We start from the raw sequence: 72,089 nt of genomic DNA, 5'->3' as shown, positions 1-72,089 counted from the left end.
TAGGTCTGAGACTTGTTTAAAGTGCTACTTAAATGGGTGGCACAGCCAGTGCTCCAGACCCACTAGTAGCATTTAATTTACATGCCCTGGGCACAGCACATGTAATGCTACTTTACTAGGGACTTACAAGTACATTAAATATGCTAGTTGGGTATAAGCGAATCTAACATGGGTTAAGGAGAGAGCAAGAGCACTTAAGCACTGGTTATCAGTGGGAACGTGCACAGAGCCCTAAGGCCAACAAAAACAAATTCAGCAAAAAGTGGAGGGCAATGCCAAAATGTATGGGGATGACCCTGCAAAAAGGGCCATCTCCAACACTATGTTTTTGTGTATGTATAATGCTGGGATAGAGTAAGATCTTCCTCATTGCTCTGGAAACTGTGCACCCTACCTCTGGGTCATCATAGCAAGCTCTGCAGATTTTTGACCCCTGCCTCACCACACAACAATAATGCTTACATGCTAGTGGTCTTTTTGTGACACACACTGTGACCCACAACAGAGCTCTGTTCTGGAGGTGTACACCATGTATACTACTTGTCGAGCATGACCACCATAGTGGTGGCAGCAATAAGATTGCTGTGGCAAGATGGGCCTTTTTACCTGTCTTTGAAATAAGAATAGCTTACTGGCCTTCCTTCCATTTTTAATTTGGTCTGCCAGTCCCTCGAAACTGGGTCCTTTGATCATCCATGTGGGATATATCGGTCACCTGTGTATATATTACTTCTCTGTATAGAGAGTGTGTAACACGTTGCTACAGACACACTGGGATCCCATTTGTTTTCCTACATCTTAGTCTGGCCTCGGCCAGACTTATCCTGAACATCCCCTACCTCAGCCACATCTCTGGTTACCTGAGAGACCTTCACTGGCTCCCGATCAATAAAAGAATCACCTTCAAGCTCCTCACGCATGCCTACAAGGCCCTCCACAACATCGGTCCTGCATACCTTACTGCCTCTCCATCTACACACCCATCAGACATCTCTGCTCTGCCCATCTGGCCCTGGCCACTATCCCAAGGATCCGCAAGACTTCGGCCGGAGGAAGATCCTTCTTCTACCTTGCTGTGCAGACCTGGAACTATCTACCGCTATAACTCAGGCATCCACCCTTATTGCCTCAATTCAAGAAGGACCTCAAGACCTGGCTCTTCGCCAGAACTGCATAACTCCCCCCACCCCTTGAGGCCCTACCAAGTGATTAGCCTCACTCTACAAGAACCATTGATTGACTGATTGATTGAGTTATATCTAAGCTGGAGGGAGTAGAGAGCCACAGCCAGCAATGTGAATCACAGGTCTAATCCAGGCCATTACAAAGATACTTTGTAGTGGGTTGGGCTGTTGGGTGTGGCCTTTTGAAGTCTAGAGAGTTTTCCCTGACTCTCCTTGCACATTTCTTGAAGAGAAGGAAAGCCACACAGGTTAATAGGGAGTTAATTGAATCAGTTCTCTTTTTCTTTTGTACCCTTGATTTTGGTCTCCCCTGAAAGGTGTACTCCCAGCTCCATTCCAACTTCCTGCTAACATTAGACTTAAGGGACAATGGCTGGACAGGTCTGAGTGGAATAAGCAAAAGGCAGTAACTGTCCACAACGAGCCCCAGAGCTGGCTCATGGAACACACAAACACTGTCTGCAACTTTAGTATACAGAGACGTGTTGTTATCTTGTCTTGGGGTGCAGCGCCAAGCAGTGTAAGGTGGAGGTGTGAGAGAGACAGACGTGGAGTAAGGACTAGACACACAGGCAGCTACATACCCTGATCAGAAGAGCAGCAAGGTGCTGTGTGCATTTACATCAAAAAGGGATGTAATTGGAGAAGGTCCAGTAATACATATGACAACATGCATAAGGCAGAGATGCTGTCTAATGAGTAAACTGAGGCTGAACTGGTCAAGAATGGGAGTTGGTGACATACGTAGCAGTCCAAAAACAACAGCTGAAGGATGGAATGTGGAACAAATCAAACATTCACTCCCCAGTCGCAGATCTGAGTTAAATCCATCTGCTTGTTTACTTGCCATGCCATTCCTGTTTGGACCCAGCCAAATGCAAATCAGTCTTGACCCCATGGGAACAGTCCAGCTGAAAGTGCCAGGCCAAGTCCTCCCTGGATGAGAAATAAGCCTCATGGGTCCATTTTCAGGGTATCACCCCTCATCATCCAGAGGTGACTGTTTGAAAAGTTTCAGCACTCCGTCCATCATTTTGTTGTGTTATATAAGCAGTAGCCCGGCAACTTTTGAAAGGCAGGGATACTGCTTACTATTGTACAAATACCTTATGAAAGGAAAGAAGGAATAAAATTAATTAAGCTTGGTAACCTGAGCAGAAATTACACAATCTTCAAAAAGCCCAGATTTCACCTACTCCTGGTAGGCTGAAAAAGCCCATAATCTTGAGTAGAGGTTTGTGCCCTAAACCTCTAGTGATCTCAATGGCAGGAGAATCCAGGTTGGGACTTGACTCAGACCCTAGACAGACATTTATCCTTCACATGGAGGGTGAGAGACGAAGAGCTTAGCAGATCGCTTTCCTGGCGGCACAAGAACAATTAAGCGTGAACCATGTTCATATTCTGCTCTCATCTGTACAGTCAAGTATAATACTTTTTCTTAGATCCCAGAGATCTGTGTTATTTCTAGTTTTAGATGAGTAGGCATACCCCTGCCCTTCTAGAATTTCCTCCCTGACAACATCCACTTTCATTATTAGCAGGAAATGACATGACATTTCAATGTTAAAAAGAGACAATGTGACGAAGGGAGACTTACCCTGCTTCCATAATGTCAGCTATGCCATTACGAGCAGCCTCCTTCTTACTTTTCTACATGGTCTTGAGGTCAGGAAAGACACATAAACAAGTTCTCTTGGTAAATCACACACATAGTTTGAAGCCACATCTAATTTATACATTCACATGTGTCAAGAATGAACAAGCAATACAAGGAAAAATAAAACAAAGCACTTGTTGGATCATCAATGGCCACTAAATCAAGAGTATTTCTATGACAGAGAGTAGATAGTAGGAATGAATAAATGAGACAGAGAAGAGTGAGATTAGATATAAAATGCCATTTAAAATCATCAGATTAAATACAATCATGTAGTGAGATAGCCAACCATTGAGGTTTAGTTTGTTCTAGATGACAGTCCAGTTTTTCCCATATAGATCGGTTGGTGTTTTTCCAAGGGTAATGCTGAAGTAAGATAATATCCACTTATCTTGTAAATATTAAAGGTTTTTTCCAGGCTCAGGAGGAATCTTGGTTGAGTTTTTCCAGTTCCTCAAAATGATCTTACAACCACTGGTAGGTATAAGGTCCAAAAGTTATCTATCATTCACATTCAGTTTACATGGATCATGTTGACCAGAAATCAGGTAGTAAATGCAACAATTTGTTTTAATTTGAAGTAAATCTTCAATGAATAAAAATAATTTTTGCCCAAAAGTCTTTCAATACATGATAGTAAAACATCATATTCGGAAAATCGCCAGTAGCTACATTACAATTCCAGCACCAAAGGGTTGTCTTTTAGTTTCACTTTATACATGCGATGTGAGGTCCAGTACATTTTATATAAAAGATTACATTTGGGGGTAATTTTGAACTTGAAACTGGAAATCCATTTCTTCTAGTAATTATAACTGGGGTGGTCACATTAGTTCCAGATTCCCATTTAGTTTGAGTATGTAACAACAATTTAGAAGATTTCAGGAGAAGAAGGGAATAGATTTTGGAAATGAAGTGTTCACTATGGTTATATAAAATACTAAGATCCAGGATAGTAGGTTGGGGGTATGTTGTTTTAGATTTGGCTATAGTGGACTTTAGTCTAAGGAATCAGTAGAATTCCAGGTTGTGAAGGTGGTAGGTGTGTTGTACGTTAGCGATCGTCAGTGATGATTGTGAGGAGCCTAGCTGGTTCAAGGTGTAACTTCCTGCATCTATCCAACAGGTCCACTTAATTAGAAAGCAATCAAATTTAATTGAAGTATTATTCTAAATCAATACTAGATAGGAGTTCTTGATTTTTGTGGTAGAATAGGCAACAATGTCAAGGATTTGTTTTTTCAATTGCTAGAAAATATCTGCAGAATGGGGAAGGTTTTTATTAGAAGATGTCAAAAAATAAATGAATTAACCTAGAGTTTAATAATGCCTGTTCCCAACTTCTGACTATATTGGTTGCTATGGTTCTGACTGACATAGCTAATGAGAGTTAAAAAAAAAAAAATAGACCTTATGGTACAGAGAGAAATCAGCCATTTTACTCCTCCCATGTATTAATCAGCTCACTTTAAAGTCTGAGAAAGAAAAATAAACCCCAACCTCCCTCGGAAGACAGAGCCTGACATTCAATCTCTGTCTTTGATTGCACAGCAAATATGACAAGATGAGAACAAAACTTAAAGGCCATTTTACAGAAAGAGAGCACCTGTGGAAGAATATAGTAAACAGACTATGCTCCATGAGAGGGGCAGAGACATGCCGAACAGCCCAAAATAAAGCTAGCAAATAGAAAGTAAGGAAATATGAGTTACAAACCACAAAGCCAATGCTAAGCAATGGGTGGAATGTATTATTAGATTGGTTTTCCGCATGTCCTCAAGATGTCTTTAGCAACCAGACAGCTGTGCTGTCAGGAAGGCTTTGTCCTCAAAAGAGAAAGGGCCCTTCTTTGGGCAGACACCAATACACATACAGGACGAAAAGAACACATTAAGTTACACCCTTACAAAATGTGCTTTTTCCAGCTTCAACAACAGACCACAGTTAAACTAACCTGAGTAGTCTGCTCAACCTCTTCCAAATAGCCTCAACGTCAGTTGAGGCAGAAAGACATGTTTTTAGTGCTGCCATGAGCTGAAAAAAGCCAACATTGGAGGTGTGACTAGGGCAGGGAAGAGCAGCAGAGTTGGGGAAGGTGTGCGAGAACCATCAGTAGTAAAGGAGATATTGATTGCTATAGCTGTTCTCTTTAATGTGCAGCTAACAATGGAAACTGATTGAAATTAGAATGTTTACATTTTGTTTACTTTAGTGGATAGATTGTTGTTAAAACAATATCCGGCCTGTGACATTTACTGCATACTTATGGATTAATTACACTTGCCACCTAATCTACTGCATAATTTTCAGATTGTAACAAAAAATGTATCTAGCTCAAATGGATCTAAATGATACTGGCAAAAATGTGCAGCATTACTTGCCTTTTCTTGCCACAAAACTGCTGGATAATTTGGTCGTACATTGCCACATAATCCTAGTGTCCCTGATAGTGGCAAATCAATACAGAGTGGTGTGGAGGCTGTCATTGTGATGATGAAACTTATATTTCACAGGACCCATGGATAATATTTTTCATATTTCATGGGTTCCTGTGAAATATTGGGTTTAATTCCACTGCATTTTGTGCAGTGAAAGCACCCAAACATGGGATGTAGATGCCTTACACTATTCTTGTCTGCATATATATTATACATAGGTTAAGACTGATTTAATGTGATGTATTATTGAATTTCGTGCATGAAAGGGCTGATCATTAATCATTGTTGGTGGACTTGGCCTTCTCAGCATAGTCACCCCAAACCTTTTTGCCTTCATCCTTCCTGTGTTTTGAATTTCGTTTTGTGTGCATTAAGACGCTGTGCACTTTACAACTGTTAACCAGTGCTAAGGTGCTTGTGCTCTTTACCTAAAACATGGCAAAATTGGCCTACACCTGAATCTCACATTTAATTTACTTGGAAGTCTCTAGTAAAGTGGTACTACACGTACCCAGGGCCCGCTAATTGAATGGTATTAGTGGGCCTGCAGCACTCATTGTGTCACCAACCAGAGCAGCATATTAAAACATGTCTCAAGCCTACAATTGCAGTCAGTAGCAAAGATTTAAACTGCCAATATGACCTGGAAAAATAAATCATTTTCCAAGCCCAAATCTTCCTTTTTTATACATATAACTTAGCCTGAAGGTAGGCCCCAAAAAGCCCATATGGCAGGGTGCATTGTATTTAAAAAGTAGGACATGTGTTTTTAAATTTTACATGTCCTGGTAGTGAATAAATCCCAAAATCGTTTTTCATTACTGTAAGGGTTATCTCTCCCATTGGACAACATTGGGCTAGCTTAACACATTTAATAAGTGCTAGCTTTTGATTGGAAACAGGAGGAAATGCCATGTTTGGACTCAAATGAATTGTAATTTAAAATCCTAGTTTGTGGTAAAGTTGGATTTTAGCTTACAAGTTTGAAAATGCCACTTTTAGAAAAAGGGATTTTCCTGCCCCCCAAAAACTAAGGCTTTCTAGGGTTATCTGCATCCTGGACCTCTTGATGGCTCCCAAATTTAGAATGTGTATTGGACCCAGACAGTGTTCAATAGAGAACTAGTTGTGGGCAGAATGGACCATCCTCCTATGATGTTTGGTGAATGAGCTGTTCCCTGCCCCACTTACATTACAAAGGGCTTGCCTTCAGCACACATAAAGAAACCTGACACTAATCTTTTGTGACGCTAGACTTCTTTAAGCCTTAGCAGGGAGAGGGAAGAACATTCCAGAATCTTACTTCAAAGGATAGCACCAGGCATAAATATTGGACCTTGTGAGCTACTCTTCAGTTCATTCCTGGGCCTGTTGACAAAAGGACTTCCTTGTTCTCAAGAGGACTGCCCTGCTGCTTGTGGCCTGCCTTGGTCCTCAGAGGACTGCACTGCTGCTACCACAGGACTTACTGCCTTGCTGCTTGTGGCCTGCCTTGTTCTCCAGGCGGCTGCCCTGCTGCTTGAGGTCTGCCCTGCTCTGTGGGAAGGAAGACTGAACCTGCTCCCTTCATCCCAGTATAACCTGAGTGAATCCAAAGGTCAGCTTGCTGACATCCTGTTGTGAGCTACAGGGACACAACAAGCTCCAGAAGACTATGAGCTACTGTCCAGCTGATCTGCTACACTGGACCTGCCTGAACCTGGAACGGGACCTGCCATCCTCTGCTAAAGTAAGCCCCTCACCCCAATAGCTGCCCCCACAGGTCCTGGACCCTCGGCTGGCATCAGAGTGCACTCCTTTACAATAAAAGGAGAAATCTTAAAGAACTGGACTCTGTGCAACGGACTATGAGAAGGTAACTTTTTCAGTGGGACTAAACTTGGTCCTGTCCCTGGCCAGCACTCCATTGTGGTTGGTCTGAGCTTATGACTCTGTCCCGGTCCAGGGGGACCAAATACCCCCAGTCAGTGCTTTCTACTTTTTGGAGCTATTCTGGTTCTAATGACTGGATCTAATTATTTGTTATGTTATTTTATTGATTACAGCTTTATCTATTTTTCTAAATGGGGTTTGGATTGTTCTTGTGTTGTTTTTTCACATTATTACTGCATGCTGTTTTCTGCATAGAAACTTTGCACATTGCCTCTAGGTTGAGCCTGACTTGTTGTGCCAAGCTTCCAGTGAGTTAAGCACAGGTTAATTTAGTGACTTTTGTGGATAACCCTGACAAGGACTGTGGTTGTTGCTTGAGTAGGATGTTCATCTCCTCAAACAATAACCCAATTTCATACAAATGTTCTTTGCTGCTAAATCAGAGTTTGAAGGAGATGTCCTTCCAGAGGCACAATACTTAACTAGGAAATCTAGCATCAAACTCAATCCACCTGACCTGATCAAACAGTATGTTCCTAGGCAAATCACTTTACCTCAATGTTACTCCATTTGATTGACCAACAAATCTAAGACTTCTTCAAGTAATTTCGTTCAGGATTTACGCATACAAAAATGCTACTCCTGTGTGGTTTTATAGGAAATAATGTTGCTTCACATATAAAAACAACATGAGTTGTGTGTATAGTGCACCTGACAAATTAATAACTTTCTTAGCTCACCCATGGCAATGTCGTCAGAGAATGTAGGTATTATTTAATTTTCCTAGGTTCATGTTTAGAAAGTATTACTTTCAATAAACGTCACTAGATGCAGTCATACATTCTAATGTAGTGGTTGTTAGCCCAGGGTCTGTGATACCTAATTGAAATCAAATTAAACGACTTATAAAGTATTACACCTAAAAAAGCAAAATCACAAAATAAAATTAAAGTGCTCTATTAATGTGAAGGGATTTAAAATTGGGGACTAGAAATTAAGTCGACCTCCTTATCTTAATTTGAAGTGGCAGTGGAAGTACAGCAAATGAAATCTAGCATGGACAATTAGTGGCATCAACTGAATCACTATAATGTTTTTGACAAAAAGAGAGCATACCTTCGGAGCAAAAAAGACAAAGTGATATGCTTGAATCAAGCATATTGCTTCATCTTTTAAAAATGAAACTAAAGTCTAAAAAGTTCCAAACTCAGGAATTATAAATTCGATTTTTGCATATTTTTGTTTGTAAGCTAAATAAAGTATCTCATAATGTGTGTATTTGTTTGATGTATACTTGTTTCTGTATTTCTGTGTGTTGCTTTAAAGTTCAAAGGACAGACATTCCGTAGGTGGCGGGGTCCCTGCGTTCTAATAGTGAATCAGTGGGGGTACTCAGAAATCAAAATGTTGAGGACCGGGGATCTAATGTACTGAACTGAAACACTCTGCTTTCATCCACGTCTCTGTGAGTTGAGTAGTGGAGTTACACCTTGGTCCCTACCACTGCGGCTATGAGTAAATGTAACGATGTTGGATACCACCTTCAATGGTCTTTACCTGCCATCTACAGCCAACTACCACTGATATAACAGCAGAGGGGAGCCATTTTGAGCCCTGAAGTATGCGGATAGAAGTGCACGTTCTTTACCCTCAGAACATTATAAACTGGTCCTAAAAGAGGGTTGAATGTCACCTTTATGGGCTGAGAAGTGCCTTTCCGTACTTCGACACAATTAAATTAACATTACTAGTCAGTCAACAAAAATGTGAGTCTTTCACAGTTGAGAGAATGACTCAATCTTGTACTTAAAAAAAGTTCTTTACATTCTGCTTGTATTTACCATTGTTCACATAGACAATTTATATATGCAATTATTACTAGCCAATCCAGCCTGGTACGCAAATCGTTGGTTAACGAAGCATGAAAGCCCGAGAGGGCCCTGGTATAATCAATCTGAACCTAAAGCCTACAAGCAACGTACTCCGTAGCTGTGAGTACTTAAGCTGTGAGCTTTAACAAAACATATATGCAGGGGTTCAGTTGTACGATCTAACAAAGAAAATATAGAATATGTATAAACATTTCACTACAGGTGACTACACCGAATGTTCCATGTGCCAATATACCAAATACTACAATGTCACAAGCTGGGTATTACCATTTATATTAATGTCATGCGTCTGAAAAAGTTGTGCCACAATTGTCTGTGATGTCACTTCCTGTGATACATGTGCTAATCAGAACAGCACTCCTTATTTTAGGACTTGTGCCTGCAAAACGCTACCCTATTGTATTACATATAGTAGCACACCGCATTACCCTCTGCCACACCATACCACACTCCTTCTTATGATGCAACAACACATCAAAGTATACAAGAACAGACAATATGATGACACACTTCAAAGCATCTATCACCCCTCCAACCCACAACACTATGCACCACAACACAGATTGAACAACACTTTGACTCATGATGCTCCTTGCAAAAACATTATATTGAGGTTTGGTATAACAAATTACATTATCAACACAACTTTGAACACTACACCCCACCCACCCACTTACCACAACAGACTATACCTCATTCTACCACGTAGCACCATACCACATCAATCAACAGCACAACATAGTACACCACACAAGACCCAACTATACCATACCATACACACTACTCCATCCCATACCACCTCATGCCACACCACAGTGTGCTTTGCTGCAGTACTCCACAGAAGCCCACAGTGCTTCACGTTGTACACCAAGCCTCACCATATTTCACACGGTCCAGCACCTCACACATCTAATGACACAGCCCCCAACAGTACACAACCTAAGCTACCTCAGATCAATTACTCAACACTACACCAAACCTCACCACAGTTAAGTCACAGGTACTAACAAATATAGGGATACAGGATTGGGCTTACGGGAAAACGAACTGGTGATGTTTTTGGTTCTCCCAGTCACGTAGACTAATAGGCACAATAGCGCCAGGGGGTAATCGAAGTGGTGGGCTCTGCGCCATCCACTAGAATGCAGTGGCGTAACGAAACTTAACTAAACTTAGCCCCCCCTCCCCCAGCAAAGCACCTAAAGGAGGCCACCGTGCTGATCGGGCTGAAAAGGAGGAACAGACCACGCGACACCGCTCTAAGGGATAAAAGGCCGCTTTAATAGAACAGGTCCAGTGAAACAAATAACCTTGGCAACAAGCCTTACAAAACTATGACCTCACTAAACAAAGTTTTCTCCTAACCCCTCCCCCCCCACTAAACTTCCCCTTCCCAGTAACCCTTAATCAAAACCTTTCCCATCTGTCTTCCTGCCCCCCTTCTGTATCTCCCTTGCCTTTCCTCCCTTGTGACCCTTGCTACAACCTCCCTGACCTCAAACTTCCGCCTCCTCCCCTCCCCCCCAACGGCTTTATGTGCAAATCCCCCCGCCCCCACCAGACCTGTCTACCAGCGGCAGCCTAATTTAAATAAACAACAAACATACCACCAAAGTGCAAAACAATTACCTGTCCTCTTAAAGCCTTATTAAACCCAAAACTGATAACTCTGTCCTAAGCTGAAAACCCTGACATCAACAAACCTCAAGAAAGGCAAAGCCAAAAAACTTGAGAAAAAAGAAACGAGGGAGGGTGGGTGGGCCAAAAAACTGCCCGAGTACTGCCTCCTGGGTGTGACTACGGCCAAAGAGGCCGCCCAAACCCAACCCACCCCTTTTATAATGGCCCCAAGGCTACCACCCCTTCCTGTCCTTTACCCAATCAAATAACCCGGTCTCCCTGTGGCCAGCTCCACCGGCCCGATAAGCCCGGGGGGAGACCAGGCATGCCTGACTCCCCCCAAATCCCCATCGGGCCGAAAAGGAGGAACAGACCACGCGACACCGCTCTAAGGGATAAAAGGCCGCTTTAATAGAACAGGTCCAGTGAAACAAATAACCTTGGCAACAAGCCTTACAAAACTATGACCTCACTAAACAAAGTTTTCTCCTAACCCCTCCCCCCCCACTAAACTTCCCCTTCCCAGTAACCCTTAATCAAAACCTTTCCCATCTGTCTTCCTGCCCCCCTTCTGTATTTCCCTTGCCTTTCCTCCCTTGTGACCCTTGCTACAACCTCCCTGACCTCAAACTTCCGCCTCCTCCCCTTCCCCCCCAACGGCTTTATGTGCAAATCCCCCCGCCACGCAGGAAAACCGCCCAGTGTTGAACTGAATTACACATAACATTGACAGTAAAAGAAATAAACCATATCCAAAACCCCAACTGAAAAACTATCCCTTGCAAAAAACCCAAACCAGCGCTCATCTAAATTGGCGGACATAACGCTTAAAACATTGTGATTTCCAATGCCCTAAATTCATTATTGCCACATCTGATTTACCTACCGTTCTTGCTTCCGTAGCCGCTCCAATTAGGAAGGACTGTGTCCCATAGTACCGATAATCCATCCCCAGCCAACCCAAAGCCCGCCTCAGGACTGCCAGTAGTTGGTAAGCCGTCAAAATCGAACCATCCTCATGCAGGAATACAAACCTCGATGACTCCGATAATCTTTGTGCAAAGGACATCCAAAGCCCAACCGGGCAAGTAGCCAGTCCTGTACCCTTCAAAAATACCTCTTGCCCCCTCCCCAACCGATCATTTTTTGATGCTCGCAACCAAACCACCACCACCCCGCTCCTTACCTGCACATCTGACCGCAAAATTCCATCACGACCCTTGACTCCCAAGAGCTCCGAAACCCTAAACGCTCCATGAAAAAGCCAAGACATGCAAAGAGATAACAAATGACATTCCCAAGGTGAAAAACAAACCTCATCTAAAACTCCCAACAACTCTTGTAGCAAACCTGACGTAAGAGGTCTCCTCCCATCCCTCCTCGCCCCCCCTCCCTAGCCCACCCTGCAATCAAACGTCTGCAAAGTTCCCCTTCCACCGGATCATACCCCCAAAAATACTTACCAAAAAATGATATCCCCGACAACTTACTTGAAATAGTTACTGCTGATAACCCCAACTCTATTTGCTGCATAATAAAATGAACAGCATCTTCCCTCCTTTGGGTAAACACTTCACCACCCCCAGCCCGTCTCACTGCGCCTGACCTTAAAAACTCCAACCAAACCTGCTCGTAACTCTTCCGTGTAGATGGAGCTACCGATTGCTGGACCAGCTGCAACATCCTCACTCTCCTAACTCCCACAACTCCCTGGGAACCGCCGTCTTCTGTACATCTGCTCCCGGCGCAAGCCCACGGAACCTCCGCCACTGGAAACGAGACAGGGCATCAGCAATATCGTTATTCACACCAGGCACATACTTCGCCTTAAACATCACATTCCATTGCAAGCATTTTAACAAGAATACTCTCAACAGCCTCAAAACCTTCTCATCTTTTGCCCTCTGCGAATTCACCAGATGCACCACTGACTGATTATCCACATTGAAAACAACATTGCGATTCGCCAAATGTGAACCCCAAACCGACAAAGCCACCACCAATGGGAAAAATTCCAAAAAAACAATGCTATGTTTTGCTTTTTTCCAATTCGAGGGCCAACTCTCAGCCGCCCAATGTCCATCCCAAAAAAGGCCAAAACCATGCGCTCCTGCCGCATCAGAAAATATATGTATCTGCCACTGCCAATCCACATCATCAACCAACATGCTGACCCCATTAAACTGTCCCAAAAACTTAATCCAAATCCTCAAGTCCTCCTTGACACTTGCCCGAAGCCGAATGTGCTGGTGCGGCAAAACTGCCCCCTTCATTGCAAAACCTAAACGCCTGCAAAAAGCTCTGCCAACTCGAACCACTTTGCATGCAAAATTCAAATGGCCTAAAATACTCTGTGCTTGCCGTAGCTCAATTTTTGGTCTTTTTACCGCCTCTTCCAATAAGGAAATCAATTGTTGAACCTTTTCCTGGGGCAAACGAACTTCCAGTTTAACCGAGTCAAACTCAATTCCAAGAAAGCTCAAGCAGGTGGATGGCCCCTCAGTTTTGTCCTTAGCCAACGGGACCCCCAACTCCGCCATAAGACACTCAAAAGTCTCCAACGCCTGACCACATTCACAGGACTGAGGTCTGCCAATGAACAGAAAATCGTCCAGGTAGTGGGTAACAAACTGCACTCCACCCCTATACTGCAAAACCCATTGCAAAAAAGTGCTAAACATTTCAAAAAGAGAACAAGATACAGAACATCCCATAGGCAGCATCCTATCCACAAAAATTGCGTCCTCAAATTGCAAACCCAATAAAGAAAATCCTCTGGGTGCACTGGCAAAAGCCGGAAAGCCGACTGAATATCTGACTTGGCCATTTCAGCACCACGGCCACACTTCCTCACCAAAGAAATCACATAATCAACCGATGCGTAATGCACCACCGAGTCCTCCGTGGCGATGAAATCATTCACCGACGCACCCGCCGGCCAAGACAAATGATGGATAAGACGAAACTCACCCTTCTGCTTTTTTGGCACCACCCCTAGAGGGGAAATCATCAAATTTGGCAATGGCCAACTGAAAAAGGGGCCTACAATCCTACCCAACTCCACTTCCTTTTTAAGTTTAGCCCTAGCAACATCGGGGTATTGCCTTGCGGACTTCAAATTGTTGGCCCATCTCCTCACCCTCGGACCTTGGTAACATAGCTTAAATCCGTCCCTGAAACCCCGGACCAAAACTTTTGCATTCTCCGAACGCGGATAAAATTGCAACCAATACATAACAACCTCTATATGAATAGGAGTATTGCCCTTTACCTGCCAACTGCTGGAATTGCCCTCTTCCCCTGTCCACTCCTCTACCCTGTACCCCCTGCCCATCCCAATTGAGTCCTCCAAAACATTGGTAAACCGGATGCCTGCCCCCACAGTTGGACCAATCATGCTTAAATTTACATTGTTGCCTTGTGCACATGCCGCTGTTGAATGACCAGCAGGCCCCATTATGTGGCAATTGCCCCCTTTGTCCAAATCCCACCCCAAAATGGGTGGGACGGCCCTGAAAGGGCCGATACTGAACGGGTAAACCACTTGCCGTATGCGTTGCAGGGCAGTCCGAGCAGTTCTCAACCACTGCATCCACAATTCATTATCAATTTCACCCCAAGCCTTTTCTGGATAAACCGCTTTCCTTGCCCTAAATTCCTCGTCATAACGGAACCAGCCAAATCCACCATAATCCATCTGTGCCCTTCTCACCACATCCATGTATTTCAAAAGCGCCACCAAACAATCCGGGTCAACGCTCGCACAGAACACTGGCATAAATCAAAAAAGCCGATGTCCAATTCTCAATTGTCGTGGGAACTTTAGGTCTCCGAGCTAATTCCCACTCCTCCTCCTTAGATCCCTCTTTAGCCTGGACTTCTCTATGAAGTAACTTAAACACATCCACAAACTCCCCTTTCCAAATTTTTTCTTTCAAACTTAGAGTGAGATGCGCCCCCAAAGGTATCGACACTCCTATACGGCAATCCCTTTCCCTTTCCCAAACCTTGACTAATTCCACTATTCTGTCCCGTACTCACCTGATCCACCTCAACCTTACCTGCTTCCTCCTGGGCATTCATGGGATCCCCCACCTTGCTCTCTTTTCCTTCTCCACCCGCCTGAATTGCTACATCCACATTTGTTGAAACTCAAAACCCAGACCTGGTACCCCCCAATACACAACCCTCACCTCTAGATAAATTTGCAGCCACCTCTCGACGAGACAGCGGCTCGCCCCGGAACGCCTGCCCACTCGTTGACGCTTGAGGAGCTTCGGCTTGTTCACCATCCTCACCGTAGTCCAACTCCTCTTCTTCCTCGCCAGTCAAAATAGCGCTCCGGCTATAAGACCTCGACTCCAAACCTCGGCATTCGACTCAACCGATCTGACTTCCATAGGTGTGACCTCCCTCGCTGTCAGGCGAACCGCTCCGGATTGCGCCCTCTCTTCTATTCGGCGTCCCGGAGGTGCCCTGACCCCCACCGTAACAGGACCTCCAGCCGACCGCCCAGACGGCTGGTGCTCTACTAACACCCCATGTCCGCTCGAAACATGAGGGGCCACATGCCCAGAAAGGTACGCCCTCTGTTCTTGACCCAAAACCCTCTGACCCAACTGCGCTGACCCTGCACCCCCATATTCCGATGTTACACCAAAAATGGTACCCTTTGAAATCCTACCTTGTTCCTTCTGGAAAAACCCTTGCCCTCCTGCCCTAAAAATTGAATGATCCTCCACCTCCCACTCCTGCACCCCTTGCCCCACCTGAGGAACTATCTTGGAAATCTGTCCACTCCCCCTTCCACTAGATACTAATAAACCCCTTTCCTGTTGCCCACCAATGCCATTACCTTCCTCAACCTGCAGCTCTAAAACCTCACCTTCCTCCTCAGAATCGATGACAATTACAGCCTTATTATTCTGTTCAGCCATAAACATATGGCTACCTTCACCTGACGAGAAATTCTCTTCCTCGACACTTAATTCCAACAAATTCTCTCCCTCGACGTTTAATTCCATCAAATCGGAGGGCGCGGCCATCTTGGCTGCCCCTCCTAACTGCCTTTCCTCAAAAGGCTGTCCATCCTGCTCCCCCTCGCTTTCTACGGCGAGTGGAGCTTGAGGTAGGAGAACCTGGTGCGCACGCGCGGCTTTTGAAAAGCTCGCGCATGCCGCACCCGCCCCCTTCTGGCCGCAGGTGCGCATCGCACCCTGCGGCCGTCCGGCTCCAGCCCCAGAACGCGCGCGAGAGCCGCGCCCAACCGCTTTCCCCGCAACGGAGCCATCCATGACAACCCGGGCACCTCTACCTGTGGCTGCCACTCTCCGCGCCACCAAAGCACCATAACTACGTGCAGTACGTGCCGCACCCCTCCTCGCCGCCACTAATCCAGGTAAGCCGCCCTCATGTCTAACCCTTGCTTCCTCACTCTCGTGGTCCGGCGAAAACGAAACTTTTCGCCCGGCCACACTCTTAACTTTAAATTTCCTGCCCTTCTTTGGGCTTGTAACAGGGGATTTACACGCCAAAACAGCAGCCGAAACCCTGTCAGAGGAAGACCGCTTCGGTCTCCTCAAACCCACCCACGCTTGTTCTAAAACCCCTTCTCTTATCAAATCTTCCCTCCCAGCCTCCTGCAAAACCTTCAATGCCTGAACCACAGTATTAATCTCCATGACAACCTAAAATAAACACTTTCTCCAAGCTACAAAAAACTCCGGCCTAAAAACGCCCAAAAAACTGCCCGAGTACCGCCTCCTGGGTGTGACTACGGCCAAAGAGGCCGCCCAAACCCAACCCACCCCTTTTATAATGGCCCCAAGGCTACCACTCCTTCCTGTCCCTTACCCAATCAAATAACCCGGTCTCCCTGTGGCCAGCTCCACCGGCCCGATAAGCCCGGGGGGAGACCAGGCATGCCTGACTCCCCCCAAATCCCCATGGGGGCCCCTGGAGCTCGGACCCCAAAACCCCCTCACCCCCACCTGCGTACCGCGGGGGCCTTTGATACGCCACTGCTAGAAAGCCAAACCATTTCAACCAAGCACAACTGAGTGCCTCATCGGGGTATGAAGTGCTATATATACATGTAAATAAAACACAACAACATAAAAATGCCATAGCCGAACATGGCATAGGGCCCGTACAATGCACAACGCAGGTAGGATTAGACCATCACAGCCTTTACCCATAAATGAATAACGTTTTCGTACATTTGTCAAAAATCCTTGATTTTTTTTTTAACTAAACAAATACATTTTGCATCTTTCTCTGCTCGTACAATCGCCCATTCTAACTTAATTTCCACCAGGTTAACTTGCGCTTTTCTGTCCCCAAATGCTGATATGTAAGTTTATGTATTTGCAAGTACATGAAGCGAAGGGCGATTCAAAGGTGGGTAAAAAATAGATAAAAGCGAATGTGTGAAAGAAGCAGAGGAAAGTAAGAAAAGAGACGCATGAAAATGTGAACCAATTGTCACCCTGATCGTTTGAATGTGTCCTGCAGCCAGGGCTGCCAGTCCATGTGAGGGCGGAGTCTGCAGAGTGTCAAATGACCGTCGGCGGGACGGGTTCGGGTTTTGATGGGCAACTGTATAGTAAAGTGTGATGAGTCCCGGAGCCTCAGTAAGCGGAAGCTAAGTAGTATTCAAAGCAACAAGCGTAGTGTTCAGGTTTACAGCTCCTCACAACTAGCTGTGCAATACTCAGAACTTCCAATAATATGCACAGCTTCTAGCATAACAGGGAAGCTGTTCAGGATTCTGCATTTCCATTTCCCGATCCACAATTTCGGAGTTGAATGTATCGACCATTATGAATAAGTGTGCATCACCTAGATTTACCCTCTTCACGCTTTATCACCCACCTCCAAGCAGCACCCCCTCTCGCAATCCGCGCCATGGTCTCTGTCTTCGGAACCCATGCGAGTTTCTTAGATGTATTCCGTTCCATCAGTGACAGCATACAGACATGTACCTGGCTCCACCCACTGTCATGGGGTATTCACTCCCATTAAAAAGCCTGCCTTTCTTCCTGTTGTACAGGTGGCTCGTTGGTCTAGGGGTATGATTCTCGCTTTGGGTGCGAGAGGTCCCGGGTTCAAATCCCGGACGAGCCCTCTTTTGAATTAGTGTAATACTTCACGACATTTTGAATAAAATATAAGTACGCTTTCTGAAATGATGACCGTATAGTATGACGATGGTATATCGATGACAGAAACACATTTCTGTGGAATTCAAAACGGCGATTAAATCGTCACACAATTTACAGCTCTGGGAACGGTAGTATGCGTGTAGCAAATGGGGAGATAGGTGCAATTTCCCGAGCGTGTTTCAGGAGCTTCTAATGCATACATGCTAACTTTTCAGAAGCAAGAAGTGGGAACTTAACAAAAACCAGAATGTTATTATTTCTCCCATTGATGTGTATTGAAGCAGAGGTAACTTCAGACCGGAGATGGACAAAATAAAGCCATACTTGGCTTGAAAAATCGGTAGTTTCCCACCTCATTGGGTCTGGTGGCATCTATGCTAAATGATACATGCCAACATTTAAAAAGAATGGGGTCCTGGGGGTACACCCAACGGATGTCTTCCCCCGGTGTTATTCGGGCCGGTGGTACAGTCCAGGGGGATTTGCGAGTGGTCATTTGTTAACGTAGTTCAATGGGCGGGGCTAAACGGACAGGTCGCTGTCGCCTGGGTGCCGCCCTCTTTCTGAAGGCAGGTTGTCCTGAGGAAGGAGTGTTAGAATTTGGGTTGTTGACAGTAGGTCTGAGTAATTACTTATATCTGTAAAAGCGATTATCACTTTATAAACAATCTTGTGAGGTTGTCGTGGCGGATAAGAATCAGGAGGTAAAGGAAACGCTGAGGGTTCTTTATGAAGCAGGGAGAGAGGATTTACTGCAGCCTGAGGTGTTGTTTCAGGCGTGGGTTGGAATTACTGTAATGGCGTGTTCACCGCCGTAACCCACAGTAAGGGTGGAGGTTGCTGCAGATGAGAGACCCGAAGAAGAATTAACGGTTCTCTCCGGCGATAGGGAACTCAGGCTTACTTCGACCGACGCAGAGGTAGTGGGCAGGTGTGGCAGAGCCAGGGGTCGCGGGCCAGTGGAAAGGCGTGCCCCCAGTCTGGGGAGGCGGCTGCCTGCGGCAAGCAGTTCAAGATGGCCGGCTCGAGTGGCATCAGCACTGCCTGCGCAGCATGCAGAGGTGGTGTCAGGGCAGCAGGGCGGTGCTCGCGCTTCACGCTAGATGCGAGTGCTCGGGATGTCATGATGTTGAAATTCGAGGCAGGACTCGAGTCTGCTCGCTCCCAGCGATCCGAGATGCGGAGTGAAGAAAGAGTGGGACGAGTGTCCCTTGACAGCAAAGGAAAGTTAATGCACCCAGGTTTTGCTGAGGAATGGGCTAAGCAGGGCACAAGGCAGGAGCGTTTAGGGTTATCAGCTGGTGGGCTCCAGGAGAGGCCAATTGATTTCAGCATAACCAAGGGGAAGAAGCAGGATGCAGGCAAAACATATCTAGCGGAGGGGGGGGGGGAGGACGCAGCTTTGAAGGAAATAAGCAATTGGTTCAGCAGGGTAGACCTTTATCTCAAGGCAGATGGATCTGGGTGGAAGAGGGTCAGGGCACGAGAAAGAGGAGCGGCCTATATTTAATCAATTGGACCTCAGGACCACCCATCCGACAGGTTGGAGCGACCTGCAGGCAACATAGAAATGATGCCACACAGACCCTGAAGCTGTGACAACAGACAACCAGAGAGGTTGGGAACGGCCTCTGGAACCCGGTATGAAGAGAGGAAGAGGCCAGAGGCGACTATCCCGACAGCAAGGGGAGTAGTTGTGCACGAGACCCACGGATGGGAGTGATATTGATTGGAGGGTGTATGATGGGGGCTTTGGAGATGGGGAAAGGCCTGGAGTGAGTGCTGTGGATGAACAAGATATAGTATGCCAATTGGACTGTGAAGAGGAGGAACTGCAGGAAGGGGACATTCCTCATTGGAAGGACACAAGAGAGGAGCAGGCAGGGATATTGGAGTGGGGGGGGAACTAATGTTTCTTGTGATAGTGTTTCTCTGCAGGTATGCAGCAAAAAGTTTACAGTGGTGGGGGGAGCACATAGATCTGAGTGAGGAGGATGAGAAAGGGTGGAAGACGTTAGCCCGAGGTCAAGGTTACAAACAGGTGAGACACAATGGTTGAAGGGCTAGAGTTTTGTACACAAATTACAAATGTCAAAGGCAGACATTGGAGTAGGCCCATCTGGAGTGTACAAAGGGGTAGGCACAGATGCTGAAGATGGGGAGAAAACGGTGGGGAGCCCAAAATCAGGGGAGAAAGGTGCCATGCAGAAAGGGGATCTGGAGGCTGTGGAAGAAGTTTCAAAAGGTGGGGGAAATAGGGAACGAATCTGCAAAAGAAAATGAAGGTCCAAAAGATGAAAAGAAATCAGGGGAATCCAAACAGGACAGGGATAAGGCTTCAGTTTTTAGGAGACTCTCCTACATGGGGGATTCCATGCCATTTGGGGCTCATCTTTCGACTGTGACAAAATAAAAAATATGGAAAGGTGAGTTCATCGATGTTTACAAATTGTTACGTAGGGAATTGCAAGCGAAGGAAGGCTCCAGGGAGGAAGTGTGGGAGTTAGATAGGCTCCCCAGGGTCCCTACCAACATTGACACATGGACATCAGCTTTTTTCATATTCTCCAGATTTTACTGTGAACATTTTTCCAAAAGGTCGGTAGCCATCAAATACATCAACACCATTAGAAAAGCTCATGCTGAGTTTGGGGGCAAGAATAGTTTTGAAGCCAAATGCCTTGAGGTGAGGTGGATAATGAATTGTGGGTCCAATGGATGTATCCACAAAGACCACCACCAACTATGCATAGTGCTAGTGGCCTAGCAGTCCCCTATCGGCCTTTTCAGGGAAAACCCACCCTGGGAGGGGTGGGCACTTGGAACAAAGGGCAGATCAGAGTTTAGGGGGCTTGCTGGAACTACAATAGAGGCGTCTGCACCAAGGCCATGTGTAGATACAAACATGAGTGTTCCAAGTGTGGGGGGAGACCAGCACTGTTATGGGGAGCAATCACAAGAAAGAGGCACAGGCCAAGGTAAGGGTAAGGGTGGTGTTTCTTTGGATCTGGAAACAAGGGCTTCTACTCCGGTTAATCTTGAGGTTTTGTCATGGTAGCTGGCATTCTATCCCAACAGGGAAGCAGCTGCAATGCTTCATTGGGGTTTTCAGCTGGATTTTTATTTAGTTTATCAAGGCCCCAGGTACAGACGCCTTTCAGACAAACTACTCTCAGCTAGGCAGCATTGACGTGTAGTCCAAGCAAAACTTGTCAATAAAGAAGACGGTAGGTGAATTTAGGCTAATCCATCACTTGTCTTGGCCAGAAGGAACATCCGTTTATGATTTCATTGCGAAGTGGTTCAATTTGCGCATTTGGACACAGGTATGACCTTGATTAGGAAGGTGGATGTAGGAGCTGAGTTAGCTAAGTGTGACATTAAGTCTGCATTTCGTTTGTTGCCAGTTCACCCTGCGGATTTTCCAGTTGGGAATTTATTTCCAAGAACAATTTTTTGCTGACAAAGTTTTACCAATGGGTTGTGCAGTTTCCTGCAGACTGTTTGAATTGTTTAGTTCTTTCCTACAATGATGTTTTTCAGCAAGGACATGGAATAACAGAGTGATTCATTAGCTAGATGATTTTCTGTTTGTGGGAAGAGACAGTTCCAGAATTTGTAAAGCTGCCTTGGGCGATTTTCAGACAATGACAAAGGATTTTGGGGTCACGCTGGCCCCTGAGAAAACAGAAGGTCCCAGTACACAGCTAGTTTTCTTGGGAATTCAGTTGGATTCAGTAAGGATGGAAGCAAGCTTGTCGGCTACTAAAGTAGAAGAACTAACAAAGTTGTTACAGCAGGCTTTACAGTCAGAAAAAATGCCACTAAAGCAGTTGCAGCAATTGATGGGCCATCTCACGTATGCTTGCAGGGTGGTTAGAGCTGGGAGAGCTTTCTGTCGCAGGTTAAGTTTTGCCATGGCAGGCGTGTCCTTGCCTAACCAATGAGTGCAAATTTCTGCAGCACTGAAGGCGGATTTCAAAGTGTGGCCTAAGTTTTTGCAATGTTTCAATGGTGTGTCAATGTGGTCAATCGAAGAGAATTTTCAATGGCAAGTTCAGATTTTTTCAGATGTGGCAGGTTCTGATGGCTTTGGGATCTTTTGGGACATAAGTTGGTGTGCAGAACAGTGGCCGATAACATGGAAAGAAGGGAGCAAGAGCATTGCCTTTTTTGAATTTATTTCCTTTACTGGTTGCATTGGTAGTATGGGGAAAAAATTGGTATTTTAAACTGTGCTATTCTATGTAGACAACAGAACTGTGGTTGACCTTGTAAATGGGCAAAAGGTGAAGGATAAGAAACTGCTCAAGATGTTGCAAAGCTTCATGTTGGCATGCTTAATTCATAACAATGTTTTTCACCCTCACCATGTGCCAGGCAAGGATAATAACAATGCAGACGCTTTGTCTCATTCGCCATGGCAGAGACTTTGTGGGTTGGCACCCCAAGCGGATCTGCAGAAGACAATGGTACCTCAGGAGGTTTGGGACCTGGCACAATGAGGATACTGGACTTAGTGGAAAAGTCTATTTCTTCAAGTATCCGGAAAGCATACAAGAGAGTATGGGCTGAGTTTTTTTAGTGGTAGAGCCGTTTATAGGCCTGAAGCGCCGAATTCTGCAGGGGGGAGGATTACTTACGTTGTGAGATTTATTATGCATAACATAAAGAAGAAAGTGTCAGCCAACACTATAGCGGGGAAGCTAGCAGGTATTCCTTTTTTTGGCAAAATCTTCTGGGGATATGACCCATCGGGAGGTGAGTTGGGGAAAAGAATTCTAGGAGATTGAGCGAGAGAATCTAAGCTAAGGACTACAGTGAGGCAGCCGATTACCATTGGTAAGTTCCTGAAGCTCACGCAAGGCTCACAACAAGTCTGCTTTTGAATTATGAAGATAAGCTATCAGGCTTTGTATGATCTGGTTATTTCTTGGTTCTTTCAGAGTTAATTGGGGGAGGAGGGGTGTAGGAGGATGGACTGGCTTGTAGTGAGTACCAAGGGGTACTTGCACCAGGCCCAGTTATCCCTTATTAGTGTATAGGGTGTCTAGCAGCTTAGGCTGATAGATAATGGTAGCTTAGCAGAGCAGCTTAGGCTGAACTAGGAGACGTGTGAAGCTACTACAGTACCACTTAGTGTCATATGCACAATATCATAAGAAAACACAATACACAGTTATACTAAAAATAAAGGTACTTTATTTTTATGACAATATGCCAAAGTATCTTAGAGTGTACCCTCAGTGAGAGGATAGCAAATATACACAAGATATATATACACAATAGCAAAAATATGCAGTATAGTCTTAGAAAACAGTGCAAAAATGTATAGTTACAATAGGATGCAACGGGGAAACATAGGGATAGGGGCAACACAAACCATATACTCCAAAAGTGGAATGCGAACCACGAATGGACCCCAAACCTATGTGACCTTGTAGAGGGTCGCTGGGACTATTAGAAAATAGTGAGAGTTAGAAAAATAACCCTCCCCAAGACCCTGAAAAGTGAGTGCAAAGTGCACTAAAGTTCCCCTAAGGACAAAGAAGGCGTGTTAGAGGAATAATGCAGGAAAGACACAAACCAGCAATGCAACAACTGTGGATTTCCAATCTAGGGTACCTGTGGAACAAGGGGACCAAGTCCAAAAGTCACAAGCAAGTCGGAGATGGGCAAATGCCCAGGAAATGCCAGCTGCGGGTGCAAAGAAGCTTCTTCTGGACAGAAGAAGCTGAGGTTTCTGCAGGAACAAAAAGGGCTAGAGACTTCCCCTTTGGTGGACGGATCCCTCTCGCCGTGGAGAGTCGTGCAGAAGTGTTTTCCCGCCGAAAGAACGCCAACAAGCCTTGCTAGCTGCAAATCGTGCGGTTAGCGTTTTTGGACGCTGCTGAGGCCCAGGAGGGACCAGGAGGTCGCAAATTGGACCAGCAGAGAGAGGGGACGTCGAGCAAGACAAGGAGCCCTCTCTGAAGCAGGTAGCACCCGGAGAAGTGCCAGAAACAGGCACTACGAGGATGCGTGAAACGGTGCTCACCCGAAGTCGCACAAAGGAGTCCCACGTCGCCGGAGACCAACTTAGAAAGTCGTGCAATGTAGGTTAGAGTGCCGTGGACCCAGGCTTGGCTGTGCACAAAGGATTTCCGCCGGAAGTGCACAGGGGCCGGAGTAGCTGCAAAAGTCGCGGTTCCCAGCAATGCAGCCCAGCGAGGTGAGGCAAGGACTTACCTCCACCAAACTTGGACTGAAGAGTCACTGGACTGTGGGGGTCACTTGGACAGAGTCGCTGGATTCGAGGGACCTCGCTCGTCGTGCTGAGAGGAGACCCAAGGGACCGGTAATGCAGCTTTTTGGTGCCTGTGGTTGCAGGGGGAAGATTCCGTCGACCCACGGGAGATTTCTTCGGAGCTTCTGGTGCAGAGAGGAGGCAGGCTACCCCCACAGCATGCACAAGCAGGAAAACAGTCGAGAAGGCGGCAGGATCAGCGTTACAGAGTTGCAGTAGTCGTCTTTGCTACTATGTTGCAGTTTTGCAGGCTTCCAGCGCGGTCAGCAGTCGATTCCTTGGCAGAAGGTGAAGAGAGAGATGCAGAGGAACTCGGATGAGCTCTTGCATTCGTTATCTAAAGGTTCCCCAGAGACAGAGACCCTAAATAGCCAGAAAAGAGGGTTTGGCTACCTAGGAGAGAGGATAGGCTACTAACACCTGAAGGAGCCTATCAGAAGGAGTCTCTGACGTCACCTGGTGGCACTGGCCACTCAGAGCAGTCCAGTGTGCCAGCAGCACCTCTGTTTCCAAGATGGCAGAGGTCTGGAGCACACTGGAGGAGCTCTGGACACCTCCCAGGGGAGGTGCAGGTCAGGGGAGTGGTCACTCCCCTTTCCTTTGTCCAGTTTCGTGCCAGAGCAGGGCTAAGGGGTCCCCTGAACCGGTGTAGACTGGCTTATGCAGAATTGGGCACATCTGTGCCCAACAAAGCATTTCCAGAGGCTAGGGGAGGCTACTCCTCCCCTGCCTTCACACCATTTTCCAAAGGGAGAGGGTGTCACACCCTCTCTCAGAGGAAGTTCTTTGTTCTGCCATCCTGGGCCAGGCCTGGCTGGACCCCAGGAGGGCATATGCCTGTCTGAGGGGTTGGCAGCAGCAGCAGCTGCAGTGAAACCCCAGGAAGGGCAGTTTGGCAGTACCAGGGTCTGTGCTACAGACCACTGGGATCATGGAATTGTGCCAACAATGCCAGGATGGCATAGAGGGGGCAATTCCATGATCTTAAACATGTTACATGGCCATATTCGGAGTTACCATTGTGAAGCTACATATAGGTAGTGACCTATATGTAGTGCACGCGTGTAATGGTGTCCCCGCACTCACAAAGTTCAGGGAATTGGCTCTGAACAATGTGGGGGCACCTTGGCTAGTGCCAGGGTGCCCTCACACTAAGTAACTTTGCACCTAACCTTTACCAGGTAAAGGTTAGACATATAGGTGACTTATAAGTTACTTAAGTGCAGTGTAAAATGGCTGTGAAATAACGTGGACGTTATTTCACTCAGGCTGCAGTGGCAGGCCTGTGTAAGAATTGTCAGAGCTCCCTATGGGTGGCAAAAGAAATGCTGCAGCCCATGGGGATCTCCTGGAACCCCAATACCCTGGATACCTCAGTACCATATACTAGGGAATTATAAGGGTGTTCCAGTAAGCCAATGTAAATTGGTAAAATTGGTCACTAGCCTGTTAGTGACAATTTAGAAAGAAATGAGAGAGCATAACCACTGAGGTTCTGATTAGCAGAGCCTCAGTGAGACAGTTATGCACTACACAGGGAACACATACATATAGGCCACAAACTTATGAGCACTGGGGTCCTGACTAGCAGGGTCCCAGTGACACATAACAAACATACTGAAAACATAGGGTTTTCACTATGAGCACTGGGCCCTGGCTAGCAGGATCCCAGTGAGACAGTGAAAACACCCTGACATACACTCACAAACAGGCCAAATGTGGGGGTAACAAGGCTAGAAAGAGGCTACTTTCTCACAAGGGGTTTGGCAGTGGAACATGTCAAAGCATCAGGCAAGGCTATCAGGATCACTTTAACTCATTCCAAGACTGATCAGGTAGGTAAGGGTAGCAATACTTTGTTCTACAAGATTGGGTGTGTGTTATGCCCGGTAGTTGCATGGCACCAATTCAAGCAAGTGGGTGGGGGGGGTGGCGGGGGGTCTCAAGGGTTATTTGTTTTCAGACGTTGTGATGGGTCCAGACTGACTGCAGGGCAGTTGTGAGAAAAATATTGGCATCATTGGGGGGGAAACTCCAGGGGATTTTGGTACGCATTCCTTTCATATTGGGGCTGCATCAGTAGCAGCAAAGTTGGGTTTTTGTGTTCAAGAGTTGCGTATGCTGGGTAGATGGGCTTCTAATTGTTGTGTTAGCTACGTCGACATTCAGACGGTTTGTGAAATGGGTGCTAATTCCTTTTCTCTTTTTAGGTTGTGTGACGTGACCAGTTTTGGCAACTTTGGCTGTTTGAATCATGGGGCACTCATTTGTGAAGTGGGCAGCGAAATACACAGAAAAAAGACTGGGGAAAAATCTGGGTTTCCGTTTTGAGGATGTACAATTGCATTGGTGGGGTTAGGGGGTTATGAAGTGGGGACAACTGTTACCCTGTTTATCTAATCTGATGCAGAATAGGCTTTGTCCTGATGTTTTGATCTTGGGTTTAGGGGAAAAACGATTTAGTCAGAGAATCTGGTTTGGGTTTGCTAAAAGTGATGAAGAACGATTTAGATATCATAAGCAGATCTAGGGTGGGGACACACATTATATGGACAGGCTTTGTCCCAAGGAGGGTGTGTAGAGGGGCAGTGGGGTTTGCAGCACTAGAAAAAGCCAGGACGAAGGTGAACAGATATATGCAAAGATTCTGTAACAACAGGGGGATAGGGTGGTTAGAACACAGAGCCATCAGGAAAGACGACTTTGCATTTTTCAGACAGGATGAGGTCCATCTATCGTTTATAGGGACTTATAGGTACATTCTGGAGATAGACAATAAGTTGACTAGTCGGCAGAAGTCCAGATGGTACTAAGGCTGTTTGGCGACAGCCTTCTTCATGGACACAATGGTGGTAAATGGACACATTTTGTATAATTGGCAATACGGAAAACAGTTTAGCGACAGAACGCTACCTTGACACAATCTGAAAGGGGTCTGTTGAATGACAGTTTATGCATGCTGGTCAAAGATACGTGAAAACAGAGGAAGGATGACCAAAGAAAGGGGGGGCATGAAAAATGCCTGGGGACGGGTTTTTTCTTGGTGAAATCAAGACAGCACCGTAAGGTTTCAGGGCCTGGCGGGGCAGGCGGGGGCTTCGAGAATGCCGGGATAAGATGGTTGGGGTGAACTGCAGAGTAGGAAGGAAAGAAGGTGATTATGAGGAATCAGTGTTGGATTGAATTTGGGGGATTGATTTGGTCGAGGGGAAGTTTAAGGGTGGGGGGTGTTAGCAATGTTGTTGTAGTAATGAGGCTGGGGTTTACAATGATGTTTGTATTATGAGATGAGTCTGCATACCTGTCCAATAAAGCAGCCTTTTACTCTAAATCGTCTGGTTATTGGAGTCCCGGGGGTGCATCCAATGGATGTCTTCTCTCAGGGTTATTTGGGGGGGGGGGAGGTGGGGGGGTGGGCAGGGGATTTGTGCGTTGTCATTGTTTAGAGTAGGTCTGTGGGCGGGGCAAAAGCGACAGTTAGGTCACTGTTGCCTGGGTGTTATCCTCTTTCTGAAGGAAGATGGTCCTGAGGTAGGAGTGTTAGAATGGGGGTCCTTTCCCTCCCTTATATAGTTATTTAGGCTTAGCTTTTGATAGGTAGGCAGACTTAGTTGTCGCTATGGGCAGGTTGCAAAAAAGGAGAAATCGAAACAGTATTGTAAGGTTTGGGGGCCTGGCAGGAGCTTAGGCAATGCAGGGAATAGATGGGTGGGGTGGACTGCTGGTGCTCAGAGTAGGAAGGAAGGTGATTATGAGTGCTGGATTGAATTTGGGGGATTGTTTTGGTCGGTGGGTGTTAGCAATGTTGTTGTATTAGGGAGGCCAGGGTTTACAATAATGTTTGTATTATAAGATGAGTCTGCATACTTGGCAAATACAGTGGTCTTTTACTGTAAGTCATCTGGTTATTGTGCTTTCCTACCCGAAGTGTAGGGTGACCAGATTTTCAGAACCAAAAACCTGGACAGGTGGGCACAAACATAAAAATAAAAACGGGACATGTCTCTGTTTTGCCAGAAAGTGTTGAGATGCTGGGACAGTCCTTAAGTAAAAGGTACTTGTCAGGGCAAACGTGGGACGTCTGGTCACCCTAGCAAAGTGGAAGATGTATTTCCCCCATTGACTTCTACTAAAGGAGATGCACTTTCAGGCTGGAGATAGCCAAAATAAAGCCTTTTTTGTCCTCACAAATCAAGTCTTACACCTGAATTGAATCTATTGCCAAGTATGCTAGTGGAAGGGAAATACATCAGCCATCACCACCACATTGCTATCAAGTGTACGATATACATATATCTATGGGCCTCTTATGTTTGTAGTGTGCCTTATATGTTAATATTACCTGACCCATGTTTGACAGGTTAGGTTGCACTTCATAAGGAGCTGCTGAACTAGAAAATTGGTGCAAAGCTGATCTCTCTTGTTATTGTGTTTTGGAACTGGTATTAGCCAAGACCTTTTAATTGTAATACAATTATTACTTTAACATATTTGTATGGGAATTTCAGCAAAGCAGACTATTAATCCAATAACCTGTTAATGTGTCATTTACATTTTGATTCCTCTTATCACAGAATACAGTGTGGGGCACACGGTCGGTCCACGCCCATCATCGCCTTACCTCTCTGAGAGTGCCAGCATTCTGCTCTTGCACAATGTGCACTTGCTCAAAAAAGTGAGCCCTTTTGACAGTTTTGCAAAAAAAAGACACAAACATTGGCAAAGCCAAAAGTTGGCAGCCAACACCAGACCTATTAGTTTTGCCAGTACTTGTTTCATGCGCATCCAGGTAAATATGAAAACTATATTTACCAGAATGATATGTGTAAGAAATCAGATTATTATTTGGGATGGGAGACTACTCCCCTCAAGAAACCATCACAACCTTTGTCAGGTTGAGTCCTCAAAGGCACTAAATTAACCTGAGCTCAACCCCTGCAGCTACGGCAGAGAGTAGATAGGCTTAACCTAATTAGTAATGTATTAATGCAGTAACAAAATAAGTAATAAAGTCATAATGCAAAACAATAAAATCCCAAACCTAAACTATAAAAATAGAGAGTAAAATATAATAAACAAAATGACAACATAATGACAAAAATCTGATGAGGGGTACTGGAGGTATGAATGTTTAATTTTGTAAGTAGGAATAGCCTCAAGAAGCATAAACTACCAATGATAGGCAATAGTCATGGTAGACCAGAACCTAGCTGCAAATATATGCATGGGTCGGATTCACCAGCAAGATTCGTCCTGGTCAAAGTTTTTACCTTCTGACTAGAGACCTTCATGTACCAGCGCACCACAGAAGTTCACTTCAAACCCCCCCATCCTCAATGCAGGACCTCATGGGAGGCACCTAGAGACTCACAGAGAGTTAGGCAGAGACCAAACAACAGGGTCCTGTCTAGGTCCAGTTACCACTGGAGAGCTGGGCAGTTACATGGAAAGGCATCTTGTAGCTTGTTGTGCCCCTGTAGATGTAACAGCAGGCCAGCCTAAAGACTCTTCTAATCCACTTCTTGTCCTGGGTACAATAGAGAGCAGGTCCAGTTCTTCAGGGGTCTTCTTAGGTCGTAGACAGCAGATTCAGTTCTCTTCTGATTTTCCTCAGGTCCAGGAGTATTGTGAAGTGGGTGCCCGGAAATGCCACAATTATTCCTGGCACGATCTAGTGGGTGGGAATAACTAGCGGCCAGTCACTAACCAATGGGGTGAAAGTTCACTGGGACAGCCCTACTGACTTTAGCCATTTTCAAAATGGCAAAGTCTTTGGACACTCTAAATTTTGGCTCTGAGGGCAGGGGATGGGGTGCGGGGAGTATGCCTTGATAATCTTCTCCATCTAAAACTACAATTTAGTTTGAGGCATCTGCTGTACCCAAAATAAATCTAGAGACAAAAGTTTGATACACAAGAATTATGCTGACATCCTGTTCATTGCTTTTCAAGTACACCCCACAGTTTTACATGTAAACCCAGCCAGCCTGTCAAGTAGAATTTGACATTCAAGCACTGTAATGTCAAAAAGGATGCTGACACCCCCATCTTACATATTCTGTCAGGTTCAGAGTAGCCTTCTCTGCCCAATCAGGTTAGCCTATTGTTTGCTCCTGGGAAGCACTTAACTCATTTTTCACAATTATTCAAATGCTATTTATTGGCTAGCAAAAATGGTAAAACAAATGCTTCCAGGAACTTTGGGCAGAGAAAAAGTAACTTTCTCGAGGTTACTTTTCCTTAATAATTATAACAAATCTGACTTCACTGTTGAATTGGATTTGTAATAACTATTACAATTGGTTGTTTTATTATTTTTCTTGCTAGTCACATTCCTTAGATACAGATTCAAATCTGTTCTCTGGTTTTCTATGTAAGAGAGCTCATCTTGTCACACTGAAAATAGCTTTTGGCTGCTAGTCACTGTAAGGGCATGTCAATATTACATTTCTATAGGTCCGTCTTTTAAATACCATACACCCTTTCTTGTTGGCTCCAAGAACTACACAGAGATGACTTTTTATTTATTTATTTATTTATTTATTTATTTATTTATTTGCCAGTCCTAATTTACATTAATTCATCAATACAAAGAGTGCATTAAAACAAGGTATTGTAGCAGCATAAAGTAATTAAAAGACAATAAAGAAAAATAAAATGTATAAAAAATGCACACATTCATTGTGTACCATAGCTATGTGAACATTTCCTGCAACAGGAATAAAGTAATCTAGTAATGGACAGATCAGGTTTTTCAGTTTTCAAACTTTTACTTCTTACAATCCAGACTGTATTCAAAAAGCTAGACATAGAAAACTCTGTTTTTGGATGAATGTCAGCTTGACAGATTTGTAAGGCCCCTTGGTAGTTCCTGGTCCCCAAGCTTAAGCAAAGCGGTTTAATCCATTTTGTTCAAGCAATTTTATATGCAGTGAACAAAAGAACATGCTGGGCATTTTCGTGGGCAGCACTGCACACAGGGCATGTATCCTTGTTAAGCAAAGGATTAGACCAGATGCTCGAAACCAAGCCAGTGGGAGAGTATTCAGCCTTATCTGAATGTAGAGCTTCCTCTGAAGTGGAATGTGCAAAAAGTCAAGGTATTCTTCAAACTTAAAATAAATGTACTTATTCAGAAATGTATTAGTTACAGAACCATGGGACAATGCTTCATATTGAATCCTCTGAATAAATAGAAGGTTTTTTTTACAAGTGGAACTAGAAGTAATTGAACCAGGATCAAGCCAAAACCCGTCCATTACTAGCTTAGTTAGAGAGCTCTGAATGTATTTTTTTCATGGAATGTTCAGTGCCTGGGGCCTGCTGATTATGTCAGTATAGTGGGCCAGTTCGTCTGTTGACCAAAGTCCTAGCCAAAAGAGAATAGGCTTTAGCCTCACACGATCACTTATCTTGTGAGATTTAAACCCAAGCACGCAGGAGTATGGTAGAGCTCTGTGGGAGGTCCAGCAGCGATCTTATAAATGAGTCCTTGGGGGGGAAAGTAAGCCTTCAATTTAGCTATGACCCACAGCTCGGTGGCTTACAGCCTGTGCTCTATAGACTTCAAGACAGAGACTGAAAAATGTTTAAAGCCCCCAAAGAACTTGATGATAGTGCTAGTCTTATGTTCAAGCAAACCTTACTCTTAGTTACTTGATCTCCCCATCCACTGTTGTCCGCCAGTCTAATGCCCAGGTAGTCTAACTCCTTGACACTTTCAAGGAGTTTAGATTCAACAATGATTCTGCACCTGTTAGGCCTTTTTACATTGAAAGTCATACATTTAGTCATAGAGGTGTTGGTTTCAAGACCACGTTTCTTACAGAACCGAATTAACTTGTCTACCAGGGTTCCATGCCAAGGTGGGTGAGTCATTATCCAAGTTCAACAAGGGATCTATGCACCCATTGACGAATAATAAAAATAATGTGAGGGCAAGCGCACACCTATGGCGCACCTCTGTACTGACGTCTATTTTAGACGTCAGTTCCCCTCCTGGGCCACCACGTACTTTAGCATAACTATCTGTGTACAAGCGGATGATGATAGATAGCAGGTCAGGGGGCATTTCCAAGGAAGATAAGGCTTTCCACAACTTGCATCTAGGGATAAGATCAAATGCTGCACATAAATCCATAAACGCAACATAGAGGCTACCCTTGCCCACCAACACCACTTTCAGCCTGATTAGTTGAATCAAGAAAACATACTCAATTGTACTGACTTTTCGTTGGAAACAGGCCTGGAGATTGGTCAAGATGGAGTTTTCAGAAATCCAGGCAGTTAGATTGTCCAAGACTTGTTTACTAAAAACTTTTTGAAACTTATTAAGTAAGCTAGTCGGGCAGTAGTTGGCTGGGTCATTACGAGAGCTCATCTTATGGATGGGGACTATTTCAGTGCCCTTCCAGGTTTCTGGAATCTGGCCTCCCTGTAGGATTGCGTTGCTTAGGATGTTGATGTAAGGTAGCCATACATCAGGACTGGAGTAGTAGAGCTCAGCTGGAATTTTGTCTGGGGCCTTTCCAGTTCTTTCGGAATTCGGGGCTGCGTAGGTATCAGCTAGGTAAAAGAATAGGGGTTGGCCTGAATGGTTCAAATGAGAAATATGTGGGATTGAGAGGGAGCACTCCTCCTTGCAGGAGTACAATGCCTCGTAGTGGGACTCCCTGCTAAGCAGGACATAGGATTCCATTTTTTGTATCCTGTTTTGCTCTTATGTGTAAGCAGGTGGCAAAAATGTTTAGTGTCTTTTCCCCAGCTGCCTCAAGCAAATGATTCATAGTTGTTTTGTCCCATGCCCTCGTGGCAGCCCATGTTGTTAGTCTGTAACAGTTTCTGGACGCTCTAATCGCCACCCTGTCTCCCTGCCTAACGGCTTTTAGGAGGTCTAATTTCTTGACTCAACAACTTGTATTGAAGCAAATGTGGTAAGTCTGCGAGCCTTATCACACCTGCTTTTTATGCTATACCTTGCAATTTCCTCGAAACGGTATTATGAATTTCTTTAATGCCACTGGGGCTGTGAAGGGATCTAAGAGAATCACAATCCAGAGAAGTAGCAATTCTAATAGAGTCCAAAGCAATGCTGTTGGATTCTAAGGAATGCCACCTAACAGTACTGTTGTTAATAGTTACAGTTGTTTCTTGTGCAGTGTAGGATGTAAGGGATTCGATACTGGCACCTTCAAAAGCAGGATTAGTGAATCATGGTCACTTTCCAAACTTGAGGTAACATAAAAGTTGCTCCCCTTCCTATGTCTCCTTGGACAATGCACCTGTGCTACAAATAGACTGGAACAACACCCTAGACTTTCCTTCATCATCATCCCATCCCATTGCACTTGCCCCTCAATATTTTAGCACTTCAATAAACACCCTTGGAAAAAAAAGAAGACAGGTACAAACATTGCAATTCAACTGTGCTGAAAATGAGCATAGATTAATGACCCGTAGCTGGCTACAGTGATCACACCAGGAGTATATGTGAGGTCACCAACATCTGCAAAATGAATTGCCAGAGGGAACAGTCAGTGGGCATAGAAGTGGGAAATATCAGCCTGCCAGTGCCACACAAATTCAAACATATGTCATTGAAATGTGAAGAAACACTGTCCTACCTGTGTGTCATTGGAAGTATTGTCTGATCACTGATGTTCTGTTGTTCTCATCCTCATCCTCTGCCTCCTCATCCTCACTGTCCACAGGGTCCACTGCTGGCACACAGGCATCTCCAGCCTCCTCTTGCAGGGATGGGACAACGCGTCTGAGGGCCAGGTTATGCAACATGCAGCATGCCGCCACTATCTGGCAGACCTTATTGGGTGAGTAGCATAGGGATCTACCTGTTAGATTGAGGCACCAGAACCTGGCCTTCAGGAGGCCAAAGGTTCTTTCCATTGCCTCATTATAATGTTCCCATGTGCCTCATTATAGCATTCATGTGCCTCATTATAACGTTCTTCTGCCCATGTGCCTCATTATAACGTTCTTCTGCCCTTGTCCTGGCATTCCTCACAGGGGTAAGCAGTTATGATAGGTTTGGGTAACCAGAGTCACCTGCAAATATATAGGGACAAGATTTAGCCACACACTATCCTATATGGCCCACACCATACACCAACATATACTGGGTGGGAACCAGGGCTCACCTATTAGCCACACCCTGTGTCGCTCTGTAGTTGGGCCATCACATTTGGGATGCTGCATTTCCTCAGGACAAAGGCATCACGCACCGATCCAGGATACTAAGCAATGATGTGGGAGATGTACTGGTCCGCCAAGCACACCATCTGTACATTCATAGAATGGAAACTCTTACGATTTCTGTACACCTGTTCATTCTGACAGGGGGGACAAATGCAATATGTGTTCCATCAATCGCCCCAATTATTTTGGGGATATGTCCCATTGCATAGAACTCTGCCTTCACTGTGGCCAAATCTTCAACCGGGGAAATACAACGTAGCTGCACATGTGTTTAATCAGGGCAGACAACACTCTTGTCAGCACTATTGAGAACATTGGCTGTGACATTCCTGCTGCCAAGCCCAACTGTCACTTGGAAAGAACCAGTTGCCAGGAAATCGAGCACTGATAGAACTTGCACAAGTGGGGGGATCCAAGTGGGGTGACGGATAGCAGATATCAGGTCAGGCTCCAATTGGGCACACAGCTCTGTGATTGTGGCCATGTCCAGTCTATAGGTGAGGATAATGAGTCTGTCCCCCATTGTTGCCAAGTCCACCAGGGGTATGTACATGGGGGCATGTCTCCATTTCCTATTCATCCGCAGCAGTAGGAATCTATGGGGCAAAAGAGTGAGGAGCCAGTCACAAACTGAACAATGGAGCTACAACAGAACTTAGCATGCTGTTAACTTGTAATGGGTAAGTGTGATTTGTCCAGTATGTCCTAATTTCATCAGTGACGCAGTAATTTTCCAGGGCCTGCCCCCACCTCTGAAATGGTGTCCGCCTGTCCTGTGTGGAGGGACAGGTAGAAGTGAGGTAATTCCGCTGACGTGCGTCGTTGCGAGAGGCGGTCGGGAACCGCCGTGCAATTTCTTATTGGTTAACATTGGGCCCTATGGGTTACAGTGGCCAATGCTGATCTTCGCCGGCGGTGACGGTATGCACCGCCGTGGACGTGACCGCCATTTTCTATCTGATCCCTCACTTGCTACCTGATCTTCCACAGGAGAGGACCTACACTGCATGTGCTGCTGTGACCTGTGTCTGGAACCTACTATGGCCCGTGTGATTTGGGAAAGGGCCCAGCCTTCACTTCGGAGGAGTTGGAAAGACTGGTGGATGGGGTCCTACCCCAGTACAGACTGCTGTATGGGCCTCCAGACCAACAAGTGAGCACACTGTGGGCACGATGCATGTGGCATGAATGCATAGAGTGGTGTGTGTGAAGGCCTCGTGTAAGGGGTGTGGGTGGATGTCCTCTGGGTGGTGTATAGGTTGTGTGCTGGGTCATGTGTGTGTAAATGGCAATGTGAAGGGGTATGGTGGGCCATAATTGTAACAGGCAGGACTGTTTGTCTAAATCTATTTTCCTGTGTGTATTGCCTCTGCAGGTCAGCGCCCATCAAAAGAAGGGTATATGGCGTGCCATTGCCAAGGAGGTGCGGACCCTGGGGGTCTATGGCAGGCGGAGCACCCACTGTTGTAAAGGGTGGGAGGACCTGAGACGCTGGGCACAGAAGACGGCAGAGGCCTAGCTGGGGATGGCCTCCCAACGAGGAAAGGGTGCCTGTCGAACCCTGACCCCCCCTGATGGCCTGCATACTGGCGGTGGCCTATCCTGAGCTGGATGGGTGTTTGAGGGCATCACAGCAGCCACAAGGGGGTGAGTACAGTGCCCATTATTACAACTAACGGATGGTAGGGTGGTATCCGGTTGGGGGATGTGTGTCAGTGGGTGCCCCTAGGCCAGGCCTGACATTGCAGCCTAGGTCCCTGGTGGCTAGGGTTCAGATGGGAAAATCTTGCTACCTATCTCGTAGGCATCCACTACTGGTCAGGGCTGCGTGGGTCCCAGGTGTGCTGCATTTGGCGGTGTGTGCCCTCCCCCTAACTTGGCTGCTAACTATTTCACTGGTAGTGCTATGGCATATTGCGTAGGCCTGTTCCCTTTGCGTGAGGGTGCTGTGTACACCAATGGGGGTGTTGGTGCAGCCATTGACCAAGTGTACCCTTTGTCTCTTCCCCCCCTTTTTCTTTTGTCATCTTGTCCTTACATGCATTAGCATCATCTGATGGAGGAGCAGAGGTACTGGCGACGGAGGGAGCTGCATCCCACAGGACCCAGGAGGCAGAGTCCACCGACGCTGAGGGCACCAGTGGGACGGAGGGTGAGGGGAGCACCACGGCGGAGACTGGAGGGAACAGTTCTGACACAGATACTTCCTCCGATGGAAGCACCGCCCTCCCAGCAGCTGCTCATCGAGTTGCCTGTGCCTGCTCACCCAGGAGGGTGGGCATCTCCTTCGCCCCAGGTACCTCTGGCCCTGCCCCAGTGAGCCCTGCTGCCCCGAGTGAGGAGGCTATTGACCTCCTGAGGTCCATCTCTGTAGGGCAGTCAACCATTGTGAATGCCATCCAGGGGCTGGCAGCCCAGATGCAACTTACTAATGCATTCCTGGAGGGCATTCCCACAGGATTGGCAGCCCAACATGGTCTGGCCTCATCTCTGATGGCAGCCATTGTCCCTGTTTCTACCGTCCCCCTTCCAACTTCCTCTTCCCAGTCCCATTCTCCTCAACCCCAACCCATCCCAAGCACAAAGACAGATGAGCATGCACACAAGACAACACACGAGTGGTACAGGCAAACACAAGCACCACACTTCATCCCACAAACACAATCCAGATGCAGACACACCAACATCCACTATTTCCACTGTCTCCCCCTCCTCCTCCTCCTCCTTCTCCACCTCCCACACAGTTCCGTCCACACTCACACCTGGATGCACTACATCATCATCCACTACCAGCATCATCACCACACCAAGCAGAACACACACCTCACTGGCAGACACCTCCACAACAGCTATGCACGCGTACCCTGTGTCCTCTCCCACTGTGTTTGCCTCCCCCCCCACAAAGGTACACAAACGCAAGCACTCAGACACCCAACAGCCATCCACCTCACACCAGCATACAGGCCATGCGCCCAAAAGCAGCAGACACCTCCAACAACCACTCCCTCTTCCTCCACATCCATTCCTTCTCCCTCTTCCAGCCCCAATGTCCCTACAAAACTGTTCCTGTCCACCATTGACCTCTTCCCTACCCCTCCCCCCTGTCCTGCACGTATGGACAGGTTTGGAAGAACCCAGCCAAGCACCTCAGCCACCCCAACCACTCATGGTGGAAAAGGATCTAGGCCACGTGTCCTGAAAGTGAAGGAGCCTTCAACAGGCAGCCTCAAGAGAAAGGAGCCTGCCTGAGCTGCCAGAAATAGCAAGGAGCCTGCCCCAGCAGGCAAGAAGGGAAAGGAGCCTGCCCCAGCTGCCAGGAAGACAAAGGAGCCTGCACCAACTGGCAAGAATGGAAAGAAGCTTACCCCAGCTGCCAGGAGGACAAAGGAGCCTGCACTAGCAGGCAAGAAGGGAAAGGAGCCTGCCCCTGCTGCCAGGAAGACAAAGGAGCCTGGGGCAGGAACTGCAATGGAGCCCCCACCACCAACCATGGTTGTGTAGTTGTCCGAGGTTGCAGGGGATGGACAGGAGCCTCCACACCCACCCCAAGCAGCACCACTACCTCCATTGAGCAGCCGTCCAAGGTTGCAGGGGATGGGCAGGAGCCCCCCCACCCCCCCAGCAGCACCTCCAATGAGCAGCCATCCGTGGTTGCAGGGAATGGACTGGAGCCTCCTCCCCCCCCCCCCAGCAGCACCACCACCTCGACTGAGCAGCCGTCTGAGGTTACAGGGGATGGGCAGGAGCCTCCCCCCACCAGCAGCACCACCACCACTGAGCAGCCATCACCGCCGGCGGATGGTATGTAATCCTGCCTCTATGGGCTGCTGTGCAGCCTACCCTCTGCAAATCCAGTGGGTATGACACCCACCTGAGAGACTGTGACCTTGCACTCCCCAGGATCAAGAGCACAGGGCACGATGCCCCCTCCAGAACCAGTGGGCATGGCACCCACATGCCCAACACTCCCCAGCATCAATAGCACAGGGCACGAGGCCCCCTCCAAAACCAGTGAGCAGGACACCCACATGCCTAACACTCCTCAGGATCAAGAGCATAGGTCATGAGGCCCCCTCCAGAACCAGCGGGTAAGACACCCACTCGAGAGACATTGGCCTTGCACTCCCCAGGACCAAGCACAGGGCATGTTGCCCCCTCCAGGGACCAGTGGTCTTGTTCCATCTCCCAGCTGAGGTGCCCCCTGTCCCGCTTAGGTGCCTGCCTATTTACTAACTGATGCCCCTGTAGTGTTCTCTCCATGTTGATGCAGGTGACATGTGTGGCCTTGGACTTTGGCCTGTGGCCATGTGGCCTAAGAACATTGTGGACTGGGCTGTGTCCCTTTTTGTGTACATGTGTGTATATATCTATTATCTTGCCTAACTTATTTTTCATGCTGTGTTGATCTCATTACATTCCCTTTTTCGAAATTGTTTTGTCCTTGCATTATTCATCCGAGTTACGGGGTCAAACTGTTTTTGTAATGCAGCTGATTGTGTGTATGGTGTGGGGGGGGGGGGTATGTGTTGCGTGTGTGTTTCACTGTCATTCTCCCCCCTTTGTGTGCTAGGCGGCTATACTCACCATTGTCATCTTCGTCGGTGTTGGTGTTCATGGTGGAGCAGAACGTAGAAGATCATGGGGAAGACATGCAGTTCAGGCTCCATGGTGGCGTGGTTCTTCCCTGTGTCTCCAATGGTAAATCCTTTCACTTCTAAGGTCTTTTTCTGACAGGCTTTTGATGTCATTGGAACCGCCCCGGAAAAAGTGGCGGTTTGCAGGGTCATAATATGGTGGGTGGAACATTGACTTCCGCCTAGCTGTAGGCGGCTACCGCCGTGGTGGCTGTTTCCGCTCTGGCGGTCTGTGTGGTTATGGCTGTCTTTCTGAGATTTTTCCGCCATGGTCAAAATTTGGCGGTAGTTATCACCAGCCTGTTGGTGCTATTACCGCCACTTTATCACCGACTGCCAGGGTTGTAATGAGGGCCTGTGTTTCCTCAGGCATATGGCAAATGAAGAGATATACCTTGTCCTAACACTTTGCTCACACGACCATCATCACTTTATCTTCCTAGAAGCAAACTGCAATACCAGATGAGAACATCTGTTCTCATTGTGGAAGAAAACTGTGTTTCCATTTAATTTAAAGAGTACTGTAAGAAAATAAGCTATTAGTTGTGTGGTATCTTATATCCTGTATCTCAAATTATCATAATTATCTATATGATTGTACCATTTCAAACATTAAAACTCAGGGATCCCTTCTTGTTATATACACTTAATATTGTTCTCTTTTTAAAAAAGATCAGAAACAAAGTATGTTCACGGGCGCCATCTTGGCATGTAGTCTAATATACATATTCACAAACTCTTATATTCCCTCCCCATTCCCGGGCGATTATTGCTGTAATCGTAGATCGAAATTACTATAATTGTCTATATGTTAATAGCATATTAAATATTAAAAGCGACTAAGAGATCTAATATTAAACTATATGTCACATTACCAAATCGCTGTCTCAATAATTCATTGTCATTTGAATTCCCTTAGCGCTACATATCTACAAATAATGATGCATAGGTATTTTATTTCATCTGTAATTATTACTGAATTTATGATATGCCGGTGATCAAATCCAACAGATCCATAACTTTCTTCTATCCACACACTTCCCACTAAAAGGGAGATCAACACCAGTGATTTGAAGGATCTCCTTTTATGTAGAAGAAAACAATATGTGTGCTCCGCACATCCCCGTGAGCCAACATATGAACCACTTGCCTACACACAACACACTACTAAAAAACAAATCTTACATCTTGAATGTTCTCTGTACTGCACTATTCTCTCATAAACATTGATAATTACTTTTGTAAATGCACACTTAATTCCTCATCAAGGTTAAGCCCATTCAGCACAAGTGTCTGGAAATCAATTATTAATTCAGATTCCCTTTTTCTCAATTGGGCAACTCGATTCCTACCTCTCTTGTTGATTTTGATTTGTTCAATCCCATTAAAAAAACAGTTTGGTACGATCTTTGTAGTGGAATTTCTCAAAGTGTCTGGCTACTGGGCATCTCTGGTCACCATGTTCAATGGCTCGCATATGCTCCAAAACCTGCTTTTTCACTGCACACACTATACTCCCCTGATATCTCAAGGAGCATGGATATTCTAGTACATAGATTACATACTGTGTAATGCAGGTTAAAAATTGTGTTATAGGCCGGGTATATCTGTGAACTGTCTCATATTGTTTTTTCACACAACTAGATTTACATGCTTTGCAGCACCCACATGGGAAAATTCCCTGTAATCCAAATTTCTTATCTTTAGATTTTATAGTGATGTTGCTATGTACCAGAGCACCTCGTAATGATCTCGCTTTTCGATATGTAATACTAGGTTTGACTCCTATTTTGGTCTCAAGTGTGTTATCATTTCTCAGAATACCCCAATGTTTGGATATTATGGGCCTGATTACAACTTTGGCAGAGGGGGTTAATCCGTCCCAAATGTGATGGATATCCTGCCCGCCGTATTACATGTCCATTATATCCTATGGAACTCGTAATACAGTGGGCGGGATATCTGTCATATTTGGGACGGATTAACCACCTCCGCCAAAGTTGTAATCAGGCCCTATCTTACTTATTGGACCAACATTATTGTTATAGGTTAATATAATTCTTGCTATAGGGTTGTCATTGGATGTTGTTAGTAAACAATAACCCATCTCTAGTAATATTATCAGCCTTCCTGCCTGTTTCTTGCAACATCTGTTTCGGATATCCTCTCTCTGAATCTTGTATCATTATCTGTTTTTCCTTTTTAAAGGTTTCCTCAGTGCTGCAATTACTTTTTGCTCCAAGGAGTTCACCATAGGGAATACTCCACTTCAATCTTGGAGGATGTCCACTCAAAGCATGTAGCAGACTGTTGCCTGCTGTGGGTTTCCTAAATAGCAGAGTTTCCACTTTGTTCAACTTTGTTTCAACTCTGACATCAAGGAACTCTGTCAGTCCTACTGGTGACAAGAGAAAAGGTGAGCTTTTGTCATTGTTATTTAACAATTTGGCAAATATTTGCAGTTTGTTTTCAGAGCCCTTCCAAATGATTTCACAATAGATCTGTGTCTCATTATTACTGAACACTTGTTCCTCCCACCAGCCAAGGAACACATTTGCAAAGCTGGGAGCAAAAGAAGTGCCCATCCCAGTTCCGAGGATCTGTCGATATAGCTTGCCATCAAAAAGAAAGATATTATTTTCAAGACACAATCTCATCATTTCCATTATCACTTTAGTGTGTTCCCATAGCCTGATCGATCTGGCTCGCAGGAAGTGATAAAATGCCTGTAGTCCTTGCTCGTGATCTATAACTGTATATAAGGATTTTACATCCATAGTTGCCAAAAGGAAATCTTCTTCCCAATTTATCCCTATGATATCACCTAGAAAGTCCTTTGTGTCTTTCACATATGATGGAAGTGTTAACACAAAATCCTGAAGAATGTGATCTACATATTGGGATACAATTTCAAACGCATTATCCATGGATGGCACTATGGGTCTCCCTGGGGGGGTTTACTTAAATTTTTATGGATTTTAGGCAGGAAATACATTACAGGTAATTTGAGATATTCCTTTTTAAGATAACTATATTCCTCCCACTCCAGAATCCTCTGTCTCTCCAATCAATAAGTTTATCCCATATTGAAATTATGCTTCTAGTATATGCATCTCAATCTGATATGGCATATGCTGTCCTGTCAGTCAATTGTCTATTAGCTTCTGCTATGTACTGTTCACGACTAAGGATAGCAATGTTACTTGTCAGCGGGACAGATGACAATACTAGTATCATTAGCTAAAGATTCTAATGTTTGTTGTTGTTCCATAGTTGTATTGTGAAATCTCTTTAACCCATGAGTCATTCTAAGTTGTTTCAAATCTTTACTAACCATTTCATGGAATGTATCAATATTGTCATGAGGCATACAAGGCAAAAATGTAGAGGAGGGGTTTAAATCCACTAGAGATCGAATCATCATAGGATAATTCAAGGGATCTAAGCACTGCATGGGGATCATTAGAATTTATCTCACCGCCTTGTAATTCATTAAGAGTCAACAGAGTCTCTAAATCCTTGATTTGAATTTCATCTGATAGACCATTCATTCTCTCTACTGGATCATTTTTTTTTATAGGACTATTACTTACATTATACCATTTTACCAGCTTAAGTTTTCTGATCCTTACATAGTCATAATTACGCGGTGGACAAGAGGATAATCCAAGACATAGTATTCCCTTTTCTGTCTCTGTTAATACTCTATTGGATAAATTGATGATAGTTTTATTTGCCATCTCAGGATCCATTATGCTTGTGTTTCTGGGCTTGTTCCCATGTGTCCCAGCTCTTCTGATCCATTTATTGTTGTTTCTTTGGTGTAACCTTTGTTTCCTCTGTTCACACTTCCTCTTCCTCTGCCTTGGGGGGCCTTGCCTTTGCCTCCACTTCTGGTATTCGTTGCTTCTTTGGTGGTTTGCCTGTTCCTCCTGAGGAGCCGATATTGCTCTAAAAAAAAGTGTGAGATCTTGGATTTTGTTCATTCCCCAAACAGCTGCTCTCTGTCGATGCAGTTATCCGTGTCTATGCCTGACCCACCACTTCTACCAGTTTGAGCCATGCTCCTGGATGCCAAACTGGAGGATTTCACCAAACTGCTATCAAATTCGCCATCATATCTGCTATTCAAAGTTAAGGTTCTACCACTTTCATAATCCTCAATGTCTTTATGCCATTTAGTTTGTTTACGGGCTTTGATATCATCTTCATGTTTTTTTAAATGTACATTCATCTCTGATATAAACTTCCATACAAAATCCTTCTCTGGATATCCTTTTAGTTCTGTTTCTAAAACTTCTATTTGTTTTATAAGGTTTCTCTATCCAACCACGCATATTTGATTAAAATGTCTAACATTCTTTGCAAACTCGTGGCTGCATTCTCTGCCCATTCTTCGAGTATTCGAGGATTAGGAGATTCATATGCCGGTATTATGTATATTTTCAATCCTCTAGGTACCATTCCTTGATCAACATAATTCTGTTAAGATTTGGCTTCCCACCATTCCGAGATCTCTGACCTATGTAATTTTTCCAAATGTTTTAGTTTTTGTTTTATTGCTCCATCTCTTTCGCCTTGTTTTTGTAAATGGTGTTTGTTTATCTGATAATCCCTCTTCAGTGGTGATATGTTTCTCACAGTGTTTATAGATGTTTTTTCCCAACATGGTGATTATGTGAACAAGGCTGCGGGTACGGCCGAAACGAGTCATCGTGGGTGATTAAAAGTTTGCGATCAAGTTCACTCCTGAGTGAGTGCTGTCATTATGATTTTGGACTTCTGATGTGTGTGTATATATATATATATATATATATATATATATATATATATATATATATATATATGCATTTAGACCAGAACATCATAACTCAGAATTACTGTGCATAGTAGGGAATTGTCATAAACAGTGTGGACAACAAGACAAAATGGTTTCTGGACTGCATGTCATGAAAAGCACCATTTCTACAGATTAGGCAAGTACTGCATGGTCACTTACTACCCAGACGGTGCGAGCACCAAAAGAGAAGCTCATGTACATGGCTACCATAATATATGGGACCATGAACTACAGTCCATGAACGGGCGAGCTGTACAGGAAAGAGACACAAAAGTCACCAAATAGCACTAGCCATACAGGAATAACATTAAATCTGCCCTAAGCTCCTGGGGGACAGTGTACCTGCCCTCCTACTACACACTTGAGGGTATGTAGATATCTATGTCCCACAGCACTACAAGTTCTAAGTACTGTGCACTGGAGATAATCATTGCCATGGTACTTATTGTCCTAGTCACACAAGGGTCGGTATGTTATGTACCCACATATGAGAGTTTGTAAATCTATACACTGCAGTAATCCCCAAATAGCAATACAGGCATCGACTCAGTGCCTCTGGATAAATACAATGGTTGGTGCAGGCCGTTAAGGAGGCAACCCCCTTACTTCTCTTTAGATTACCGCCGTGGTGATCCACTTACTTCAGCGCGGAGTGTCCCCCATGGTAAGTCAGAAAAGGGGGGCACCCACAACGCTAATGGGGGCGGGGATCCCGCTAGGTCTCCGTGTGTGCAGGAGGGACAAAGGCAGCTGCTCGTGAGCTTGCAGTGTAGCTGCTAAAGGGGAGGACTGATTCCCTCAGTAATGACCGGGCTCGTCCCTGTGGCCTCGGTGCGCACTTGTTTTAGGTTTGCAGAGAACCAATGACAGCTGGCCGTGTGCATGCAGTGCAGCTTAGGAGCAGTGCTGCCCACGACGGTAGGTGACTCGTTCCCTGTCCTGAAAGGATGGCGCTCTCGCTGGTCCGGGGGCGTGGCCGGGCAGACGAGCCACTGTAGCCTTGCCCGCCTTGCTTGGTGACAAGGGCAACGCATCTCTGACAGGAAGCTGCAGATGGCGGGGAGTGAGTGCAGCGGCAGTCCCTCACGCCCGTTAGAGGTGGTTGCTGAAGAATCCGAGAATGCTTCCAGTTTAAGGATTATGGTGCTCTAATGTCCGCTGTGCACGGCGGGGAAGGAAAGGAAGGTGCCGGTCGCATTGGAGACCTCTTCGGGTTTCGGTTGGTCGTCCATCGCAGTCCCCCTCAGCTAGGGGAACCGTCCTAGAATGGGAGCCGGGAAGCGCTCGCTACACGCTTCAGACAACACAGAGGGCAGTGCTCCCATCTCTGTCCTCGCAGAGGGCCCTCGATCAGCTCAGTCTGGGGAGCCCGCTCAGCCCGCACAACTCCTTCCTAGGCCAGATCACCCACCAGGCACTAAGGGCCATAATGGGGGAAATTAGGTAGTGCTAATCAGGGGGCTCAGTCCCAGGGTGAACAGGAGCACTCTCCTGGCAGATTTGGGTACAGTGCTCAATTTGCGCTAGATGTGGACTTTACAGCAAAACAGGGGGGAAAGTCCACTCAGCCCCTGGAGAACACAGGAGGCAAATACACCAGGCAGGCAGCAGTAACATGAAGGCCAGCACAATGTAGCAGGTGGATATTTGGCGGTTCCTCCTGGTAGTCCCACAGGGCCTAGTGCAGCCAAGGTCAGGAGGGCAGCTGGCAGCAGGGCAAGATTCCGAAAAGCAATCCAGTTGAGTCCTTTGGGCCACCCAGCAGACACCAGGCAACACATGAAGAGCACTCCAGATGAGTCCTTTGTGCAGTCCAGCATTCCTTCTGACAGAGGTTTGGTCCCACTTTCAAAAGTGCTCTGAAATCATGGGGGCGAGCCCCTCTACTTATTCTCAAAAACACCTTTGTTCAAGGGGTAACTTCAAAAGAGCCCTTCCAAGTGAAGCACAACACCCTTTCAACCAGTCCTGTCTCCAGACATAAATAGGTGGTAATCAGTTCATTATGTGAGGACAGGACACAGCCTATTCACATGTAAGGTGTGAATGAAACTATCAGTATGCAGATGCCTCTTCTGTCACACCCAGCCCTTCCTGGCTTATGGATGTCTGGAAAGTATGCAAGGCAGTCCTTCATAGACTACAGCTTATTCAGAATGCGGCGGCCCACCTTGTCCTGGATCTACCTTGATACGCATCGGCTAGTAGGAGCATGAGACAACTCCACTGGCTACCAGTGGAGAAATGGATTAAGTTTAAGACACTCTGCCTTACTTATAAGGCTTACCACCAGGAGGGCTGCACCTACCAGAGCTCGGTCTTAAAAGCCCTATCAGCCCTGTCGTCAGCTTAGATCTGCTACTCTCCAGCTTATCTCGGTGCCCCGCTGCCATCGGGCTTGATTGGGGGGGATAAAGCCTTCTTGTGCACTAAGGGCCATAATGGGGGAAATTAGGTAGCGCTAATCTAGGGGCTCAGTCCCAGGGTTAACAGGAGCTCTCTCCTGCCAGATTTGGGTACAGTGCTCAACTCGCTCTACCCTAGCTGCCCTACCTGCCCTGTCGTCAGCTTAGATCTGCTACTCTCCAGTTTATCTCGGTGCCCAGCTGCCATCGGGCTCGATGGGGGGGATAAAGCCTTCTCAGCAGTGGCACTGAGACTATGGAATACACTTCCGCCATCAATCAGGCAGGAGGAGACGTATTTCCGCTTTAGAAAGCAACTTAAAACCGGGCTGTTTTCGCATTAGGTAGAACGCATCGTTTGGCAGTCTTAGTGTTTTATTTTCTGGTTCAGGATTCCTTCGAGTTACTGTTTTTCTCTAGCGCTTTGATGCTACGGCTGGAATGCGCTCTACAAATATTACAATACAATACAATGCATCAAGTGACGCTGTCACTCTGCTCCAGACTTGGATTGGAGTCAGGCTGCAAAACACTACAGTTATAAGCACAGAAAAGTGTCCACTTTCTAAAAGTGGCATTTCTAAAATAGTAATAAATAAATCCACTTACACCAATAAGCAGGATTTCTCACAACCATTCTACACATAGTAAACATATCCACACTATTCCTCATTGATCAGAAGATACCACTTAGACATATGTCAGGGCATTCCCAATGCAATCCTATGAGAGGAGCAACACTCACAGTAGTGAGAAACTAATTGGTCTACTTGTCATTATTAGGACATGGAACACATAAAGACGTGTCTTAGCTTTTATGTATGCAGCACCTTGCCCATAGGGTTATCTAGGGCCTACCTTAGGGGTGACTTATGTGTAGTAATAAGGGAGTTTAGGCCTTGGCAAGAAGTTTGACTTGCCATGTCAGGGTGGCAGTAAACTGAGCACGCTGACTCTGCAGTGGCAGGCATGAGTCAAGCTTAAAAGGTACTCCCATGGGTTGCTCAATATGCGCTGCAGGCCCACTAGTAGCATGGGTATATGGTATATCACTTTACAAAAGACTTACAGGTAAATTATTCAGCCAAACAGGAGTAAACCATTTATACCAAGTTGTAGACAGCACATGCACTTTAGCACTGAATTAGAATTAATATATAATATTAAAGCTTTAGAAAGTTCCACATATGTAATAATATTCTGATGGGGCACAGGTGCTAACTGTATCAAATAAGAATTTACCTGGCCTGGATCAAGTCTGAACCAGGGAGGATAGGTGACTGTAACAGATGTGCTTGAATTCAATTGTGCTTTCTTCTAAAGACTGATATTAAAGAAGATGCCCTTATGGGACGTCCGTGTCAGTTCCATTATAGAACCAATATTCACTGTATCCTCATCTGAGTATATATAGTCCAGGATAATGCCTGACAAGTAGGTACACTTGTGTATATGCTGGCTCATATCACAAATTGTGCGTAGACTGCTGAATTGTATGGCAACTTTGTCTCCACCTCAGCATGGAGATTAGGAATTTCAAGTGGAATAAAATTGCTTGTGTCTAGTTGGGCAGAAGCAACAGTTTACTGGGTGAAATCAATATAAATTTTAACTGGGCCCAGAGTTCTATAAATAAGCAATAGCTTGACAGATTCATTAGAATTTGGTTGGATGTTTAAAGAGAGAAATTCTATATCTCGTAACCCACCTACTGTCCAGTAAATTCCTTTTTCATAAATCACAACTAAGATTCCTACATGATGGCTTATACCAGTGGTGCCCAACCTGTGGTCCGGGGACCCCTGGGGGGCTGCGAAGCCTCCTCAGGGGATCCACCACTGCTTAGAAAATTAAATAATATTAACAGATTAGGTCCCTAGCTTTCAGTAATGACTCAGTAGGGGGTCCCCGGATTCCAATATTGGTTCAGTGGGGGTCCCCGGGTTTCAGTAAGGATATAGTGGGGGTCCACAGAAGTTAAAAGGTTGGGAACCACTGGCTTATACAATTGGCTGGTGTAATACAATAATCTGTGGAAATGGTCAGGGCGGGTCAGAGGTAACTCCTCTTTCATCCTTGTTTCTGTTATAAATGTTATGTCAATATTGGAGTCTGCAAATACATGTCTCACAAGCGAGTATATAGGTAATAAAACTGCAATAATGTTATTCCTTACAGTTACCAACAACTACAGAGGGGCTATCCCGACTTTGTTATATGTATACATATGTAAGTGTATTTTTTATATTTAGGTTGTTTTGAACAGCTTGTTCTAGTCCCCAGCTAAAGTGTCAGAGAGCTGGACAGCATATATAGATAAGCAACATAAGATATATTGGTAGATATATGTATATCCTAAATCAAACAGCATAGCATATAGAGATAGTGATCAGCTAATTTGAAAGGCAGGTGCAATCTCGAATAAAGGCAAATACTGCAATGTAGCAGGTTTATTTGTAGATCAGAGAGCTAATGGGAGGGGATAATGCAGTGTATTTGTATAAATGCACCTACAAGGTTTTGTTGTCTGCTGCATATAAAAACCATTTTGCAGTATGTGCTATTTGCAAGATTAGAAGGTGAATGAAACAGGACAAGTAGTCTTTACTGGTTTCCTACTTTCTTGCCTATCAATCAAAACAGATTGAACCAAGTAAGAGAGTTAGGGAGTGTGTGGTAGGGAGAAGGAAGTGTGGGTGGAGAAGATAAGGAGGTGGGATCATGAGAACAAGTAGCAGGTGACAGGAAAAGTTACTAAACCTACTGAGCGGGATGTCTGGCAGCTACCTGGTGCTCGGTAGCCCAAGTTCTCCATCAGCATCAGGGAGTGTCTGTAAACTAGCAGTCTACCTGATACAGTGGGCTTAAACTCTCATTGAAATGTGTTGGAATTGACCCTTTCTGCATGGTTATCCCCAAACTTTTTGCCTTTCTCCAACTATTTTTCAGACCCTCTTTTTGTTGGCTTTACGACTCTGGGCATTTTCCCACTGTTAAACAGTGCTAAAGTGCATGTGCTCTCTCCCTTAAAACTTGGTATAATTGACTTATACCAATTTTGATGATTTAACTTACCTGTAAGTCCCTTGTAAAGTGGTATACCATATACCCAGGGCCTGTAAATTAAATACTACTGATGGGCCTGCAGCGCTGAGTGTGCTACTCACAGAAGTAGCCTTTCAAACTAGTCTCAGGCCTGACACTACAGTGCCTGTGTGCGTAGATTTCTGCCACATTGACTTGGCAAGTCAAACTACTTGGCAAAGCCTAAACTCCCTTTTTACTACACATAAGTCACCACTAAGGTAAGCCCAGAAAACCCTATGGGCAGTGTGATATGTATGTGAAAAAGGTAGGACATATATTCTTAAGTGTTATATGTTCTAGTAGTGACAAACAGCCTGTTTCGTTGTTCACTACTGTGAGCGCTGTTCCCCTCATAGGTTTGCATTGGGAATTCCCTTATATATGCCTAAGTGGTAAGTTCTGGTCTGTGAGGAGTAGCGTGAGCATGTTTAGTATGTTTTGAATGGTAGTGATAAATCCTGCTTACTGGTGTGGGTGGATTTTACAGTACTATTTTAGAAATGCCATTTTTAGAAAAAACCTTAACTGACACTAGTTTACGCCATATTGAATAGGTGGTCCCAGAATTAAGTTCTTGTGGCTACTTTTATTATTTAAATTTTTGATAAAAAATTGACATTTAGAAAATTTTAGCCAAACATGTCATACTTTTCGGAGCAACAACCAAATATTTTATATAAATGCACTTTTTGAAAATAAAACATGACACTCACAAAAATTAACACGCTTATATTAGCAAAAACTTTTTTTTAAAACCTGGATGATCAATGATTTCATTCATACTAACATCAATGACTACATTAAACGTCATTAAATACAACAAATCACAAACAAATCAATAACCACTCAGATTAAATGTCCCATTTCGATATTTGAAAATGGGCAGAGTAAACACTTTTTTACAATTTATTAACACTCCTACCCTCTAAACATAGGGTTTGGAACAGCTCCTTTTCTTATTTATTTAGGGCTTACGAGGGGGACCTGAGTTATTTTCAGGGCTTTGAGATTCCTTTTCACTCTGCATGCTCTAGACCAACTCTCCAGTTTGAAATGTCGATGCGTTCTGAACCCCACAATTCAGGGTTCTCCTCAGGACCGTGAACTGGGAAACATTCTTTGATTTAAAATTCAATTGCGTTTTCCATTATATTTTTTTAAAGGCTTTTTTCTTTATTACAAGGGCTCTTCTGATACTCCAGTCCAACCGTTTTCGTGTCCTAAGACGGGCAGGGACCTGAACGTTTTCATTATTTTCAGCAAGAACCCTATGCTTTAAATTTGTTCCATACATTGTCTTTCGCTTTCAAACATTCTTATCGCATTCACAAATCATGCCACTCCGATGAAAGCTGCGTTTCAGTTACAACGTCCATCAAACGTTAACGCAATAAGAAAGTTTGAATGCAACAATGTATGGAACAAATTTAAAAACGGAAGACAAGGCTGTCTAGAGGGGGTTAAAACCAGTGCTTTAAGTGGTCTGGGTACTGCTAGTGGTCAGCACCGGCAGTTCTGAAAAGCAGGTGTTTAACGGTCTCTATCAGGCTTTATATTATTGCCCCCACCCTTAGGAAGATAAAAAATCTTAACTCGGCAGCAGAATCACCCTTCACTACCTTTGATGTAACTTCAAAGAGACTCGTTATAGTTATTTCACATTCTCATCCTTTCAGAACTGAAGCATTTTCAACATTATATACAACAAAGCTATTGCCATACTTGTTTATGTTATTCAACTAACAACCATTGACAAAGTCAATAGTCCTGGCTTATTATAGGTGTAATGTCAGTTGTAATATGTATCTAGATGGAGTGACAGAAAGAAGCAATAAAATACCATTTGGGCTGCACCCTATGCTAAACATAGATCTTTAGTTTGTGTTTTAAGCCACACCTTTAGTTATACAAGTCACGGCCATTTGAGAACCCCCCCCACCCCCCCCAAGGTTTTTCATCCCACTTAAAGCCCTGGTTAAAAGAAGAGGTGAGCAGAAGGTCAGCGAGGAATTAATGTAGGCTCAGGAAATGGCTGAGAGATGGGTACTGGGAAGATCTGTCAAAAAACAAGATAAAATGACATAAGGAGAGCTGCCAGAACTGGTAGTCCTGATGGCTGGGTCACTTAAGGGTGGAATGTCTACTACTTGTTTTATATTAGGATGCTTGTTGAGTGTAGTCTGTAACAGATAGGGCCAAGTGTTGCGCCTTTCACTCTAATGCCCTGCCCTGATTACTTACCGGTTATCCTCATTACTCTTAGTCCTACTCGTCCTCGACCCAGTAGTACTCATTTGGTTATGCAGACCTGCTTTATTTAAGCAGTATGGTCCACAATGGATGGGGTCTTGGTCACGCTGTTACAAGTACTCTTGGCTATGCCCAAACCTGCTCGTTTTGACCCTGCACACCTGGAAGTGCGCGCCCTGTCCTTTGTAGAGCAACCGCAGCAGGGACCAGAGCTGGAAGTGAAGTAATGGGAACCTAGTTCTACTGCTAGGTCCAGCCACCTGCACAGTTTGGGTGCTCCTCCCTTTGCAGTTAAAGCTTGCACGTCTTTCATACTACGTGTTTGCACTTTGACCTTTGATTTTGAACTCCCTACCTCTCACAAGTTACTGGATACCTTACGGTGTCTGTCCAGGTGTAGATTGGTGCTTTATTTTCTTTATCATACACCTGTAAGGTAAAAGGGTCAAAGTGCAGAAGAACTAAGAAAGCAGATGTATTATTCCTAGTCAATTCTGTGAGGTTTAGCTTTCCTATAAAACTGCAGCGATCTATAGAGCTTAATGGACGTGCGCAATGCTAGATTTCCAGTCCACTGTGCTGTATGAGGGATTTAGTTACGAGACGACTAAAAAGAACAGAACACTCATTCATATATTTGCATGAGTACATTAGCTTGGGTAGGGCTCTTTTATACCCCAACAGGCTTGTTGTTCTAGGGGTATGATTCTCGCTTTGGGTGTGAGAGGTCCTGGGTTCAAATCCTGGACGAGCCCTGTTTTTATTTTGAACCAACGGTTACTTAACTTTTTTTTGCAGTCTGGCTTAAGTGTTCATTGGATTCTGAAAAAGTAAACTATATCACAAAATAATAATTTTTAAAAAAACGGGCTCGTGCGGGATTTGAATCCGGAATCTCTCGCACCCTAAGCGAGAATCATACACTAGACCAACCAGCCTCTAGGAACGCTTTTTATTAGTACTTTCTAAAAGCGTTATTGCATGAAACGCTCGTGGGGAAAATCGCATGAAAAGTCTCGTTCCTGCATTCCCGATTTCTTTGGCATCCACGTGTGCAGAGATTTTGCTTACATTTTTTTCAAATCATTCTATGTTTTAATTTCTGTAGACTATGACATTAACCTGGCCTATTCTCTGAGTTTTTGTATCTAAAACTGAAGGAGATGAGGAATCAATCCTCAGCCTCCGGCGCTATAACAACCCGTACTCAGCAGGAGGAGCAGAGCACACTTTCACTGTAACGGAGAGCAACATCTCCTGTGTTGAATTAGTGGGCAAAGAACGGACTGGGGACTGAACTGGGAATCCTGCCCACCAAAAGACGCTGCTCACCCCAACAGAAAACTACTATTTATCTTGAATATGAGAGGAAAGCGATGCGCTGTGCGGACAGGTCGAAGATTGTCATTCCCGGAGAGCATCCCTTCTCTGTGCCAGGCGACTCTTCCAAGGGACCCACGCAGTTTTTCTCAACCTCCGTGCAGCCCGTTGGGTGTTAAAACATTTTTCGAACTCCTCGAAGTAGCGCAGTTTTATTATTTTGCCACATGTTAATGAAAATTAAGACTTACATGACAACGTATGTCTCTATGTCTCAACCTGTAAAGTTGCATAGAAAAAAAATGACGTATACTTTTTCTATCTTGGCTGGATGTTATTCTAGCATTAACTCGCAGAGAGGTGAAAATGTTCTTGCAATGTCCAAATAGTTTCGCGTGGGGAAAGATTAATTTAAACTGAGAAAGTACACAAACCTGGCAAAGTGCAAAAATCACACACTGCTAAATTCCATTGTCAAATACAAATGTCCATGGTTACCTGTCTGCGGCTACGTCGCACCTTCCTTATTGGCTGGCTGGGGGCTGCTAGAGAAGACGAGGAGGTCAGGAAAGAGTGACAGCGGCATGGAGCGGGGCCCTTGCCGGGTTGGTCGTGCTGGGATATGTTCCGCCTCCCCTGTGCTTGTAAAGGGTTCGCACTACAGCATTGTGGTGGTGGTCTGCTTCCATGGTGTTATGGGTGGCGGGATGACCTCTTTGTTGGTGGAGCTGTCTACAGATATTCCAGCTCCCAATCAGGCCCTTGTGTGGCCTTTCCATGTTCGACCTCGATGGACTGGGGGGGTGACTGGTGTTGCGGCGTGGGCGCTGGACACTTCGGAGGTGGGCACTGGTGGATGGGTGCCATTCCTGGGATATGAATGTGTCCTTTTACCAACAACTACAATGTAACCCTACCTATGCCTTCAATATGCAGCCCTAGTCTCAATGGTGGTGGCCATGTTGGATGGCGGCATAGCTGGCTGCCTAGAAGGCCTGCTATCTTGGATTTTATGTCAAGACTGGAGGCTCTATTATGCATTCTTTTATTGCTTTATTTCAAACAGCAGCAGTCAAGAACTACAACTCCCAAAAGGCTTAGCAACAGGCTAGCCAATGGGAGAAAAAGAGTAGTCAAACACTGGACCAATAAGCAGTCACCACAGACCATAGAGTACACCCTTGACTGCAAGCAGCCCTCTTTTCTTGCTGCTCGCAGTCAAGATAAGTACTCTCTTTCTTTCGCCTTGTCTGTGTTGATACATTATTTGTCTAGTTTTTATTATTTGCTGGTATTTTTTCACCATTATTACTGCTTGACACTGTTAATCCTAAGCGGTTCCCGTTTCCCTCCGTCCCCCCCCCCCAGGCGTTCTCCTCGTGCGCTTCGCTCTTTTTTTTCAGTTCTAACCGTCGCGCGTTCCTTTTTCAGCTTTCCCTTCACGTTTCCTGTCAACGCACTTTGCACACGCGCTACCAGCCGCTCCGTTCCTTTCTCGTTGTTTCTGTTGGAGCGCGTCCTTCTGCCTGCATTTTTTCGCCGCCCACTGTGCTCTGACCGCGCTGGCTCCTCTGCGGTCCGTTTATCCTCATTCAGGGGCGCAGCCTCTCGCGTATGTAACAAGCACAGCCCCACCGTTTTTTTTTCTCCGGCTGAAGAGGTTTTCCTTGCTGTTAACCCTTTCTCAACCAAGGGTTTTTCCTTGATATTTCTACTGATTGTTACAGTGAATTTTCCCAATAATTTTCCACAAGACACATTATTTTATTTTTTCACCTGCTTCCTTTGCTTCCATGGATTCAGACAGTTCTCCTGTCATGCCCGAGTTAAATGAGGACAAGGAGGTTTTTAAGCAGGACTTGAATATTTTTATTCAGTCGTCAGTAAAACATGCTTTTTAAGCATCCATGGAAAAAATGTCCAAAAACATTGAAAATACGGTTAAGTCCATGGTGTCCAATTCTCTGGCACATTCTGCGAGGGAAGGCAGAAAACGTAAGCAGGCTACTTCTAGACCTGCTAAAGGCGCTCAAATGGACAGTGAGGTTGCCTCACAACAGATTGAGGGCTTGGTTCCTCCCAGGCCTCCTGTGAAGGAGGAGAATACTTCAAAAAAGCTTAACTCTTCTATTCATTCCAAATGCAAACTTAAATAAAATAATATTGATGACGCGCCAAAAAAGATCATTATTTCTAAAATCTTGGACACTGATGAAGATTACAAGGACGATTTGTATCATTCTGATATTCCTGATGACAATCTTTCAACCTCCTCTCCTCCTCCTAAGCATCTCAAACTCTCTCTCAGTGACGCTTCATCCAATATTGTCGATTCCGAGGATGTTCCAATGTTTGACCCCTCTCTGATCCATCACCCCAATTCTACCGAGTGGCTTCCTTCTGCGCATGTGGGAGAATATATTTCATCCCGTCTTTGTCTCCTTTTGGACAAGCAAACTCTTGCGAAGCTCAGATCGGAGTGCCCTAGACCTTCCCTAGCTTTCAGCATTACCGCCACCCCCTCTATTGATCAGTCCCTGATAACTTTCTTCACCAAATTTGGTAAAGATCCCCGTAAGGGGGTTGATAAGGCCTGGACGACTTGCCAGGACAAGCTTCTGGACGTGGTGGGTCCACTGGCTCACATTTTCGATCTGGCGGAGTCAGCCAGACTGGATGATTCTCCTATCAACCCTTCAGATCTTTCGCTCTGGATTCAAAGAGCTTTCTGGCTCCTAGGAAACGCCAACTCGGCGATCATTCACGAGAGAAGGAAAGGTCTCCTACTAAAGATGGACCCTAAGCTGGCTAACCTAGCCTCCCTGGATCCCGGCATTCAAGTCGAAGGAAAACTTTTTGGTGATTCTTTCATCAGGGACCTCAGCCGTTATGTTTCTACTTTCTCGTCGCTTGACAAAGCTCAACAATCCTTAAAAAAGGTTTTCAACCAACGTGTTTTTGCACGGGCCGGTAGAGGCAGGAGCCGCTTTGCCGGCTGCTCGTACCGAAACCAGGGTACAGAGGCTCCTTCAACTCCTTCAATTCCTATAATCAAGAGTACAAACCACAATTTTACCCTCAAAGGACCAGAGGCTTTCGTAATCGTGGACAACGTTATGCCAGAACCAACAATTCTCAAGGTAAGCCGATTTTCTGGCCTTCCCGTGGGAGGGCGTTTACAAGATTTCCTCCCAAAATGGCGGTTAATCTCCTCAGACCCTTGGGTTCTAAACACTGTTCAGGGTTATTACACCGAACACTAATCCCCTCCTTTTCAGTCTCTCCCTCCTCTAAAATTCTCTCATTTGATGTCCTCCCTCATCACTTCAGAGGTTCAATCGCTCTGGGACAAAAACGCAATCCAACCTTCTCTTCCCGATCTGTCCGGATTCATCAGTTCCCTTTTTCTCGTTCACAAAAAGAACAAGAAACTCAGGCCAGTAATCAATCTCAAATCATTCAACCAATTTGTAGTGTACCGCCATTTCAAAATGGAAACTATACTCCACCTCAGGGACATTTCATTTCAAAACGACTGGCTAGTCAGACTAGATCTTCAGGACGCTTATTTGACTATTCCTATTCATTCTTCTCACAGAAAATTCTTACAATTCCAGTGGCGGTCAAAAACTTATCAGTTTTCCTCCCTTCCTTTCGGCCTTTCTTCTGCTCCCTGGTGTTTCACAAAACTGCTGAAACCGGTTGTGGCTCATCTCAGATCTCTGGGTATCAGACTCCTAATTTACCTCAACGACATTCTCATCATGCACCAGAACGTGTCTTCACTTCTTTCTCACCTCCACACCACAACCTTGCTCTTCACCGACCTAGGCTTTCTCATAAACCACAAAAAATCCATGGTCGTCCCTTCTCAACAAATAGAGTTTTTAGGGTACTGAATAGATTCCGTCTCAGCCACCCTCCACCTTCCCCCCTGAAAGGTTTCTGCAGTCAAAAAAGAACTTGCTCTTACACTCCAAAAGGATCTAATTTCACTCAGATCCCTGGCAAGGGTGGTAGGTCTTCTTTCTTCTTCAATTCAGGCCATTTTTCCAGGCCCCCTTCACTACCACGCTCTTCAACGCCTAAAAATCCTTCACCTTCGCAGAGGTCTTGCTTTTTCCGACCTCATCTCTAGACGCAGAATCCCGGATGGAAATTCAATGGTGGATATCCGATATAGATGCCTGGAACGGCAGATCTATCTTCCCCTCTGTGCCCGATCTTGTATTAGAATCAGATGCAAGTCTCACGGGCTGGGGCGCTCGCTGTGGTCCGATATCGACTGGCGGTATATGGTCCACAGAGGAGTCAAAATTGCACATAAACTGTTTAGAGCTTCTTGCAGGCTCCTTTGCGATCCAAAGTTTTACAAAAAACAGGGCCCAGTGTTCCATCCTCCTTCGTATGGACAACATATCTGCAGTACGTTACATAAATCATCTTGGAGGCACCAGATCCAGACCCCTTGCTCTTCTAGCCAAGAGCCTTTGGGAGTTTTGTCTCTCTCACAAATTTTCCCTTCAAGCCGAATACCTTCCAGGCTCCCAGAATTCTACGGCAGATTGGCACTCCCGTCATCTCAAAGACACCAGCGATTGGAAGCTGCATCCGTCAGTCATTCAAAAACTCTTGAACAAATGGGGCCCCTTTCGCATAGACCTCTTTGCGTCTCAACTTAATTCTCAACTTCCACTTTTCTTCAGGTGGCGTCCCGATCCTCTAGCTATCGCCACGGACGCTTTCCTTCAAGACTGGTCCCAGTCGCTCAACTATGCTTTTCCTCCTTTCATTTTAATCAACAGGGTCCTAGCCCAGGTCAGACGTCAGAAAGCTTCTCTGGTTATTGTTGTTCCCTTCTGGCAGTCCCAGGTCTGGTTTCCTCCTCTCCTCGAGTTATCAGCAGATTTCCCCTTCTCCTCCCAGTGTTCCCGTCCCTCTTACTGGATCCATCAGGATCCCCCACAATCTAATTCTCAACAATTCATTAACCCTTTCAGCTTGGAAGGTCTCCGGGTTCCCCAACAGACCTTTCCAATTTCGGCAGAGGCTTCAGAATTCATTAGTAATCTCCATTCTGTCTTCTACCCCTTTTTTCCTGACAAACCAAAACTCTGTGTGGGTCTCTGTTTAAAGGAATATGAAAATAGAACTTGTAGCCTGAGAATGTCCTCTTCTCACCAACTTTTAATTTCCTTTCGTAAACCTCACAATCCAGTCTCATCGGCCACTTTAGCCCGTTGGGTGAAATGGGTTATGTCCTTAGCGGGTATAGATATTTCCACCTTTGGTGCCCATTCTTCCAGGGGAGCCATGGCTTCCAAAGCCTTTTCTTTGGGTTCCAGTCTAGAGGACATTCTCAGGTCAGCCGATTGGTCTAATGATAATGTTTTTAGAACTTTTTACTGCAAACCTGTTAAAACTGCAACTACTTTGGTTATTGACAAGCTTTAAACTTGCATAATAGAGCCTCCGGTCTTGACATAAAATGTAGATTTTCCTAGTAAGTTATGACGGAAAGTCTAAATTTTATTAGAGACACGGAGGCGAATATTATCCCGCCTCTATTTTTACTAATACGTATTTTTTCTTTCCCTCCCAGCGACTCCAGCATTACCGCCTCCATCGGGATAATTCCAGTCTGACTACTTCCGCTCCTGCCGACGTTGGACATCAATGTTCTTCTTTCCAGCTTCCTCAAGACCTTCGCTCTTCCCCAAGTTTTGCCTGGCTTATTTCCTGTGTTCAAGATTTTTTTCTCCTTCACTCTTGCTTTGGCAATTATAGGACTGATTTTCATTTGTTTTATGACTTTGACCTGTTCACACAAGAAAAGAGGGCTGCTTGCAGTCAGGGGTGTACTCTATGGTCTGGGGTGACTCCTTATTGGTCCAGTGTTTGACTACTCTTTTTCTCCCATTGGCTAGCCTGTTGCTAAGCCTTTTGGGAGTTGTAGTTCTTGACTGCTGCTGTTTGAAATAAAGCAAGAAAAGAATGCATAATATTCGCCTCCGTGTCTTTAATAAAATTAAGACTTTCCGTCATAACTTACTAGGAAAATCTACATTATCAGACATGCAGGTTTAAGTAATGAGGCAAATCATAATTTCCTTCTAGTCCTTCAGAGCAATTTTACTAATTAATTTTGTGTCTGAAAGCGCTTTTTATCTCTTCATGGTACTAGTAACATTTTAACATTGTTCAGCTTTTGTACTTTAAATTTGAAACTGTGCTTTATGTAAGATTTATGCATGCACTTATAACTGGTCTTTAAAGCTCTCTGATGCTCTTTTGGACATGTTTCTACTATATAAATCTGTAAATGAATAAAGTACAAATGAAATAAATGTCCCGATGCTGTGTGCCACCCTGGGACACATTCATGGGGCCCACACACTCTTGAGTTAACGTCCCCGGGGAAGCAGCAGTGTGGTACACAATACAGCAGCAAATAAACACCATTTTTTTGTTGTCCAAGTTCAGTGTCCTGCAGTGGGCGGTCCGGGATCAAACGAAGCAGCACACCTGGACCTTGCCGCCGTATTCAGCCACAAACAAGGCACATTCAGGTGTCACTTCATGAAAGCACGCAGAGGCTCCTGCAATGGAATGTTGCAAAGCGCAGTAGCCGTTGTTTCCAACGGATAAAATGAAAATTAAATATTTTATTCTGCTCAAGTTCTCTCTGTTGTTATGAACGTATGCCATGTAGGCATGTCCTGGTGCGGTGTGTGATTACACCAACAATCATTTGTATAACACACATTACAAGGTGGTTGTTTTAGAACTTAATAAAAGTATTTATTACTGCTCAACCAAATCCGTTTTACTGACTTTTATTATTTAAAGATTGAAATGAAACTGAATAGATTGAAAATCAAGCCTTGCATTTTACATGCAGATGTTTGCAGTCGGCGTTTTACTCAGTCACCCGTTTTATCTGATTGTAAATTGTCACCTGTAGTCCTAATAAGGATATCTGCAGCAAACATGAACCCATTAGGCTATCTCACATAATGTAGAAATCTGTAACTTACGCACAGTGCTCAATTTGTGCTTGTTGTTTCCGGTGCTGAGCACCAGCACTTATTTTTGAGGGCCTGCGCTTATTCTTGCGCCCCAAGCATTTGCCGTGAGCAAAAGACACATATGGGAAAGACGGAGGAAGAGAAAAACAAAAAAGCGTCACAATGGGAGAAAGCAGAAAGCTGCAAAAGTGAGCTGAAGGAGCAGGGAGTGGCTATAAATAAATTAAAGAGGCCCAAGATGGCTTCATGATTACGCTGCCTCAGTATTCCATGTTCCCACATTTAATTGCAGCAGCCGTGTGTCTAAGAGGAGGGCTGTGAGTACCGGCACGTTTTTATTTACAAATTAAACACTGCCTATGCAGTATGCCCACATCTCTCAACAAGTGAATTACCTCTTGAGTTATATTACCAGTATATTACTCTCCAACATATATCTCTGTAGCAGGTGAATTAATTCACTTAGCTATTTTAAAATGCCGCTATCTGTGATCAATTATGTAAAATACAATAACTCTAGCATCACTTTTTCCATTTTGCCAATACATTTGGATTCGTGTGTGAAAATGAATACATATGATGATGTTGAACTCATTCCAGTGACTGCACCCTCATGATTGTGACCTTTCTCCCAAAACATCTACACCCCTGTTTGTGAGTTTATTGCTTTAATTTCCAGAGCCGAGCACAGATTCACAGGTAGAGAGGGTTGTATGATGGAAACACGCTGGCCTTAACTACGCGGTTGGAACAACGACCTCATTGTTTCCACGCATGTCTTTACCATGCATGCCTTGACAACAAATTGTTGTTGTAAAAGCATGTCAAGTAAATAAATGTGTGGAAACGGCATGCGTGGTTCTATCATGCCACCACACACCCGCCCTGAGGCACAAAACTACCCCCACCCCAATACCTAAAATACCCGACCCCCCCACACCCCATAAAAAAAAAATCCCAACACCCCACCCTCATTCCTATAAAATAAAATACCCCAACTCCCCTCACCCGCCCTAAACATAAAAAAAGACTATCCTGACTCCCCTACCTGCCCTGAGCCCTAAAAAAAAAAACAAATCCTGACCCCCACCCCTAAAAATAAACTACCCAACCCCCCCACCCGCCCTAAGCACTAAAAAAAAAAATACCCCGACTCCCCACTCCTAAAAACTAAACTACCACAACATCCCTCACCCGCCATGAGCCCTAAAACCTTGCCCCTAACAAGTAAACTACCCTGAGCCCCCCACCCACCCTAAGCCCTAAGAAAATAAACTAATAAACTATCCCGACCCCCAGTCCAGCCCCTAAAAACTAAATCACCCAGAGGCCCCACCCACCCTGAGCCATAAAAAAAAAAAAAAAAAACACCCCTAAAAACTAAAGCTAAAGTACCCTGAGCCCTAAATCCACCCCCACGCTAAAAACTACCTACCAACCCTAACCCAACCCCACTTACCTCCACGTTCTCTCCCGATCCTACCTCCCCTTCTCTCCTCCCTCCCTTCCTTAAATCTTACTCCACCCCTTTAAAAATAAACTACCCCACCCTAACTAAAAAACTTACCCAAACCCCCACCCCTTAAACAAAATAGCTCACCCCAGCCTCCCATCCACCCCAATCCCCTAATCCATCCCACCCCTGTCCCAGCCCCACCCACCTCACTGTGTCACTTCCGCCATGAACCCAACCCCCCATCCTAATTCTTTAAAACAAAATACCCAAGCCGCCACCCCTTAAAATAAAAAAATAACCCGCCACTAGCCTCTCATCCACCCCAATCCCTTATTCTACCCACCACCTCTGTCAAAGCCCCACTCACCTCACTGCGTCACTCCAACCCCCCCCCCCATCCTAATTCCTTCAAAAATACCCAAACCCCCATCCCCCGCCTCTAATCTCTTTGCAGAATCACCATAAGAACCAAACTGACATTTCTCCAGAAGCAGATATTGGCATTTCTCCATGAAGAAACAAAGGTATTCCTCAGGGACTCTTACAGTGACACCACTCCAGGACTGAATTGTAACATCAGATGTGGGTAATTTCTATTGGTCCGTGCCCTTTTCATATTGTTTGATGACAAGGACAAGATGTTTTCAGTTTATTTTGTCACCTGGATAAATAGTTTCAGTCTACTGCAGCACAAATCGTTAACTGTTGCACACACTCTTTGATTGACAGTTAATAGTGCCACAGTATTGTTATGGCAAAGAGGAATGGTCATGGTTAGGACAAGAACGGCAACCTAATGGGTAAAATGTCCAAATCTGTAGATATAGTTCATTAATGAAAGTATTTTTTGTTGGGGTATTCAGTGAAAAGAAATGCCGTCAGCGGTGAAGTCAGATTACACTACTGACAGTGGTTCTAATACAAAACTATATACACATGGTTAAAATTGTAACAATTTGTAGCTATTTGTAATGCTGCCAGAATACTCGTTTAATATATGCAAATACATACAGGAGCATAGAAGCAAGATAAGTATTTTATTTTGTAAGCAAACAGTGTTTCGAAAATATTAGCAACTTCAAATAAAATAACTTAACAAAATAACAATAACTAAAAGATTTAATGAGGCTATGCAGGACCAGGAGGAGTCATCCAAGCAGGGCACGCTCCCATCAGTCGTTACTCCCAGCCAGCTAACCAATGTCTAGGATCACATGTGTTCTGTGATACAGGATTCCATTATAGGACATTACAGTCACTACCCCACCTTTGCAAAGAAAACTTCCCCAAAACAAACGAAAGCATAACATACATAGGACATTGTCATAGAAAGGAGATTCATAAAAGGTATGCAAACAAGCTGAGGGCCAGATTTATGGAGCCCTTGCGCCGTTCCAGCATCACAATAGTGTCATTTGTTTTTACGCTAATGTGGCGTTGGAAGGGGGAAAACATTGCGTCATATTTACAAAGCGGTGCAATGCATGCATTGCGCCACTTTGTCACCCCTTGCGCCACATTATGCCTGCGACAGGGATAATGTATGCTTGGGGTGTTCTGGCACGAAAGGGGGACGAAGAAATGGCGCAAAGGAATCTATGAGATTCATTTGCACCCATTTTATCGGCCTTTTTTAACCCCTGCTAAGTGCAGGGGTTAAAAAGAGGCTCTCATTGATTACAATGGGCTTCTGGGTGCTTTGCAGGATTAGCGTAATAATTTTTGAAGCTAGTCCTGCAAAGTGCCAGACTAGCATAACAAATATGATGCTAGTCACCCTAACTACCGCCACGGTGCGCCATATTATAAATATGGTGCTACCATGGTGGCATTAGGGGGTGCTAAGGGACGCATGGAAAGTAGCGCAGCGCCACTTTTCATAAATATGCCGCTTAATGTTTTGCAGATTTCTTCACATCAGTATGAAATAGTATAACTCTGCTAACAGAAATGGATCCACATCAAAGATTCCACAAAGCATGATAGGAATCCAAAGGTTTTCAGGATATCATTCAACACAATGAAATGCGACAAATATGCTTGTTCTTCACAATTGTAGCAGCATCTTTCCCAATGGGAAACAGTCATTTGAAGAAGAGACACACCCACTCCCTAAAGAATTCCGCAGGTTTCCCATATGGTTTTGTTCAAAATAAACCCTTTGCAGTTTGGCTAATCTCCCAACTTGCCACCACTGACCTCCTTCACTCAGATAGAAGTTTATAGTACCTCTACGACATCTATAGGATTTCGAAACTTTGACAACTCTTTCTTGAAAATTGGTTACTAAAGATGACCCACTCACCAATAAAACATCTTTAGACTATCCATTCAGCAAGAAGTTTAGCATCAACTTGGAATAAAACCACTCCCAACCCATATGCAATAGCATCCTTTGTGATATGGCTGATACACCCTTTAGCAAATGATTTCAAGGCGGGACCCTCATAAATCATGCTCTTGGTTTTAGCAAATCTGGTATCACATTTTTCACCCCATTTGAAAATGGTATTTTTATTAAGTAAGGTTCTGAACCTCTCTGTTAAGTCTGTAAAAATGTTCAGAAGATTTGAATAGAATTTGTGCCTTCCAAAAAGGATCGTAACTGGCTCTTGTTCTTTGGAGGAGGCACATTCGTCATGCAGGGCACCAAAACAGGTCTTGGTTAAACCCGAGTGATTTTCAAAGCATGACCCAGATATTCAATTTTTTTTTTTTCTGAAAATTCTTTTTCCCCTTCATAGGCTAACCGTCTTAGCAAGTAAAGTTTGAAGTGCACTTTGAACTGCAAAATTATGTTACTGTACCTTATCAAAAAAAATTCTAAAAGGCAACAACATTAGGAATATTTTTTAACATCTTAGAGATTACTCGTTGAAAAGAGGAGGAAGGTGATACCAAATCAAATGACATGCAACAAAATTGGGAAATCTCCTTTGGCGTGATGTAAGCAATGAAATGTCTGGACCTAGGTTCGAGCATAATTGGATGATAAGCCGCTTTCATAGCTGTATGCATACCCAAAGTCATGTACTACGTGGCCTGACCAGCAGCAACCAGCAGATCTTCTATCCTGGAAAGTGGAAAATTGTCCATCCACATGGCTTCATTCAGATTTCTGAGGTCAATACAGACTTGTTGATCACCTGTCTTTTTACGTGCCAGAACAAGCAGAGACTACTATAACCTGGCACTGAATTTAAGTTGATAAACAGTTTGACTGGCTGACACCAGCTAGTGCTGCTGTAGATGTGTTAGCATGATCTGGAACTGACATTTTCAGGGAATGGTGAAGAGACGTTTGTGTGCTTCGTGCAACCACGTAACAGAATGGACATGCCTGGGTGTGGTGATTAGGATATGAGCACATCACAAGTCAAGATGCTCAGCAGGACATGGTGAAGCATTCTGGGATACAATTAGCCTAGACCACTGCAATGTTGTCCCCAACCCAGGAACTCCTGAAAAGTGATGTGGGTTGAAATATTTTCCACTGCAAAGTATACAGATTATTAACCAATTTAAAATATTCACATTAATGTATTGGTAAAATGTTTTTATATGATACCAAAAATAGATAAAATTAAATCTCAGCATTGTCCCTCTGTATGACTAAATTGTCATATATCCTTATATATGCTGAAATTTCGAACCTGTTGCCAATACATCCATGTATAGCAGTGAACATCATAATTATCCACTTGGAACCTGACATTATGTAAACTGTTATCTTGCAAAAAAAGTGTTGACTAATTGTTTTGGTAGCATTGATCTATAGCTGCCACCTTCCTCAGTTTTAGTCATTTTCATAGATTAAGGAGAGAAAAAGTCCAGTGATGTTTCTCAAGCAACATTTACAACAGGTGAAAGGGATAAGTCAACTTTTTTCAATAGAATTTACATTATAGTAGGTGGCTCACCTCTCCAACGGATATTTCACAGATGTAAGTCTAAACCAGAGAACCGTCATAGGCATTTGTAACACACAGCAACTCCAGGCATAGTAAAATGCCCCAACTCTTCATCAAATATTTTTTCAGCTGTTTGCTAATTATTGAAATTAAATCAAAACACAACCTTATTTTTGTCCATCAAGTACTTCACATGCCCTTGCAGCATGTATAAGTGGGTGAAAATCGCAGCCCAGATTCACAGCTACAAAAGGGCAGATGCACACTTTTCCATAAACCAATGGAAAAGAATGCGAGCCCTAATGAGAAGGCCCAAATATAGATCCTTATTACGTAAAAGATACCATAGATAGAGTCACAGAAGCATGAGGACATAAAATACTGCACTGGAAGGTGTAGGAAAATGCAATTACAGAGCCCGTAGCGAAATATAACCTAAGTGATCAAGGTTTCCTGCTGTGCCTCTCGCCAACTTCATCTCTACTGGCCTACTTCCCTCCCTTGTGAGGAGGTTCACTCAAACAAAATCTTTACTTAAGTGAATCTTTTTATGAGTAAAAAAACAACTTTTGAGTACTCCACCAAAATTTAAAAAAATGTAAATATGATACAAGGATATTGTTCAAATAATAATGTGATGTCAAAAATGTAATCAACTTTCATATCACAGATAAGAATATTAAGTGTTTTTTTTAAGTATTGTTAATATTGATTAAAATATTGTGTTTACAATTATTGTTTAAGGCTATGTTTTTTGTGTATGTGTCATTCTGTTACAAAGATATTTTATTTTCATTACCTATTTAGGAGGGGGGTTGGGTTTATAGGGGAATAGGATGAGAAGTAATTTTTTATTATGTTTTAAAGATGAATGTAGTTTGTATTATTTGTTATTTTTTAGTTGTTTTATTTAATGTAATAATACGATATACATATTTGTTGTTACATTCTTTTAAATTAATAAGATGTTTTGAAAGTTCGATATAGGGTTTATTGGGAAACCTAGTGTGGCATTTAAAAAAATTGATTATGTTTTTATTTTTAAAACAGATTTAATAAAAAAAAAATCTTATTTACCAATATATCTTCCATTTCAAATAACTGTGTTTTTAATATTATGTTTATAATATTATATTGATAGTTCTAAAGTATTGGTACTTACACTGTCTGATCATATACATTTTTCTTTGGTGTTAATTGTTATTTTAATAAAAGTATTGAACTTTAATTTTGAATGTAATAAATAATATGCAATTCAATAGAATTTGTTTTTGTTGCATCGTTTTTTTTACAAATTGTTAATTTTTATAATTTTAATAATTTAATTTGCACGTTCGTGGATACAATTGTATTGTATACATATTAGTCTGTTCATGATTTTTTTGTGCTTTTACAAGTTGTTAGTTTGTATTTTAATTCACTGTTTTAAAGTAATTAAAGCTTTGTTTCAATATGTTATTTTCTATATTTTGTTGATTAATGTTGCTGGTAAGATATCATCCCATTATGATTTTTGCATGCTGCTTCCTCTTGATCTATAGACCACCCTCTCCAGAAAAGAAACTTTAAGACTGCCTTACTATACGCAGTGATCAAGACTACACTATTCAACCCCAGTCAAGGAGACCTTAACACTTCATTTGACAAGAAGGATCTAAAAACAACTGCTGGCATCATGTTCAATCTCAAGGCATTCACCCACCAAAAAATTGTATCAACTAAAACTTACTCTGCCAGTCACAAATTGGATATCATATGCTCCCCCTTGGACACATCTCAGTGAGTGACAACCCCCCAGAAGGACCACCTCTTCATTACCTTCAGGATCGACATACCAAACTGAAACATCACAAAGATGCAACAGAAATCAACAACTACTCCTCACGCAGACAATGTAAAATAGAGGACCACAAAGCACTTAACACCTACTTTAAAGAACTCCTATCAATATGCAATCTCAGGATGTTCCCACATTCTACAAATAGATCTCCACTGCATTAGACAACCAGATACTGTTAAAGGCCACAACCAAAATTTACCTCAAGAAGATCACATGGGCTAACGACAAGATCAGAAAAATGAAACACAATCTAGCATTTTACAAATCTGGTGGAAGTGTCGGTTCTGTCCAACAGCTGGCCTGGGACAATGTGTCTCGTTCCTGGGTGGAGCGTATAGCCCGTAAAGCTACGCGCTGCACCGCAGGAAGCCGCATGCTGTTCCAGTCTTTCTTCGCCTGGCGACTTCCTGGTTACACTTTCCTGAGGTCGTGCACTGGATTCTGCCTTCCTGTCATTCTTTTAGTTTCTCTGGTGTACTCGAGGCAACTTCGGTGGTTCAGGTTCTTGACTTTTCCTCTCAGCCATGTCCTGGAGCGTCGGGTTGCTCTCTGTTGTTCTTTGCCGTCGGGGACACTCTACCTGCAAAAACTAAAAGTCATCAAAATAAGCAACCGGTGATCACCATTTGAGTAATGCACCACATGTGCAACTTAAAAATACACCTTCAAGACACCTATCTGATTGTTTATTTGTGGTACGGTTATGATGCCATTTTTTGTTGTGAAACCTATAAAAGTACACAAGAAACTTTAGAGGGAAAACAAGTTTAAGGTTACATGCTGCAATTCAGATATTCGCCCTATATTCTGAATATTATTTATGCTTGTTATTCCCTGCTGTAACTGTATATATTGATTCTGATAACATGCAGTGTGTGTTTTTGTGATATGATGCATGATGTAATACATTGTATATGCATATATATATATATATGTGTTTACTCTGTTATAATTTCTATTCTCTGCAAGTCCAGTGATTATACACAAGACGCATGCAACATAAAACATAGATATGCTGGACTTAAGTTCTGTTATACTTACCTCAATGGTAATTGACAAAAACACTAGAATCACAGTTGTGTTCAATATAGGAAGACTGTATTGCTACGAATCACCACACAAACTAATTAGCCGGAGGAGGAGATCATCAGGTATTTACATAGAGTCTGGGCTTATGTATAGATGAAGGGAAAATCACACACATACACAACATAAACACAACAACATAGTAAATGCTGTTTCTTTTTGATTCCAGGAGGAGATTGAATTGAACTTGGGTGGTCCAGATGTAAGACTTGCAGTGTCTTTTTCGGACATCTTCAGCTTTCTCTTCCTTCCACTCTTACCGGTTGGGTAGGTTTGATTTTGACTTTGTTGCGTCTTTCTGTCTGACATGGAGGTTGGGACTAATCCTCGCTGCCTGCTTTCACTCCTGGGACGAAAACAGGTGACATCCTGACAGGAGGAAATCAAGGGGTGAAAATGAAAAGCTTGTACTGTGAAGTTATTACAGAGTATGCAAAGTTAACACAAAAAACACAAAAGACAACACTACTCCACAGGAATAACTGATGCTGACTGCCTATCAAAGGAATTCTGCAAACCAGATTGCCGAAAAACCAAGACCCCAAAATCATAAGCAGTGAATTCACCACGGAGCTGATCTCAAAACTTGCAAACATAAAAAAAAATCCTGACTGTCAAAATAAATAATGCTCCTAAACATTAAACAATCACAATTAAAGTGGTCACCACCAGTCTTCCGTCATTCACCACCTTCAAAGACCACTCTGAAAAAGAATTGTACAGCAATATTATTGCAAGCTGATCATCATGATCATATTCAGACCCTACCCTCCAAAAACATGCTGCTGCGTGGGCAGTGGACACTTCAGAAGCTGCCACTGTTGGATCGGTGCCATTCCTGGAATATGACTGACTGCGTCCTCTTACTGACAACTACAATGTAACCCTACCTATGCCTTCAATATGCAGCCCTAGTCTCAATGGTGGTGGCCATGTTGGATGGCAGCATAGCTGCCTGCCTAGAAAGCCTGCTATCTTGGATTATCAGACATGCAGGTTTAAGTAACGAGGCAAATCATAATTTCCTTCTAGTCCCTCAGAGCAATTTTACTAATGCATTTTGTGACTGAAAGCGATTTTTATCTCGACAAGGTCCTAGTAAAATTTTAATATTGTTCAGCTTTTGTACTTTAAATTTGAAACTGCTTTATGTAAGATTTATGCATGCACTTATAACTGGTCTTCTGTAAAGCTCTCTGATGCTCTTTTGGGCATGTTTCTACTATATAAATCTGTAAATAAATAAAATACAAATTAAAATAAATGGCCCGATGCTGTGTGTCACGTTGCGACACATTCATGGGGTCCACAGACTCTGAGTTAACTTCCCGGGGAGCAGCAGTGTAGTGCACAATAAAGCAGCAAATAAACACCATTTTGTTGTTGTCCAAATTCAGTGTCCTGCATGGGGCGGTCCGGGATCAAACGAAGCAGCACACCTGGACCTTGCCGCCGTATTCAGCCACAAACAAGGCACATTCAGGTGTCACTTCATGAAAGCACGCAGAGGCTCCTGCAATGGAATGTTGCAAAGCGCAGCAGCCGTTGTTTCCAACGGATAAAATGAAAATTAAATATTTTATTCTGCTCAAGTTCTCTCTGTTGTTATGAAGGTATGCCATGTAGGCATGTCCTGGTGCGGTGTGTGATTACACCAACAATCATTTGTATAACACACATTACAAGGTGGTTGTTTTAGAACTTAATACAAAGTATTTATTACTGCCCAGCCAAATCCATTTTACTGACTTTAAATAATAAAAGATTGAAATGAAACTGCAAGGAGTGAAAATCAAGCCTTGCATTTTACATGCAGATGTTTGCAGTAGGCGTTTTACTCAGTCACCCTTTTTATCTGATTGTAACTTGTCACCTGTAGTCCTAATAAGGATATCTGCTGCAAACATTTACCAATTAGGCTATCTCACATAATGTAGAAATCTGTAACCTACACACAGTGCTCAATTTGTGCTTGTTGTTTCCGGTGCTGAGCACCGGAACTTATTTTTGAGGGCCAGCACTTATTCTTCTGCCCCACGCATTTGCTGTGAGCAAAAGACATATGGGAAAGACAGAGGAAGAGAAAAACAAAAAAGCGTCACAATGGGGGGAAGCAGAAAGCTGCAAAAGTGAGCTGAAGGGGTAGGGATGGGCTTTAAATGGAATAAAGCGGCCCGAGATGGCTTCATGATTACGCTGCTGCAGTATTCCGTGTCCCCACATTTAATTGCAGCAGCCGCATGTTTAAGAGGAGGGCTGTGAGAACCAGCACGTTCTCCAGTATTGGATCTTTCATAGATTCACATGCTTGAATCATCCCCGTCGAGATGGGAGCCTCACGGTAACCTCAAATACATATAGCAGTAAACATTACACACTAGGCCTTAAAGTCCCAAATAGGCTCTTTTGTAGCCTATCCATGTCCTTTTACAAAAAGACCCAAACTTCAGGCACTGCCAATCAGGCGTCAACACCCTCTGGAATACTACCAACAGTGGCTCTTTCCCTCAGATTTTTTACCACCCGTCTTGTGAAAGGGAGTCTCCCTGAGCTCTGCTCAGTTTACCTTTCTGACAGGATTTTTTCTCTCAGAAAACCCAGTTTTCAGGTGACAGTATACTAAGAAAGGTCTTTTCAGAGACTGTGGCAGTTGTGGGAAGAAGAGACTACACATGGATGATCCCCACAAGAAGTGCATCTATTGCCTGCATCCAAACCACAAGGTGAGAGACTGTAAGATCTGTCGCACCTTCAGTCAGAAAACCCTCAAGGACCGTGAGGGTAGGCTTCTGTTGTGGCTACAAAGACAGAAAGCCATGGAGAACCCATCCTCAGATGAGAGTGAAACATCATCTCATGCTTCTCGCTCTTTAAAAAGATCTGGGGAGAAAGAAAGACTGCCTGAAGAGTCAGCGAAGAAAGTGGCTAAGAAGTCAAAATATGCAGCTGTGGAGAAACATGGGCGCCAAGAGGCTGCTACATCGGGGTCAGCAAATCTCTTGAAAAAGGTTTGCTCAGAGCTTACTATGCCTGTGGGGAAAAAGGCACCCACTAAAAGTGCTTCCCTTTCCCTGTCGCCAACAAAGGACCCGGTAAGACTTTCCTCAGAGACTGCAAAAAAGCCACGTCGACGACTACCCCGTTGACAACAGCATAGACGATCACAGCGATGACGGTGACGTCGACGTTTACAACTGCGGTATCTCCAATGATAGTCACATCATCACCGCTGTCATCTGCGATGATCATCACCACCAATATCTATAGAAAGGCAGCATCGACGAGAACGTTGGTCCATCCGACGACGGGGACACTACAGTCGACGAAACACCTGTCGATGAAGTTAAAGAGAACACCGTTGACGAGCACACTGACGATGACGGTGCCGTCGACAAGAGAGGCACTGTCGACGGGAAAGACACCGTCGACGAGAGAGGCATCGTGGACGAGAGAAGAACCATCGACGAGAGGATCGTCGACGAGGAGACCGTCGACGACTAAGACTGAACTGTAGACAGCAATGTTGGACATGTCGTCGGCGCAATCGTCCGCGATGATACCATCTTCCGGAGAGTTAGGAGTGCAGCAGGATTCAGTGCGATTCCTTCCTCTTTCTTTTATCACCATGGGGAATAAAACGTCGGCGATTGTACCAAGACATACTTAAGGTGTTGCCATATCCTCCACAGCACCTTCTAGATGATGACGAGGACATTCTCAAGATGACAGAATGTTTGGCGCAGCCAGTAGTCCATCACAGCTGCATGTAAAATGTCAAGACTTGGATGAGGAGGATGAAGGACAGGAACAGCCCAACTATTCCTCAACTACGTTCCAATAAGATTCATCATACCCAGTAGGGGAGGCAGAACCTTCCTTTCCCATACCTAGGTCATTAGTCGAAG

The 72,089-nt window shown here is 44.4% G+C and overlaps 1 long non-coding RNA gene and 1 other non-coding gene across 4 annotated transcripts; both read left to right on the top strand.

Moving 5' to 3' along the window:
• The first annotated feature begins 17,719 nt into the window (after window positions 1-17,719).
• TRNAP-UGG (transfer RNA proline (anticodon UGG)) lies at window positions 17,720-17,791 on the top strand. Its single transcript has one exon. It is a non-coding gene; the product is annotated as a tRNA-Pro (tRNA).
• Window positions 17,792-18,362: 571 nt separating this feature from the next.
• LOC138288136 (uncharacterized) lies at window positions 18,363-59,669 on the top strand. Of its 3 annotated transcripts, XR_011202348.1 has the most exons (4): window positions 18,399-18,443; window positions 33,826-33,942; window positions 41,170-41,377; window positions 59,342-59,669. It is a non-coding gene; the product is annotated as an uncharacterized lncRNA (long non-coding RNA). The 3 variants fall into 3 exon arrangements; XR_011202349.1 differs by lacking the exon at window positions 33,826-33,942 and having other exon boundaries at window positions 18,363-18,443; window positions 59,347-59,669; XR_011202347.1 differs by lacking the exon at window positions 33,826-33,942 and having other exon boundaries at window positions 18,363-18,443.
• Window positions 59,670-72,089: the final 12,420 nt, after the last annotated feature.

The sequence above is a fragment of the Pleurodeles waltl genome, chromosome 4_1 (genome assembly GCF_031143425.1).
Source record: "Pleurodeles waltl isolate 20211129_DDA chromosome 4_1, aPleWal1.hap1.20221129, whole genome shotgun sequence".
NCBI lineage: Eukaryota > Metazoa > Chordata > Amphibia > Caudata > Salamandridae > Pleurodeles > Pleurodeles waltl.
Note: the sequence above shows the minus strand (reverse complement) of the source record. Positions and strands in the feature narration are given on the sequence as shown.